This window comes from Equus asinus, chromosome 25, assembly GCF_041296235.1.
Source record: "Equus asinus isolate D_3611 breed Donkey chromosome 25, EquAss-T2T_v2, whole genome shotgun sequence".
Lineage (NCBI taxonomy): Eukaryota > Metazoa > Chordata > Mammalia > Perissodactyla > Equidae > Equus > Equus asinus.
In genome coordinates, this window is record NC_091814.1 from 24,655,097 (window position 1) to 24,727,185 (window position 72,089).

The 72,089-nt window shown below is 42.5% G+C and overlaps 1 long non-coding RNA gene and 2 pseudogenes across 1 annotated transcript; 2 read left to right on the forward strand and 1 right to left on the reverse strand.

Moving 5' to 3' along the window:
* Positions 1-5,713: 5,713 nt before the first annotated feature.
* On the reverse strand, positions 5,714-37,420 carry LOC123280651 (intelectin-2-like; annotated as a pseudogene).
* Positions 28,297-30,744, forward strand: LOC139042042 (voltage-dependent anion-selective channel protein 2 pseudogene; annotated as a pseudogene).
* Positions 37,421-64,129: 26,709 nt separating the features above from the next.
* Positions 64,130-66,390, forward strand: LOC139042024 (uncharacterized). Its single transcript, XR_011498216.1, has 3 exons — positions 64,130-64,295; positions 64,970-65,106; positions 66,224-66,390. It is a non-coding gene; the product is annotated as an uncharacterized lncRNA (long non-coding RNA).
* Positions 66,391-72,089: the final 5,699 nt, after the last annotated feature.

Below are 72,089 nucleotides of genomic sequence, written 5' to 3' on the forward strand. Positions count from 1 at the left end.
CTATGCCTTTGGTGTCATTTCCAAGATACTATGGCCAATTTCAACGTCATGAAGATTTTTCCCTCTGTTTTCTTCTAAGAGTTTTATGGTTTTAGGCCTTACATTTAGGTCATGGATCTACTTTTAGTTAATTTTTGAATATAATGTAATGTAAGGGTCCAACTTCATTCTTTGGCGTGTGAATATCCAGTTTTCCCAACACCATTAACTGAAAAACTTGTCCTTTCTCCATTGAATAGTCTTGGCATCCTTGTCTAAATCATTTCACCACATGTGCAAGGGTTTATTTCTAGGCTCAGTGTTCTATTCTGTTTGTCTATATGTCTGTCTTTATGCCAGAATCACACTATTTTCTTTTTAAAGATTTTGTTTTTTCCTTTTTCTCCCCAAAGCCCCCTGGTACATAGTTGTATATTCTTCATTGTTGGTCCTTCTAGTTTTGGCATGCGGGACGCTGCCTCAGTGTGGTTTGATGAGCAGTGCCATGTCCGCGCCCAGGATTCGAACCAACGAAACACTGGGCCGTCTGCAGCGGAGCGTGCGAACTTAACCACTCGGCCACGGGGCCAGCCCCGGGAATCACACTATTTTGATTATTGTAGCTTTGTAGTATGTTTTGAAATCAGGAAGTGTGAGTCCTCCTGTTTTCTTCTTTTTCAGGATTCTTTTGGCTCATCAGGGTCCTTTGAGATTCCATATGAATTCGGGATGGTTTTTCTATTTCTGAAAAAGAAATGTCATTGGGATTTTGGTAGGGAATGCATGAAATCTGCAGATCACCTTGGGCGGTATTGACCTCTTAACAATATTAAGTCTTCCGATCCGTGAGCATAAGATGTCCTTCTATTTCTTTATGTCTTCCTCAATTTCTTTCAGAAATGTTGTATAGTTTTCAATGTACAAATCTTTCACCTCCTTGGCTAAGTTAATTCCTAAGTATTCTATTCTTTTTGACGCTATTGTAAATGGAATTATTTTCTTAATTTCCTTTTCAAGCTGTTCATTGTTAGTGTATAGAAATGCAACTGATTTTCCTGTGTTGACTCCATATCCCACTTCCTTGCAGAAATCATTTATTAGTTCTGACAATATTTTTGTGGAGTCTTTAAGGTTTTCTACATCTAAGATCATGTCATCTTAGATGTAGAAAATTTTAGAAATTTTACTTCTTCCTTTCCAATTTGAGTGCCTTTTGTTTCTTTTTCTTGCCAAATTTCTCTGACTGGAACTTCTTGTACTATGTTGAACAGAAGCAGAAATGCATCCTTGCCTTGTTTCTTATCTCGGAGGAAAAGCTTTCAGTTTCACCACTGAGTATGATGCTCACTGTGGGTTTTTCATATATGACTTTCATTATGTTGAAAGAGTTTCTTTCTATTCCTGTTTTGTTTTTATCATGAAAGGGTGTTGATTTTTGTCAAATGCTTTTCCTGCATTGCTGGAGATGATCATGTGGTTTTTATCCTTCATTCTGTTAACGTGGTGATTACATTGATCGATTGTTGTATGTTGAGCCATCTTTGCATTCCAGGAAGAAATCCCCCTTAGACATGGTGTATAATCCTGTTAATATACTGATGAATTCGACTGCTAATATTCTGCTATCATTCTGGGGATTTTTGCATCAATGTTCATAGGGATATTGGTCTGTAAGCTTTCTTTTCTAGTAGCATCTTTGTCTGACCTTGGTATCAGGATGCTGCTGACCTCATTGAATGAGTGAGTGTTTCCTCTTCTTCAATCTGTTGATAAGTTTGAAAAGGATTTATGTTATTTCTTCTTTAAATGTTTGGTAGAATTCACTAGTGAAGCCATGAGATCCAGGGCTTTTCTTTGTCAGGAGATTGTGATTATTGATTCAATCTCCTTACTAGTTATAGTAAGATTATAGTAAGACCTATAGTTATAGGTCTATTCAGATTTTCTATTTCTTGGTGATTTACTTTTGGCAGGTTTTGTTTGTCTAGGATTTTGTCCATTTTATCTCAGTTATCCAACTTGCTAGCATATAATTTTTCATAGTTCACTCTTATATCCTTTTGCTTTCTGTAGAATCAGTAGTAATTCCCCTCATTTCATTTCTGATTTTAGTAATTTGAGTCTTTTCTCTTTTTTCCTTAGTCCACCTAGCTAAAAGATTGACAATTTTGTTGACCTTTTCAAAGAAACAACCTTTGGTTTCCTTGGCTTTCTCTATTCTTTTTCTATTCTATATTTCATCTATCTCTGCTCTAATCTTTATTTCCTCCCTTCTGCTAGAGTTTGGTTGAGTTTATTCATCTTCTAGTTCCTTAAGTTGTAAAGGTGGATTATTGATTTGAGACCTTTCTTCGTTTTCAATGTAAACATTTTCAGCTATAAATTTCCCCATTAGTGCTGCCCTTGCTGTGTCCCATAAGTTTTGGTATGTTGTGGTTTAGTTTTCATTTGTCTCTATGTATTTTTAATTTCCCTGGTGATTTATTCTTGATCAATTGTTTGCTTAAGAGTGTGTTGTTCAATTTCCACACATTTAAAAATTTTCCACTTTTCCTTCTGTTGTCAACTTCTAACTTCACCCAGTTGTTGTAGGAGAAGATACTTTCTATGATATCTATCTTTTAAATCTATTGAGACTTAATTTGTGGCCTAACCTATGGTTTTCCTAGAAAATGACCCATGTGCACTTGAGAAGAATGTGGATTCTGTTTTTGTTGGGTAGAGTACTCTGTATATATCTGTTCAGTAAAGTTCATTTATTGTGTTTTCAAGTTCTCTATTTCCTTAGTTCTCTTCTCTCTGTTTGTTCTGTGCATTATTGAGAGTAGACTAGTAGACTATTAGAGCAGACTAGTAGAGTATCATTGAATAACAGTTTCCAAATATTACTGTAGAACTATTTCTCCTTTCAATTATGTGAATCTTTGCTTCATATATGTTTAATGGTCTGTTATTAGTTGCATAAATGTTTATAATTGTTATATATTCTTGCTATATTGAATCATTATTAATATATAATGTCCTTTGTCTCTTGGAATTTTTTATTTAAAGTCTATTTTGTCTGATATTATTAGAACCAATCCTGCTCTCTTTTGGTTACTATTGGTATGGAATATTGTTTTCCCTTCTTTCACTTTTAACTTATTTGTGTCCTTGGATCTAAAGTGAGTCTCTTATAGAGAGCAAACAGTTGGAGCATGTTTTTTTAATCCATTCTGCCAATTGGAGAATTTAATCGATTTATATTTAAAATAATTGCTGATAAGGAAGGACTTACTTTGTTTTCCATATGCCTTATAGCTTTTTTGTCCCTCATTTTCTTCATTACTGTCTTCTTTTGTATTTAGTTGATTTTTTGGTAGTGAAAATTTAAATTCCTTGCCTGTTTCCTCTTGTGCATATTCTATGGCTATTTTCTTTGTGGTTACCATGGAGATTATATTTAACATCCTAAAGTTATAACACTGTCTTTGAATTTATACCAGCTTAACTTCAATATCGTGCAATAACTCTGCTCCTTTAGAGCTCTGTCCCCATCCATTCAGTTGTTGATGTCACAGAATTACATCTTTATACCTTATGTGTCCAAACACATAAACTATTGATTTTGGAATGCATTATTCTCTTAAATAGAAAACAAAATGTATTGTCAGCGTTTGAATAATTTACATATATATATGTGTCTCTCCCACCATCCCCCTCACTTCACCCTCCCTCCCGCTGCACTCTGAGTCGGGGAACATGTCTTAGTTTTCTTTACATCTGTTGCAGAGTTTACCACAATGCAGTGATTCTTCAGCAAAAGTGCCTGAAAACTTCTTTTCAATGAGTGTGTGAAGTAGAATTGAAGTAGACTTTTTTAAACCCTTGAGAATGCAATATAATAAAAGCTAACAGGTATTAAGCAGTTAGTATAAGTCAGGCATTCTTTTAAGGGCTCTATATGGTATGTCATCTTATTTTTATGGAAACCACATGTGAGGACTTTACTATTATTATCTGTATTTTAGTATTATATTCATTATCCGTATTCAGTAAAAGGAACTGAGACTCTGATATATGAATAGCTTTCCAAGGGTCAGGTGATTTTAGGGAGCCATGATGTGGACTAATTTCATCTAATTCCAGAGCTTAGATCTTTAACCACTTCACTCCACAGGTGTGAGGCACAATGAAAACAATGACGGGTGAAAACTTTCCCAGTTCAGAGATCTCTGTGGTCACTCCAGGGTAGAAGGGAGAACAATGAAGGCAAGGTCACCTTCTCAGAAAGGTCCTTCCTGACATTCTTTTCTGGAGTTTGGGCTGCTCCTCCAGATGTCCTCATCTGAGCGCTTATCACCTTGCACCAAAATAGCCTGTGGATTCCACCACTGGCAGCTGTAGAATGGGGCTCATGGGTCTCCTCTATCACTGGACCCCCAGCCCTTAGCCTAAAACAATACACATTCAATGAATATTGTGGGAGTGAACGCATCAAAGAATACATGAAAAAGAAGAAATGCTCCCTCATCTGTCCCATCACTGGTCTGTGCACTCCCACACAGGAGGTGAGTCACATACAGGGGAACACCAACCAGAGCTGAAAACTTATTCAGGTTCCCGGACATCTTCTCCATTTGGAGGAAGGGCAGCTGAGTGCAATGAGGGGCAGAGATGTCTGTGTTTGGGGATAGAGAATGCAGACAAAAGGAAAAAATAGAGGAAGAAAGGTGGTAGAGAACTATTAACAATTTCTGACCCAGGGCCACATCAATCAAGTTTAAACCAAGATAAATCTCCCAGATATTTTCAAAGCAAACTTGCTCCCCTTCCTCATCCCCTTCTTCCCATTTCTGTCCTTCTTCTTCTTCTTTCCCTTCTTCTCTTTCTCCTCCTACTGTTCCTTCCTGTTCTTCCTCTTCTTCTAATTTCCCCAAGGCCTAAGGACTGTGGACTTCATGTTCTAGCCAGTGAGTAGTAATTGACCCTTGGGGTGGAGAGAACTGGAGGGGCTTGTTACATCAGATTTGCATCCTAGAGGAAAACACAATAACATGTCTAAGATTTAGTCATGGGTCAGGACTGATGTCACCAACATCCTATGTGTACTGATAACACATTTGAGATGATTTGGCTACTTGGCTCCTTTTGTATAAGCACCTGACAATAGGAGCACAGGAGCAGTCAAACCACAGCCCAGGAAAAGTCACCATCATCACAGGACTCCCAGTCCCATCCATCCCCAGGGAGATTGCCCCACAACTACAGCTAGAATATACCAGATCTGGTTACTGGGAGTATCTCTTTCCTTATGTAGTGCTCCCCTTAAAAGAACTCGTTCTTTTTTAGGATCTTCAGGTTAAGGATGCAAATTGATCAGTCCATCTGGATGAGTTAGGAAGGGTTAGGATAAAATGCTTCCTCCTGCCTTTAATTCCTCTGGCTATTTTAACGCCTACTTGAAAGAGGGGTGAGGGGTGACCTGCTCCTCTAGCAAGATTCCTGAGCCCTAACATTCCAAGCACACAAGTGGTTAAAGTAGAATCAACCATAAGAGTAGACATTCTTTTGAACTATGTTACAGTGCTTCATCCTCTGCAGGAAAAGAATTCACAAAAAACACCAACCTTGAATTAATGTGATTTATTTTCCTATCCTCTGCCAATAACATTCTACTTACTAGGTAAGTTGTTCCCCATCCTTGGGATCCCATGGTTGGGAGAATACGCCTGGGTCCCATGCCAAGGAGCTCTCACTGATAGATAAAAAGCACAGCTGCCTCAGTTGTCTCCAGCCTGTTGCTAAAACTAGCATGAGTTCTGTATCTATGCCAATCAAAACCACAGAAATCCCCCCAAAACTGCAAGGGGTCAGCTCTGGGGAGAATCCTCCTCCACCAATGCAGTGCTGGGAAATAAGGAGAGGGAGACATGGTAATGAGAGATCTGTCAGTGAGGCGAACGACATCTTAGTGGGAATCTCTGGTCCTCATCAGAATTTCCATTGGCAGTGTTGATCTATTCCTCACATAAAAACCTCTCTTCCTTTAGCTCTAGTGATTTCATTATCTCATGACTTTTCTTCAACTTCTCTGAACATTCATCCTCAGGTTCCTTGGCTGGGTTCTTCCTTCATGAATTCCATAAGTGTTGTTCCCTAATAGAGGACACATCTCTCTCTCCCTTGTAGATTGCATGACCCCTTTGGCTTCAGTTACTAATAATTAACTGATGGCCCCCAAACTCTCTACTTCCAATCCAAATATTTCTTGTGCTGAAGACCTCAAAATCCGGCTGCCACCTGGATGTCCACACAAGTACCTCAAGCTCTACATGACCAAAGGAGAGTTAATCATATCCCTCTTTACCCCAAAACCAGTTCATCAAGCAGACATCCTGACTTGATAAATGACCATCAGTCGCCCAAATGAAGATCATGGGGTTATTCTAAACTTATTCCCTTCCCATCTTCTGTATTCAACCGGTCACAAATTTAAAATCTTTAGGATTCATCATTACCCACCATTCATCCCGAAGCACACTGCTCTACTTCAGGCTTTATCTGGACTATTGAACCTAACTCAATACTGGTCTGCTTGTCCCTACTAGAGTACGTCACCACTGTGCAAACAGCATGATCTTCGTAAAATATAAAGATGACCAGGTCAGTCTTCCCTTTAAATAATTTAATGTTCCCATCATCTACAGCATAAAGTCCAAAATCATCGTCATGATGTAAAAAGTCCCTCCATGATCTGGCTCCTGTTACATGTCCAACATCAGCTCCTGCCTCTACCCGACATACATCCCATGCTCCAAATTTACAAAACAGCTTCCTGCTCCTACAACATTGCATGCTCTCTCTAACATTGATGATTTGGAATGTGCTCTTCCCTCAACCTAAATTGCACTGATACATCCTAAACTTTGGGACACCACTCAAGACATACCTCAGAAGTTACCTTTCCTGCAGTTGCTACCCCTGACACTCCAGCAGAGTCAGGTGGTCCTATAGCCCCTCATTAATATTTCCATATACCTTGGATGCATCAGACTACAATTGTGTGTTTGTGTGAATGCCTGTCCTACTAAATATTGAGCAAGGAACATGCCATATTCATGTCTCCCACAGCAGCACAGCGTAGGTGCTCACTGCGTGCTTTGTTGAGGTGCATGCAGGCACATGTACACACTATATTACACATGCTTTGGGCCATGGTTGAAAGGCCCCATGAGAGCCAGGTTGTCACAAAGAGAAGGAAGGCACAGAGACCCACTTTAGTGTCCCCACACTCATCATTCCCCCATCAGATCCCAGGTCCTCCTAGGCAGCAAAACTGCCTCATCCTGAGTGAGAGAGGGACAAGCTGATGGCTGAGGAAAGAAAAATAGGATCTTCAGGGTCAACTGCCAGCAGCTAAGACTCAGAATACATGGCTCTTGACCCCCTCCCAGTGGCAATAGGTGGTAACTGTGACCAAATAACACCAAGATGCAAAAAATCAGAGTCACTCCCTCTAGCAATATCAAACATTATATTAGATCTCCAGACCAGAGAGAAGATGACAAGTCTCCAGAAATCAGTCCTGAGGACACAGAATATATAATCTAAATGACTAAGAATTCAAAATAGCTATCATCAAAAAACTCAATGAGTTAAATGACAATGTAGAGAAGCAATTCCACAAGTTTAGGAGCTACTTCTAAGAGAGATCAAAACTATAAAGACGAATCAATCGGAAATATTAGAGGTGAAAGACACAATGAAAGAACTAAAACAAAATATGGATCCCCTGCATGCTCAAGTGGACATCAGAGAGAAGCGTATCAGCATAATCAAAGATAGACATGTTGAAATGCTCCAGATAGTGGAGGAGAGAGAACTAAGACTAAAAATAAGTGAAGAAAGTCTCTGAGAAATATCTGATTCAGAAAATGCAACATAAGAATTATAGGTATTCAAGAAGGAGAAGAAAAGCAGAATGAAGTAGAAAGCTTGTTCAAAGAAATAATAGCAGAGAACATCCCAAACCTGGGGAAGGAAATGGAAATTCATGTGGAAGAGGCTATCAGATCTCCTAAATATGTCAATGTAAAAAGACCTACTGCAAGGCAGATAGTAGTGAAACTGGCAAAAGTGAATGACAAAGAAAGAATACTCAGGGCAGCAAGGCAGAAGAAAATAACCTACAAAGGAACCCCCATCAGGCTTACAGCAGATTTCTCTTCAGAAAACTTACAGGCTAGGAGAGACTGGAATGACATGTTCAAATCTTTGAAGGACAAAAGCTTTCAGCCAAGAATACTCTATTCAATGAAAATATCCTCAGATATGATGGAGAAATAAAAACTTTCCTGGACAAACATAAGCTAAGGGAGTTCATAGCCTCAAGAACCCCCTCCCCCCTACAACAAGAAATCCTCAAGAAGGCCCTCATACCTGAAAAAAAAAAAAAGTAGAAGAGGGTTACAAAGCACGGAGTAAGGAGTTAAATGGGTAGACAGAATAAGAGCAGGGTTGCCAGCACTCAAGTATAGCATGTAAGAGAAAGGGAAGGAAAATAGCAAAAACAAAGATAATCTCGTCATTTGAACCAGAAACTCATAACACAAGGTGGAATAAGATGTGAAAAAAACAACTTAGGGGGAAGAGGAAAAGGACTGAATCGATTTAGTCTAAGGAAATAAGAGGCCATCAGAAAAGGGACTATCTCATCCACAATATTTTGAATACAAACCTCATGGTAACCACTAAAGAAAAAAGCAGAACAGAGACACAAATAATAAATAAGGAGAAAACAAAGAAACACAACATAAACAATTACATATCTCGACTGGTAGACCAAAATACACAGGATGAGAAACAAAGGAAATGCAAGAAAACTGGAAAACAAGTGATAAAATGGCAGCATTAAGCCCTCATATATCGATAATCACCCTAAATATAAATGGATGGAATGCTCCAATAAAAAGACACAGAGTAGTGAGTTGGATTAAAGAACAAGACCCAAAAATATGTTGCTTCCAGGAAACACATCTCAGCTCCAATGACAAACACAGGCTCAGAGTGAAGGGATGGAGGATGATACTCTAAGCCAATGGCAAACAAAAGAAAGCAGATGCTGCAATACTTATATCAGACAATGTAGACTTCAAGATAAGACAGGCAAAGAGAGACAAAGAGGGGCAATATATAATGATCAAAGGGACATTCCATCAAGAAGAAATAACGCTTATAAATATCTATGCTCCCAACACAGGAGCAGCAAAATACATAAAGCAACTATTAACAAACCTAAAAGAAGATGTCAATAATAACACAATAATAGTAGGGGACCTCAGCACTCCACTCACATCAATGGACAGATCATCCAGACAGAAAATTAACAAGGAAACAGTGGAATTAAATGAAAAGCTAGACCAGTTGGATTTAATAGACATATATAGAACACTCCATCCAAAAACAGCAGAATACACATTCTTCTCAAGTGCACATGGAACATTCTCAAGGATAGACCATATGTTGGGAAACAAGGCAACCCTCGATAAACTTAAGAAGATTGAAAGAATAACAAGCATCTTTTCTGATCACAATGCTATGATGCTAGAAATTAATTACAAGAACAAAGCTGCAAAAGGACAAAGATGTGGAGACTAAACAACATGCTATTGAGCAAACAATGGATCATTGATGAAATTAAAGGAGAAACCAAAAAATATCTGGAGACAAATGAAAATGAAAATGTACCACACCAACTCATATGGGATACAGCAAAAGCCGTATTAAGAGGGAAATTCATTGCAATACAGGCTTACCTTAACAAACAAGAAAAAACCCAAATGAGTAATCTCAAACTACACCTAATTGAATTAGAAAAGGAAGAACAAACAAAGTCCAAAGTGAGCAGAAGGAGAGAAATAATAAAAATCAGAGCAGAAATTAATGCTATTGAAACAAAAAAGGCAGTAGAAAGGATCAATGAAACAAAGAGCTGGTTCTTTGAGAAGATAAATAAAACCACAAACCCCTAGCCAGACTTACAAAGAAAAAATAGAGAAAGCTCAGATAAATAAAATCAGAAATGAAAGAGGAGAAATAACAATGGATACCACAGAAATACAACGGATTGTAAGAGAATACTATGAAAAACTATATGCCAACAAAATGGACAATCTAGAGGAAATAGATAAATTCTTAGACTCTTACTACCTCCCAAAGCTGAATCAAGAAGAAATAGAGAATCTGAGTAGACCAATCACAAGTAAAGAGATTGAAACAGTAATCAAAAGAATCCCAAAGAATAAAAGCCCAGGACCAGATGTCTTCCCTGGGGAATTCTATCAAACTTTCAGAGAGGATTTAATACCTTCCCTTCTCAAGCTAGTCCAAAAAATTAGGGAAGATGGAATGCTTCCTAACACATTCTATGAGGCCAACATCACTTGATACGAAAGCCTGACAAAGACAACACAAAAAAGGAAAACTACAGGCCAATATCCCTGATGAACACAGATGCAAAAATCCTCAACAAAATATTGGCAATGCAAATACAGCAAAACATCAAAAAGATCCTACATCATGATCAGGTGGGATTTATACCAGGGACACAGGGATGGTTAAACACCTGCAAATCAATCAATGTGATACAGCATGTTAACAAAATGAGGAATAAAAACCACACGATCATCTCAATAGATGCAGAGAAAGCATTTGACAAGATCCAACAGCCATTTATGATAAAAACTCTTTAAAACAATGAGGATAGAAGGAAATTACCTCAACATAATAAAGGTCATATATGACAAACCCACAGCCAACATCATACTCAATGGGGAAAAACTGAACACCATCCCTCTGAGAACAGGAACAAGACAAGGATGACCACTATCACCACTCTTACTCAACATAGTACCGGTGGTTTTGGCCAGAGCAATTAGGCAAGAGAAAGGAATAAAAGGAATCCAAATAGGGAGTGGAGAAGGGAAACTCTCACTGTTTGCAGATGACATGATCTTATATATAGAAAATCCTAAAGAATCCATCGGAAAAACTATTAGAAATAACTAACAACTACAGTAAAATTGCAGGGTACAAAATCAACTTACAAAAATCAGTTGCATTTGTGTGCTCTACTAACGAACTTACAGAAAGAGAACTCAAGAATGCAATCCCACTTACAGTTGCAAAAAAAGAATAAAGTACCTAGGAGTAAATTAAACTAAGGAGGTGAAGAACTTATACCATGAGGGGCTGGCCCCGTGGTGGAGTGGTTAAGTTTGCGTGCTCCACTGCAGGCGGCCCAGTGTTTCGTTGGTTCGAATCCTGGGTGCGGACATGGCACTGTGCATCAAACCACACTAAGGTGGTGTCCCACATGCCACAACTAGAAGGACCCACAAGGAAGAATATACAACTATGTACTGGGGGGCTTTGGGGAGAAAAAGGAAAAAAATAAAATCATAAAGAAAAAAGAACTTATACAATGAAAATTATAAGACATTATTGAAAGAAATAGAAAGTGACATAAAGAGATGGAAAGAGATTCGATGCACATGGATTGGAAGAATAAACATAGTTCAAATGTCCATACCACCCAAAGCAAGCTACAGATTCAGTGCAATCCCAATAAGAATCCCAATGACACTCTTCATGGAAATAGAACAAAGAATCCTAAAACTCATATGGGGCAGCAAAAGACCCAAATAGCTAAAGCAATCCTGAGAAAAAAAGAGCAAAGCTAGAGGCACCAAAATGCCTGACTTCAAAATATACTACAAAGTTATGGTGACAAAACAGCGTGGTACTGGCACAAAAACAGACACACATCAATGGAACAGAATCAAGAGCCCAGAAATAAACCCACACATCTATGGACAGCTAATCTTTGATAAAGGAGCCAAGAACATAGAATGGAGAAAGGAAAGTTTTCAATAAATGGTGTTGGGAAAACTGGACAGCCATATGCAAAATAATGAAAGTAAACCATTATCTTTTGCCGTACACAAAGATTAACTCCAAATGGATTAAAGACTTGATGGTAAGATGTGAAACCATAAAACTCTTAGAAGAAAATATAGGCAGTACATTCTTTGACATAGGTCTTAGAAGGATCCTTTTGAATACCATGTCTACTTAGGCAAGGGAAACAAAAGGAAAAATAGACAAATGAGACTACATCAGACTAAAGAGTTTCTACAAGGCAAAGGAAATCAGGAACAAAATGAAAAGAAAACTCACCACATGGTAGAAAATATTTGCAAATTATATATCCAACAAGGTGTTACTCTCCAAAATATATAAAGAACTCATACAACTCAACAACAACAAAACAACCTGATCAAAATATGGGCAGAGGATATGAACAGACATTTTTCTAAAGGAGATATACAGATGGCCAAGAGGCACAGGAAAAGATGTTCAAAATCACTAATCATTAGGGAAATGCAAATCAAAACCACAATGAGATATCACCTTACACCTGTTAGAATGACTATAATTACCAAGACAAAAAATAACAAATGTTGGAGAGGATGTGGAGAAAAGGGAACCCCCATACATTGCTGGTGGGAACGCATCCTTGTGCAGCCACTACGGAAAACAGTATGGAGATTCCTCAAATAATTAATAATAGAAAAACCATATGACCCAGCTATCCTGCTACTGGGTATTTATCCAAAGAACTTGAAATCAATAATGCAAAGAGAGTTATGCACCTGTGTGTTCATTGCAGCATTATTCACCCTAGCAAAGATGTGGAAGCAACCCAAGTGACCATTGACTGATGAATGGATAAAGAAGATGTGGTTTATATATACAATGGAATACTACTCAGCCATCAAAAAGACAAAATCGTGGCATTTGCAACAACATGGATGGACATTGAGTGTATTATGTTAAGTGAAATAATCTAGACAGAGAAAGACACACACCATATGATTTCACTCATATGTGGAAGATAAACTAACACATGGACAAGGAGAACAGATTAGTGGTTACCAGAGTGGAAGGGGTCTTGGGGAAGGGCAAAAGGGGCAAAGCGGTACGTAGATATGATGACTGAGAAACAATAATGTACACCTGAAATTTCACAGTGTTATAGACTATTATGACTTTAATGAAATAATAAAAGAAGAAATTTTCTGCATCAATTGGGCTATGTGGTTGCTTAGAAATACAACTCGTATGGTGGAATTAAAAAAAAAAAAATGAAGGAAATCCAGCCTAACTCAGACATGTAGTTGGGAAATTGTCATGATAAAAAATAATAATAATAAATAAAATAAAAATTTTAGTGTTTTCAGCCTTTTCAGATCATTGTGGGTATTTTTCTTTGATGCTATATCAAAACTCAATAAGCAGTATTTTTTTAAATGGTAGTTGTAATGTAGAATATGAAACTTTGTCAATGAACTTCTTGTACTCAATCACATTAAAGTCTGTTGATCTATCTTGAACTATGAAAAAAATTATATTGAGAAGAATAAATGAAAGACCAGCCCAGGAAAACAAAAGAGAGACTCTGAGGTGAGACTGGAGAATGGAGAGGGCAGTCTGGGGTCAGGGGGTTGTCCCAGGAACAGAGGTCAGTTGATAGTCAGAGATGGCCTCCTAGTCCTAGAGACACCTTAGCTTATTCCAAGAGAGTAAACATGACTTATCAGTAGGACAAAAGACAATGCTGGCTAGGGAGAACAGCCCAAAGACATGGAGGGAAAAACAAAGCCCAGCCCAGCCTCTTGAGGAAATGTAAGTAGTTTAATGTGGCTGAAACCTATGGTGTGAGGTAGGGGGTGGTGAGACTGTGACCAAGAAGCTAACTGAGGCATCAAATGAAGAACCTTGTATACTAGTCCAAACTTTAAAGAGTTTGCAGGCAATTCTAAAAGTCTACAAGAATGAAGAATCCCAAGCTTTGAGGTCAGATGTCTTCAGTTACAAGTAGCTCAACACTTATTGGTTGAGCGTCCTTGGAATTACACCTCACATATCTGAGCCCCTCTCAGCTTCCTCACCCCTAAAAGGACTCTAGGAAACAGTGATTTTGTCAAGATCAAGTGAGATTATATTTAGGAATATGCTTTTCTTTATTTTTTTTAAAAAAAAATAGATAAATAACAAAGACGACAAATACAAATTTTAAAATGCCATTGTTATTTTTGTTGTGGAGAGGAAGACTGTGAAGAGAGCATTCCTGGGCACAAAACAGACCATGCAACTCCCTCGACATCCCAAGGCCAAGGCTACAGGAGTAGAGCATGGCTCAGAGAGGACACAGTTCTTACCAGAGCCTCCTCTGGACCACACAGGGGCACAGAGCTTGGGCCCAGGACACGCCTCAGCCAACACCCTAACTGCTACAGGCCAGATCCCACCAGAGGCCAGAAATCAGCATCCAGCCTACATCTCAAGTCTGCAGCAAGATGTGGCCTCTGTGCAACTCAAAGACATCCCCTCTGGCCCAGGACAGACCAGACCCTGGGAGCAGCACAGCCCAGTTCTGTTACTGACCCCTAGAGGTGAGCTGGAGGAACTGCTGCTCCTAGGAGTTACTCCCCTGCACTGCTCCCTCTGGTGGTCATAAAGAGAAACAGCAGGAAGCCGAGTTGCGTCATTGCAACCTGAGGAAAAACAAGATGGTTAACGTCACTAGCATCCTTTTTCTCTCCAACCCTGCCCCACCTTCAACCCCAATTTAGTCCTACAAAAACTAAAAGGCCATGGACCCCTTGCCCTAAACCCCATGCATCTCTGAGCTGGAATCAGGGCTCCCCCCACTCACAGACCTAGTCTGAGTTCAGCAGCACTTTCCTCCATCACACAGAGCTCCCTCCTTCCCTCCATACTGGGGCCAGGAGCTGAGAGCTGCCAGCTGGGCAGAGCTTGGAGCTTGCTCTGCAGAGGCTCCTGGTGTGGGTTGAGGGCCCTGAGCCATTGATGGAGAAAGACCAGTGGGACCCAGCACAGGCTTTCATGGCAGGATGCCCAGTGAGGTGAGGGCTCCAGGTATCTAGGGGCAGGGTCTTTCTACAGGGATAATTCATGGAGTTAACAGGCTCTAAAATACAAATCTGAAACACCATTTCCCAGCATTGTTTCTGGATTTGGGGATTACATGGACCTGTGTTTTTTTCCAAAAAAAAAAAAAAGTTGACAACAAGACTGGTATGTGTTGATGTAGGTTTTGGTTTTTTGGGTTTTTTTTTTTTGAAGATTGGCACCTGAGCTAACACCTGTTGCCGATCTTCTTTCTCCTTCTTCTTCTCCTCCTCCTCCTCCCCTCCCCCTCCCCTCCCGCTCCTTCTTCTTCTTCTTCTCCCCATGCCCCCCAGTACATAGTTCCATACTCTAGTTGTCGGCCCTTCAGGTTGCGCCATGTGGGACACCCCCTCAGCATGGCCTGATGAGCGCTGCCATGTCCTTGCCCAGGATCAGAACAAACAAAAACCCTGGGCTGCTGAAGCAGAGCGTGCGAACTGAACCACTTGGCCACGGGGCTGGGCCCCGTTTGTGTCATTACTTCTAGCAAAGCAAAAAAAAAAAATTTTGATTAAACATCTACCATATCATCAGTTGATAGGAAAAGGAAATTTTAACAGCAAAATTTGAACTTGATCGACTCAGAATAAATATAGAAAACATGGCCTCCTGCCCATTCCTAATCCTCTTCTGTGTCCAGTACTAGCCTGCTCCAATCCCTTCTCCATACTGCTGCCAAAAGGGCTCCTGGTAAAACACAAACCACCCACAATCCCACTGAAAAGGTTCGTGTCATCAGCTAGAACACCAAGCTCAAACTCCATATCATAGAGGTTGCATCTGTTGTCTGTGGGCATTACAAACTACTCTAAAACTTACTGATTAAAACTACAAGAATCATTTACTTTGCTCATGAGTCTTCCATTTGAGCAGAGCTTAGTGGGGATGGCTTGGTCTCTGCACATGCCGTCAGCAGGGACATTGAATGCCGTCTCTCTTCTTCAATCCCTTCTAACTTCTCTCCTTCCTCAATGACGCCTCTCCCCTCAGCACGCCCAGTTTGCCTTCTCTCCCCCTCCTCTCCCTTCATCTTTTGCTCTGCACTTGCTTTGCCTCCTGACCCTTTCCTCTGTTCTCCCACCCTCTCTCTGCCCACCCTTTTCCACGTTCCTCATACTGCAACAGCTGTCCTTCAGCCATGCTCCCTCCCACACTGCAGAAAGCGCCATGGGACCCGGGACAGATTTCTATTCAGGTCTCTGCCTCCTCCCGGTCACTTAGGGAATCATTGCAAAGTGATAGGCAGGATAATCACAAATCATGTAGTTTCTGGTCTTATCTTTTATAAAAATTATTTTGTAGAAGTCACATTGGTTTACAACATTGTGTAAATTTCAAGTGTAAAGCATTATATTTTGGCTTTTTTATAGACTGTATTGTGATGTCTGGTTTGCATCTGTCACCACACATATGTGCCCATTTACCCCTTTCTCCCTTCCTACACACTTCCCCTCTGGTAACCACCAATCTGTTTTCCGTGTCTATGAGTTTGTTCATTCATCTTCTCATGTGAGTGAAATCACACAGTATTTGTCTTTCTGGGTCCAACTTATCTCACTTAACATAATACCTTCAAGATTCATTCATGTTGTAGCAAGTGGCACAATTTCGTCTTTCTTATCGCTGCCTAGTGTTCTATTGTATATACATACCACATCTTCTTCATCCATTCATCCGTTGATGGGCACTTAGGATGTTTCAAAGCCTTGGCTGTTCTGAATAATCCTGAAATTAACATATTTCCTTGCATCTCTTCCATTTTTTCCTGATCTTTACCTCCCTGAATTTCCACCCCCCAAGTCAAGTGTTAGCACTTTAGTCTTTGTCTCAGGCTTTCATTTGTAGAGGACTCAGGCTGAGAAAAATAGTACCAGGAATGGTTCTGGAAATAGGCTGTCAGCATGGAATTTCAGAGTTGAATTGCTTACATATCTGAAAGGAATAGTGACCCCATTGCTGCTGGTCAATGAAGCTGCATTAACACCTGGCGCTTGCCCTCTCCACCTTTCTCTTCCCCTCTTTGGGCCTTTTATGTATTTTAGATCAACTCCTCTGATCACTGAACATCCATGTGCACCAGAAGATACAAATCAGGGAGAGAAGTTAAGAGGGTGAGTGTAGACCCGGCAAGCACTGTAAGAGCATGGGCTGTGAAGGGGGGCTGAGGGAAAGTGAGGGAAATGTGAGGAGTAGCAATTTCGGACACCTGACCCTCCCACCATATCACAGCCTAAACTGGGGTAGCAAGGGAGAGTTTGAGGCCAGGTTGTGTGTAGTAACTTCCTGGGAATTGTTGGTAGGTGGAAGAGGGTTGGTAAGAATGTAAAAGAAGGAAAAATAATTGCTTTTGATAGAGTATTGCTTCTTGTGGGTTTAGATTCATCACCAATGGCCAGTCCAACTCAAAATAGCTCCAGACACACTTGAGGCAAAAAAATGGACAGTATGTGTGTGCACTGAGAGAGAACATTATGGAAGAAAGCCTTCTCCTCCAACCTCATATCCAGCCCAGCTTCTCCAAGTGACTTGTTTATTCTTTGTTGTTGAAAACAAAACTTTATTGTAAAAAAAAATTAACACACATATGGAAAAGCATATGAAACCTAAATATCCAGTTTAATGAATTACAGAAAGGCAAATACCTCTGTAATCGCCATCCTGGCTAAGAAATAACACTTTGCCAGTTCCCCAGAAATGCTCCTGCCTTCACAAAGCCCCACCTTCTCTCTAAAGGTAATCGGGAGCCTAAATTGTGGGAATCACTTCCTTGTGCCCAACCACATTGCTGTAAACATTACAGACTTAATGAGACGTCTTGACAGGCAGTGAAGCAAGGCCTCCCACCTGTTCTTCAAAAGTGTCTCAGTTACTCTTGGCCGTTTGCCTCTACATAAAATTTTAAGTCTATTTAAATCACACACACACAAACTTGGAATTTTTGTCGGAATGACATTGAATCTCTAAAGTTCTGTTTAAACTTGCAAACCACCACCACCCCCAACATGTAGTAGTAGAGACAGTAGAAAGTAGAGACAGGAATCTCTCGTATGTCATAGTCATTGAAACCTCTGGCAATGAACTGGGAGTTGCAGAGATGATGATGTTAGCTCTTGATACGTGCTATGGAGAAAGAGAAAGTAGAGTTTGCTCATATGTTAGCACACATACTTTCTTTCTCTTTCTCCATAGCACGTATCAAAACTTAACATTATATTTATTTTATTTATTTATTTTGTATATTGTCTATTTCCCACACTAGAGGGCAATCTCCAGAAAGGCTGACGTTTTTGCCTTTTCTGTTGCTGGATCCTCAGCACCACCTCAGCTGGTTGGCCAGGGCAGGGGGTCCCCGCCAGAGAGCTTGGGCCTGTGTGTGTGAAGCAGTGGCAGTCAGCCGGCAAACGCAGACGGGCCCTGTGGGCACAGCTTCCAACAGCCAGAAGCAATTGTATTAGTTTCCTGGGGCTGCCATAACCAATTACCACAAACTGAGTGGCTTAAAACAGTAGAAATTCCTTCTCTCACAGTTGTGGAGGTGAGAAGTATGAAATCAAGGTGTCTGTGGCCGTGCTCTCTCTGAAAGTCCTGGGGGAGGATGCTGCCTCTTCCTAGCTCCTGTGCTTGCTGACAATCCCGGCATTCCTTGGTTTGCAGCAGCGTGCCTCCGTTCTCAGCCTCCATCTTCCACAGCCGACTTCCGACTATGTGTGTCTGTCTCCACGTCTCTTTCTCTTCTTATAAGGACACCAGTCATATTGGATCTAGGGCCCACCCTAACCCAGTATGCGCTCATTAATTTAACCCATTACATCTGCAAAGATTGTAGTTCCAATTAAGGTCACATTCACGGGTACCTGGGATCAGGACTTTGACATAACTTTATGGGGAACACAACTCAGCCCACAACAGCAATCATCGTTCTAGACCTTGAATTCTGTCTAGAATTTTTCATAGACAACGTTTAGCATCCAATCACACATAATCTAGCATATGTGCAGACAAAACAATCTGACCACAACCCAAGAGAAACAAGCCAATGGGAACAAAGCAACAGGACACTCCGATAATGGAGTTATCAGACTTGGAGTCTACGTTGTGTTTAATATGTTCAAAGGAATAAAAGACAGAATAAATATTTTAGCAAAGAACTGAAAATTATTATTTAGCTTGAAATTTTATAATTCATGATTTTGGTGCAGGAATGTCCTGTGTTTGAAGAGAAATGACACAATTTAAGCGAGAGTTGGAGACCATTAATATGTATAAAAACCACAACAGCCCTGGAGCAGCAGAGGCGTAGCTTTGAATGATCTTAATTCTTGAAATTGGTGATCCCTGAATACTAGTGCCTCAGAGCAGCAACCAAGAGCAAACATCATCATCTCTGCAACTCCCAGTTCATTGCCAGAGGTTTCAATGACTATGACATACGAGAGATTCCTGTCTCCATCCCCTCTTCACTCTGGTCCTGCTGTCGTCTGAATGTTTGTGTTCCCCCAATATCCACATGCTGAATTCCTAACCACCAAGATGATGGCATTAGGAGGCGGAGACTTTTGGAGGCGATTGGGTCCTGAGAGTGGAGCCCTCATGGATCGGATTAGTGCCCTCATAAAAGAGATTCCCCATTGCTTCTGCCATGTGAGGACACAGCAAGAAGATGGCCATGTATGAACCAGGAAGCAGGCTCTCATGAGACACGGAATCTACCAGGACCTTAATCTTGGACTTCCCAGAACCTAGAACCATGAGAAATAAATGTGTGCTGCTTAGAAGCCACCTGGTCTATGGTAATTTGTTGTAGCATCTCAAACATACTAAGACAGGCCCCAACATGCTAACGACGTCAGACTCATTCATTCTACTCAGCCAGTTAGAATCAGATGAAAGGCAGCTGAGCTCCTTCCTAAAATGTCTCTATATCCCTTGCGTCCAGAATCAGCAGTAGGTATCACACTGTAATGTCATTCCCACAACTGCTGCAACAAGAAATTATAGTTCCATTTAAAAGCTCTTGAGATTCCTCGATTCTTTCAGCTAAACAGACAAACAAATGTGCTTACCGTTTTCTTCAAGATCCCTGGGCAGTCAGTGCAATGGTGTTGCCTTTGGCCCCAGTTTCTCTCAATCTGGCCAGTGTGTAATCATCATTCCATCTTCTGCCCTTCTCTGGTGGTAGATAGGTGTTCCTCCTCCTTCTGTTCTGTCCTCATTCATCCTGACAGCCTGTTTTTATTTGCTGTTAAACATCAAGATCTCCTGTATCCTTGGATACTAGAAGTCCACGTATCTTTGCAAATCTATAAAAAAGATTTGGATAGTATGTATTCTATTTCCTGGATACTCTATGCTTGTCTAGTAGGTAGATGACCTCTCACCAGCCTCTTCCTCAATTCATGCCTGCAAGTGGGACTCAGTAATTTTACTCTCTTCTCTCATTTAAAAGGGCCATGAGATTTCTAAGGAAAAATTACGATTTTGTTTGGCATGAGCCTCTTTCCTGTGACATGTCTTGTCATGCAACACTGCCTGAGTCCCGCCCCGGCTGAGTCCAGGTTCCTGAGGGATGGATGGCGTCGGTGCAATGAGGGGAAAATAAAGAGGACGTGAGACTTGGGTTGATGTTAGCAAGTCCAACTTTACTGTGCACAAGTGTCATATATTTTTCGGGATTAGTACAGAAATAGTTCTAGAAATATTCTCAGAGAGATAAGGAAGTAAAAAATGAGCACAAGAATATTTATTAGCATTCTATTCTATAGAGCATAAGGTTAATGGTAGTCTTCTCCACAATTAACTAGTGTTTGTTGTCTCTAAGCTAAAAGAGATAGGTACCTAGACATCTGTTGTAATTCATGGAAAAGTTAAATCAAAGAGAGAAGGTCCAGGCCTCCAGACAGGACAGCGGTCCGTCTGGTTACATCCTGGTGGAGCCATCCCTGCCTCCCTCAATCATTTACGCCATTAGTGTAGATGGTTAATGGGAACAAAAGGCGACTCCAGGGTATCTTATCCCCAGGGCTATCTGCATTCTCAGCATGCAGTTAAACATCTTTGTATTTTCGTGCCCTTTAGGGGGTGAAAGCATTCCTTTGTCTTTTAGATTGTAGAGCTAACAGTCCCTTAAGCACACTGCCCGAGAAAGTATCATTTTGTTACTAAAGTAAAGGGCTGAAAAGCTAAGCTAAACTATATATCTTCAAGAATAAAAAACAGAAATAAGTATAGACATAACCTTGATAGAAAGCATGCATATAATTCAGAAAATATCAGGGGTGTCGGCTGGCCATACTTCACCGAGGGGCATCCCTGCACCCCTCAGCCCTTCTACTCATCAATTATTTATTATTTATTGCTTTTAGGAGAAAACCTCCATAACATTTTAACAGAAAGCAGAAGGTCAAGAATAATATATATAGATACTTCTTGATCATCCAATTAACCAGCAAACTTAGAAGGACGATGCATATATATATTTAGACAAAGAACTGGAGGGAGAAGGAAACATTAACCAGATGGAGGCCATAAACGTAATTCGACATCTTATCTGGGCAGGATTCCTTTCTGCTTGTCTCAAAAGGGACTGTGTGCTCCTCCATTAATTAACTGAAAAATATCTTGAAAGTTACCTGCAGGTGGTCACGTTCTCTTACTATATCTAATTTTCCTGGGAGGTAGTGCCTCCCAAGCAGCCACCCAAAGGAGTGAAAACTAGAGGTTAAGAAAGGAAAAGGAATGAAGGGCAATTAGAAGCAGCACAGGTTTCAGAACTATGTGAGGGGCCGGCCGGTTATTCTTCACCAAGGGGCGACCCTGCACCCCTCGGTGTTAATGGGCTGGACCCTGTCAAACAGCCAATCAAATGATGTAGCCACGGCTCCCGGCACAACACCCAATACCTCCCAAGTAGAAGCCATTCCCAAGGTCCTGAGGATAACTGCAATTTCACCAAAATGTACCTTTTGAGACATGGCTGGCCATTATTCATAATAAACATTGGGATATTCTTCAACTGCTGACTCTTTAATACAACTAATTGGAGCTTGGCTGCTGGAAACGGAAGAATAATTTTCCCTCCTCCAGTGGAGTTCAGCCAGGTCTTCCCAATTAGGATGAGAACTTTTCCTCTTTTGTCATGAGACGATAGAGTTACCTTAGGGGCGACAACACTAAGTCATGGAGACAAGCAAAAGCCTACTGCCTGACACACAGCCCTCCTCGAACCATGCAAAGCCGGGCAGCCGCCCTGCCTGTGTACTATGCCCATGGCTACAATTCCGGTGGAGGGATCACTTTCTCCTAGAGCTTTAGTCACAGGCTCCTCTTCAGCTTGTATTCATCACAGATACCTGGACCTCAAGATTTTAAATGTTGCCAGATTTTTCAAGAGTTCTGACTCTTTCATTGCCTAACATCAAAACTGCAGGAAATACTAAAATTGAATGAAAGACAAAAGATACTTTCTAAACTAACAAAATAGTTGAACAAGTTGAGTGTGATATTTGGAATAACAACAAATTCTCAAGATGTTTCAGGGAGATGTCAACCTGTGGATATGAACAAATGGAGACATTTTTCTTGATTACAAATAACAGTTTGTGCCCAGAATGAGGATGGGTATTCAGATTAGAAGGTGACGTTTTGTTGCAACTTGTCACTCAGAAGCTTCTCTCAGAGGATCTTTGCCGCTTACTCTCTGTCACTTAATGTGCTGAAGAGCTCCTGTAGTTCAAAATTTTATTATAAGAAAAGATATAACAGTGGTTTTCTCTGGGTCATGGGGCTAGGGATCTGGGGTCAGTGGTAAGAGGTGGATATACTCCTCACTGTATATTTTTTATGCCTTTGGAATATTGTACTATGTGCATATATTAACTAGTGAAAAATTTTGAACTATATTTTGCAAAAAGTGAAAATGCATTGTTTGATAACATTATCAAAAGAACAACCATTTCTTACGCCAGATTTCACCTACGTTTTAATTTTTTCCAACTGACTACTCTTGAAACTCCATGTTACCCTTCTGCTAGATCAAGGCCCTCATATTGAGGAAGAAGTCTTGGGGACCGAGGGCGTCTATTACCCACCCACTCCATGCCTGTTGCACATCTTCTGTGCCATGGCCCAGACTACCACTTGGTGATGCCAAAAGATCTGCTCAGTCATGTTGCCCCAGTGACATAAAGAATGGAGAAAATAGAACAGCGAAAGGAGATGTTGCGGTGGAAGAAATAATAAGACATGGTTGGCCCCAAAATGTTCCAGGGTGACTCAGATCTGCCCAATTTTCCAAGTGTATAATGTCAACAAAGCTGCCACCGAAAAAAGAAAAAGAAAGACAGCTCACTGCCTCCCTTGAAATCCTTTCTAAATATTGAGATAGACTGTTTTCAGATAACACACTATTATTTAGATGAAGATATCTGAGTAGTTGTCTGTACATATTCAGGATGGGAAAAGCATATCTTAACAAAAAACTAACCCAGTTACTGTTGGCAAAAGATTTGAAGGAGATTTTATTCAGAGACTGGGTATACGTTTGTCTATCCGTAGTGCCTAATACACACACCGCATAGACTAGATCGTGAAGGACATTGTCAAGACCTGCAGAACCAGCAACCCCTTCATTGCTCACATCACCTAAAGTGAAGGCATATTTTATGGGCTCTCTTGCCTACCCTATTTCACTTCTCCATTCCCTCACCATATTTTCTGGGGTCACTTCCCAAAAAATTCTTTTACCCAAATGCCCATCTCAGCATCCACTTCTGGAAGAACCCTAATTGAGACAAGTCTTGATATGTATTTTGTAGCCTAAGTTCTCCAAATTCTTCTTCTTCTTCAAGACTGTTTTCACTATTCTTGGCTCTTTTCATTTCCACATAAAATTTATAATTAGCTTGGAATTCAAACACCTGCTTAGATTTTGATTGGGGTGGCATTGAATCCATGGACAAATTTGAGAGAATTGACATCATTGTAATATTAAGGTTTCTAATCTATGACCCTGTTTATACCTGTATTTATTGAAGTCTTAATTTCTCCCAGTGAGATTTTGTAGATTTTATTCTGGAGATATTGCTCATCTTCCATTACATTTATCCTTTGGTATTTGATTATGATGATGTTATGGTAAATGGTGATTTATTTTATTTTCTAGTTGTTTGTTTCCAATAGGTCTTAATATTTGTGTGTAGATCTTGTGACATTCCTGAATTCGTTTATTCATTCTAAAGCTTAGAGAGACTTCAGTGTTTTCTACAAACACAATCATATCTTTTCTTGTTCTCACCTTATTTCCCTGGCTGAGGTCACTTATAAATGTTGACTAGAAATGGTAGGTTTAGCCATCTTCACCGAGTTCACAGTCTCTAAAGAAAAGCTTTTTTTTAAAAAGTCTTTTTTTTTTTTTTTAAAGATTGGCACGTGAGCTAGCCAGTGTTGCCAATCATTCCCCCCCCCCCCCCCCCCCCCCCCCCGCTTTATCTCCACAAATCCAGCCCCCGGGTAGATAGTTGTATATCTTAGTTTCAGGTCCTGCTAGTTGTGGCATGTGGGACACTGCCTCAACGTGGCCTGACGAGCTGTACCATGTCGGTGACCAGGATTCAAACCGGCAAAACCCTGGGCCGCCGCAGCGGAGTGCACAAACTTAACCACTCAGCCATGGGGCCGGTCCCATAAAGGAAAGCTTTGAATTTCACCATAGACTATGATATCTTCTGTAGTTTTCTAGAATGTACTATTTATCATATTGATAGGTTTCATCATATATAAATTTTGAATTTCATCAGCTTCTTTTTATGCATCTATGAGATCTTCGTTTTTCTCTTTCATCCTGTTAATGCAGCCAGTTACATTGATTGATTTCTTGCATTCCTGGAATAAACTTAGCATTGTAATGATCCATTTTTAATTAACGGATTAGATTAGTTAATATCTTCTTTAGGATTGTTACATCTACGATCATCAAAGTGATTGGCTTGTGACTATCCTATCTTGTGATATTCTTGTCTGATATTTGTAGTATGGTTATGCTGAGTGCACAGGTAGAAGAATGGGCCACAAGTCCACCCTCACTTCTGACACCAATTGTAAATCTAAGGCTCCCCCAAGACCACCACCATCACCTCTGAAATTAATTCCCAGTTTGAAGGGCCCCACGACCACTCTTAGGTTAAATAATTGTATAGAATGACTGTCAGAACTCACTGAAAGCTGCTATATTCACAGTTATGGTTTACTGCAGCCAAAGAATACAGATTAAAATCAGCTAAAGGAAGAGGTGCATGAGGAAGAGCCCAGGAAAGTTCCAAGCACAGGGCTTCCAGGTGTCCTCTCCTCATAGAGTTACAGACACCGTTGCTTTCTTGGAATCAAGGTGTAACAATACACACAGAGAATTGTCAACCAGGAAAGCTCACCCAGTCCTTGCTGTTTAGAGTCTATTGGGGATCAACCACATAAAGCTGCTTGGCTGCCCTCAGTCTCCAGCTCTCCAGAGGTCAAGCTGTTATTGCAGTTCTCTGACTCATTTGAGTCAGTTGGTGGCTAAGGTTGGGATAATCTTTAAGGCTCCTTCACTCCCGTGTCTGCTGCCTGGGTGGGAAGACTCAAACTGTTGGAGGAGGGAACACACAGAGCTTCTTGGACATCCCTCTGTCTCTATGTGGTATTTTCACATGGTCTCAGAAGTCACACAATGTCATTTCTGCCACATTCTATTCATTGGAATTGAGTCACTAAGTGAGCCCAAATTTTGAGGGACAATTATCAAAGAATTCACAGAGTATATGCGGAATGTGCCACATCAGGGAATTTCCGACATCTGAATCTCCTTCCTAAAGTGAGAAACAGCTTTCATCAGCTATTTTGAAGAAAAAGACACAATCCCAGATCAGGCTAGTCTCTTCAGAATATGGAAGCAATACATATGACATTTGAGCCTGCTGCTCTTACTCAGGCCACAGGGGTACCAATTGTGAGCGGACACAAAACAAGAAAAGGCTCTACAACAGGTCCGGGTACCAGTGAAATTTTGTTTCCCACATGGACCTTATTCTGGAGCATAACAGATAAGATTTCAGATGGAAAAGAAGCTATTTGGAGTTTCTGGCAAGCCCCAGTGGGAGAACCACACCACATACCCCTAGAGTTTTGGAGTAAAGACATTGTGTCTCCTGCCAATTATTCTCCATTTAAAACAGCTGTTTTAAGATAACCTGTCTTGCTACTGGGCCCTGGAGGGACTAAATGCTCAACAAAGGACCATCAAGTGACTGTGTAACCCAAACTTCCCATCATGACCATGAACTAGGTACTATCTAACCCATCAAATCATATAATTGTGAAAGGAAATGGTGTATTTAAGGCCAAACCAAGGCAAGTCAAGGTGACAGAACTACACTACATGAGCAAATGTTTCAGACTTCCGTATTATCCTCTCCGACTCTTTGCTTCATCTTCCTAAATCCACACCTGTGGCCTCATATGAATTAACCTATGAGCAGCTAATGAAGAAGCAATGGAGGGAAAGTGTGATTTACAAATGGATCTGCTTGATCTGTTGGCTCTAGCTATAAGTAGACAGCCACGGTATTACAGCCCCAAGCAGGGGTGACCTGAAAAGTGATAGTGAAAAGGAATTCTCCCTGAGGGAGACTTCAGGTGATTCATCTGGCTGCTGACTTTGTGAGGAAGAAGACATTGCCTGAAGTACAAATCTACACTGCTTCATGAGCGGTGGCTTGCACGTTGGCCCTTTGGGGAGGAGCCTGAATAGAGCAGGACTGAAAGAATGGCAACAAAAAGCTGTGAGGGAAAGTACATGAATGGACCTCTACATGTGAGCACAGAGAATAAGGAATTTGCCTTCCATGTAAATGTGCACCAGGGCGCATCCTCTGTAAGGAGGCTCTGAATTACCAGGTCAGTAGGATGCCGCAACCTGTGGATGGCACTCAGTGTCTTTCCCCAACCACCTCAGTGCTCATTTATTGGGCTCATGTACAAAGCAGCAATGGCATCAGGGACAAGGATCTGCATAGACTCAATTCCACAGCCTTCTCTTCACCAAGGCTGATCTGGTTGACACCACTCCTGAGTATCCAACCGGCCAACATCACCGGACATTGTGGAGCCTCAATGTGGCACTATTCCCATGTTAGGGGACCACAGGCTACCCAGTGATAAGTTGGGTTATTTTGCAACATTTCTATAAGGGAAAGAGTAATGATTGGCCTTCAAAAGGATAGATACATTTTCTGGTGATAGGTTTACCCTCCCTGACCATGATGCTTCTAGTAACAGCAACAGTCACCGACTTACAGAATATTATGGCATCTCACACAACATTGCCTCCAGCTAGGGGGCACATTTTATGGAATTCATCATTTTACCACAAGCCCCATCTTTCAGGAGGTATAGATAGAATGATGAAATAGGCTACTAATGGCTCAGTGTCATCCTGTCAAGGTGAGACTGCTGTCCTACTGGACACAAACTATAAATGATGCCAACATGTGGTTGTCCCCTATTATGGGCTGAATTCTGTTCCCCCCTCCCCCCCAAATTTACATATTGAAGTTCTAATCCCTATCACTTCAATGTGACTGTTTTTAGAGATAGGATCTTTGAAGAGGGAATTAAGGTAAAATGAGTTCATGTGGGTGGGCCCTAATCCAGAAAAATGACTCATGTCCTCATAAGAAGAGGAGATTAAGAGAAAGATACACACAAGGAGGGAAGACATTTGAAAAATGTCATCATTTCAAGGAGAAGAAGGCCATCTGGGAGACAAGGAGAGAGTCCTGGAACACATCCTTCCCTCACGGCCCTCCATAAAAACCAACCCCGCCAACACCGTGACCTTGGACTTCTAGCCTCTAGAATTGTGGGGAAATGAATTTCTGTTGTTTAAGCCCCCCCAGCCTGTTGTGCTTTGTTACAGCAGCCCAAGAAAACTAATAAACCAGTCACATCAAATAGCCTAAATGCACAGGTCTGGGGGTCCAGGGGTGGAAAGGAAATAGCTCCTATTACAGTTACAGCAAACAACATACTGAAGGAATTTTTGCTTCTCATTCTCCACAACCTGGGGTTCAATGGGTTTGGAGGTCCTAGTAGGCTAGTGGGTTTGGAAGAATGCTTCCACCAGGGAGTGCAGTTATGGTTCTTTCAATTTGGAAGCTGAGTCCACCCACTTGCCATTTTGGCTTCCTTATGCCAATGATCCAGCAGGCAAAGAAGATGTCACTGTACTGGCTGGTGATGTTCCTGATTTCCCAGGGGAAATTCCCTACTGCTTCATAATGGAGACAAGGAGGACTATGTCTTGACACATTGGCCAATAGTCCTGGTCAAAGAAAAAGTACAACAACCCAGTAAAGGTAGAACCACAAAGACTCAGATCCAGCAAGAATGGAGAATTGGGTTACAGGAGGTTTTCCAGCCAAGAAGTGGGTAGAGGGTAAAGGAAACAAGCAATGGGTGGGGGAAGAATGAAACTAGGATTACCAACTAAGGCCTCATGAACAGCTACGGAAGCAATAACTGTGGCAGTTCTTTTATATGTTTTAATTCCTTCCTCATTCTTTTTCACCTGCTACCTGATATGAAGACCATTGGTGGTGACTAATGTGTTAAGGTTTCACGTGAGCATATGACTGAATTATTATCAGCCCACAATGACACAAGAGCTAATGGGATGATTGTGTGTCCTCTGATTGGAGATATCAATTTTCCATCTGGACAAAGAACGAAAATGCACGCTGATGGGCAAAAGGAGTGGAGCATATTGGATTTTTCTCATTTGTCCTTCTGATGCATTCTTCACTCTATTCTGTTGCTCAGGAAGCTGACCTTTATCGAATTCATTCATGGGCTTTCAGATAGATTTAGCCAATGAGAGGCACTGGAAGAGTTCTAAGGACAGAAGGATGAAGGTAACCTGCTAGGTTGCCATGTGCTGGCTACATCCCTCTACCAAGAGTCAGTTCCTATCTGGCAGACTTCTGCAGGTGTTCTTTCCTGGGGATGCAGGTAACTGCTCTCTCCCCGTGCCCTTCAATGCTAGCCTTGATAACTGCTGCCTACTGTTGCTGACTCGGGGAAACTACACATCTCTTATTGGTTTCCCATAATGCCACCTAAACCTTTACAAACTGACTCTGTTAAACTCTGTTCCATTACCATTTGAGTGTACTGTGTATTTCCTCCAGAACCCTGACATTGGGGGAGAGAAAGAAAGAAGACAAGAGATAACAAAAGTGAGTAGAGAAAGAGGGAATAAAGGAGTAGGAAGAAAAGCAGGCATGAGCTATTAAGGGATAAAAGTTTATTAAAGAGGGAGAAAACAATAGAAGATACTGGAAAAAAACAAAATACATTAACAGTAGCTGACCATGTACTATATCAATCAGGTTTAGCCAAGAACAACACTGGGCTTTCACTTGGCCCTCTGGCCATGGCAGCTGTGGCCCAAACCAGAGCAAGCCGAGCGGCCCCACATGCAGATGTGGCATACCTCTCAGGAGACCACCCCATCACCTCTTCTCACGGCCTGGCCATGGCGACCTACAGACAGAGCCATGTGTGGTCAATGCATATTCCTCCATCATATGCTGACCTTGGCAAATCTGCCAGAGATATTTTCAGCAGAGGATTTGGTTTTAGGTTGTCTGGATGTGAAAACAAAATCATGCAGTGTCACGGATTTCTTGGTATCTGGTCCATCTAAATCAGACACTGGTCAAGTTACTGGCACCTTGGAAACCAAATTCATACAGTGTGAGTATGGTCTGACTTTCACAGAAAAATGGGACACTGAAAAGAGTCTGGGAACAGAATTGAATCAGACTTGAAGGTCAGATTTGTCAAGGGTAGAAATTGACATTTGATACTACCTTCTCACCAACACGAGAAAGAAAAGTGGTAAACTCAAGTCTTCTTACAGGAGGGAGTGTAAAATCCTTGGTTGTAATGCGGACTTAGATTTTGCTGGACCTGCCATCCATGGTTCAGCTGTCTTTGATTCTGAGGGCTGACTTGCTGGACACTGGGTGACTTTTGACAGTGCCAAATCAAAGCTGACAAGGAGTAACTTTGCCATGAGGCATAGGAGTAGAGACATCCAGCTACATAATATGGTCAATAACTGGACAGAATTTGGAGAATATTTATCAGAAAGTATATGAAGATCTTGATGCTTCAGTGAATCTTGCTTGGACATTAGGTACCGACTGACCTTGTTTTGGCATTACAGCTAAGCATCCATTGGATCCCACTGCTTCCATTTCTGCAAAAGTCAACAGCTCTAGTTCAAACGGAGTAAGCTGCACTCAGACTCTGAGGCCTGGTGTGAGGCTGACACTGCCTATTCTGGTCAATGGAATGAGAGTTAATGCTGGAGGCCACGAGCTTGGGCTTTCTCTGGAGTTGGAGGTTAACCCGGCAGGGTGGGAACCCTTGGGAATGGGTCTCAGAAGGTTTGGTCTTAATGTATTTCCAGTGTGAGCACAGGCTCCCTCCAACTCCCCTCCACCCCTCCAGTGATAAAACAAAGGATGATCTAAATGAGAGCTGTATTTTAAATGTGGAGTCAGTTTCTTGTTAACTAGGTCCTAGTTAAATTGTTTATCTACTTACCAATGCTGCAGTAGGGCAGTCACTTGCGCATTATCTAAATGTATTTAAGTGTTAGAGTGCTATCCACCAATAATGAAATGGACAAAAATGTAAAACAAATAAACATTGGGTCTATATTTTTAATTAACCACGTCGTTGAAAATTTTCTTCTTTGGTTTCAGCTACCAATGGCCAGGGCCTCAGGACTTTCACGCTATACATTTTAAACAAAATCCTCTCATCCAGGATTTCTCCACTGCAGCACTGCTGACACCTCAGATCATATGATTCTTTGCTGTGGGGAGGGCGTCCTGTGTAGTGTCAGACGTCTCACAGCATCCCTGCCTCTACTCACTAGATGGCTCCTGTCATCCTCCACACCACCTCTCAGACATGCCAGTGTCCCCAGATATTGCCAAATGGTCCCTGGGGATAGGGCACCCGAGAAAATACTGCACAGGACATACTTATAGTAAAAATATTGTTATTGTTTATCTGAAATTAAAATTCAAGTGGACATCTGTATTTTTATTTGCTAAATCTATCCAGCCCTACTGAGAGGCGAGATTACCCCTATCTCTCTCACCTCTCACCCCATTTGAGAACTGTTGCTCTAGTCCACAGGCAGCAAAGGAGAAAAAGGATGGTGATGGGAGGTGGGGAGTGTTCGAATCAGACTTGCATTTTGAGCAAAACTATTTAAAATGTCTGAGCTCTGCTCACAAGCAGAACTGCTGTTGTCAGCACCCTGTTGACACAGATGACACAGTGAGACTTCACTGGCAACCTTGGCTCTTCTTTTGAATATGCAACTGAAGATGGGAGCCCAGACCTTGCCAGTCACATCCACCTTTGCAGAGTGGGGTATTGTGATCTATTACAAGTATAAATTTAGTCTTTATCCTGTTTCTCGCATAGAGCTCTTCAAACCCTGGGAATTTCCTGAGTGACCAGAGCAACAAAGGTGTCTTTTGTTATGTTAATGAGGTGACTTTTGGACCACACCTAGAAATGGGGGCTGGTTGCCAGGAGAAGCCACCTGATGATTGGAGGTTTGGAACTTTCAGTCCCACTCCCCTGATTGTCAGGGAGAGGAGTGGGAGTGGAGGTTGAATCAATCATCCATGATTTAATCATCATGCCTTTGTAATGAAGTCTCCATAAAAACCCAAAAGGATGGAGTCTGGAGAGTTTCCAGGTTGATGAACACATGGAGATGAGGGGAGAGTGGCATGTTCTGAATAGGGCATGGAAGCTCCTTGCCCTTTCCTCATACCTTGCCCTATGCATCTCTTCCTTCTGGCTCTTCCTGAGTTATATCCTTTTATAATAAACTGGTAATTTAGTAAGTGAAATGTCCCTCTGAGATCTGTGAGCTGTTCTAGCAAATTAATCAAACCCCTCGAGAGAGCCCTTGGAACCTCCAATCTATAGCCAGTTGGTCAAAAGCACAGGTGACAATCTGGTCTTGAATCTGGTCTTGAATATCTTCATGACCTCAACATAGAAACATACTTCTTAAACAAAACATTAAAGTACTAACCATACATGGAAATCTTGATAAACAAAATGTCATTGAAATAGATTACGTTCACCAGACACCATCAAGAGAGTAAAAAGGCAAGTGACGGAGACACACATCAACACACCCCACATGTACACGCGCACACGCTTTGATCTCCCCAAACTCACGTTCTCAGTGTTGCAGCCAGTAACTCTCACCCCAGCACACAGGGCATTGACTGATTTCTCATTATTAAACACTCTGAACTGTGCGAATCCTGCAACAAATTCCCTGGAAAAGAAGCAGCAGAGAAAGGGCCAAATGTTCAAAGGAGGAACTGGGAATAGCTTCCCTTTGAACAGCCCAGGGATTCCCTAAGCCAAGAGTTCAAGTCACAGCCCAACCCTCCAAGCTGTAGGGGTGGAGCCCAGCACCTGTGTTTCCTGTGGCTGGGACATCTGACCCTGAACTTGGCCAGGGGAGAACCTCTGTCCATCTGGGGCAAGAGGACAGAGGCTGGGGCTCGCAAGAGGACACTTGTCTGCCCGAGGCTTACAGGAGAAATTAGACTCCACAGAGGATCACCAAGAAGATCTCCAAAGGTGCAGGAGGACAACCAATGATCAGGTGTGGCCATGTGCTTCTGTGGACACACTTCTCATCCAATTACCGTGTGTTTGTTTTCCTAACTGCCATTACCCGCCTTCGTAAAATATCAAACGTCAACAGTAATGGCTTTTATTTTCCAAACAAAGACTTAACTTCTGTGCCTTTATTATGCTGAAAAATGTCTTTAAGATAATTAATAGCTGTCCTTCATAACAAAAATAAAATTTTCTCATCACTTTGCTAGTTTTTCTCTCCTGTGAACACTAGCCTCCACCTTTTCTTGACTGTTCTAACAGGCCACACAGGGTGGTGGTTAAGCAGCCTTGGTTTATATCCTGTAAAATGGAGATAATAGTGATTTTAACTTCAAGCCTTTCTCAAGATGATGAAATGACACAAAACTGTGTCAAGTTCCTAGAAAAGAGCTTGGCACATTGTAAAGTGTTCAGGAAATGCTAGTAATTATTATTTGTTTTATGTACACTTTTCCCAAGAGGGCACGGCGGGATTTAAGACCAGTCTGAGGAAGCCGACACTCACCCTGACCAAGTGGTGAGTAATAAGATGCAGTTTTCTGAGCATCACCGAAGTCGTAGATCACAGGGACGGCTGGGCCGTTGTCAGTCCAACACTTCCCTGCTCCATACTTCACTGGATATTTCTGCAGGGACCCAAAAGAGCGGTTGTGTGAGGACAGCAGAGATGCCGTCATATTGAGAGGTAGGGGATTTAATGCCTTCCCGTGTCATTATTCAGAAATCCGTCTCCATCATAGTCACGCCTCTTTCCCCAGAGCTGTGTCTCTCTGACAGCCCCAAGCCCCTTGGCCTTCTCCCGCTCTCCCTCTCCTCTCCTCTCCCACAGGCCTCTCCCCTTGTCTGCCTCAGAGGTCCTGAAAGAGGCAGCACAGCAGTTCACAGTGACCCAGAGTAGGAGAAGTGGCCAAGCACAGGCACCTCACGGTGATGCGTGGCCACAGAGACTTACCTCTCACCCCAAACACTTGGCTCTCTGTTCACCAGAGGAAGTGCCCCTCAGCCAACAGCCCTGGTTGCCTGGTAGAGGCCGAACAGATTATGTCCCAGAGTCTCCAAGAAGCCATTCCTGGTGCGGTACCTCAGCTGGGAGCTGTTCCTCCACTGCTGCAGGGGGGACTTGTTGGGCACATGCCAGGTGCCCTGGTCCTGGGCCTGGATGTCATAGTAGCCAGGGTTCTGGAGAGCAACAGACATTGAGCCTGACCAGGTCAGGAGGTCCCACAGGCACCAGTCACACACATGCAGCCCTCAGTGGAGCTGAGAGCTCTGGGCTCCAGGAGGGCAGGTGGCCAGCAGTGCTCAGACACCCCAACTTCCAGCAGATGAAGATGCCTCCCACCACCCAGGTCCCTAACGGCCTTGCTGGGAGGAAGCTGTGCTTCAAGACCTGGAAGTAGGTCTTTCTTCTCCAGCCCTGTCTCCACATCCCCATCTTCCAACCTGCCCTTCTACACGGTGTGGTCGAGCCACACTCAGCTCCTCACCCTTTCCCAAGAGGGTGGTGAGTGGCACCAAGCTTGTAGTCATCGCTGGTGGCCGCCTCTGCAGACCCAAAGGTGTTGTGATTGGCCCAGTTGCCGTCCCCCTCTGGGTAGTCTGCCCTGCTGCCCTGCTGACTGGACCAGTGGTCGCCCACCGTGCACTTCCCCAGCATGTTGTTCTCGTGCACGCTGGCCACCAGGGTCCCGCCGCCACCTCCAGAGGTCATGTCACAGAAGTTCTGGTAGATGACACTATTCTTAGTGCGGAGGAGATACACACCATCTGCAGAGGGAACGAGCCCAGAGCCCCCTGTCTGGGAGCACATGGTCCTTCTCAGGACCCACAACTAGAAAGATTCGGGGAAATCAGAAGCGTATTCTGAAGGCTCCCACACTTCGTCATTTGTGGGAAGACAATTCTCTCTGGGTCATCTGTGAGCAGAGGCACTGCCTGCCTTAGTTCCACACTATCTTTTCAAAGAGATTGCAGAGCAAACAGCCTCAGAACAGAGAGATGGCGTCTCTTTCCGGATAGTGCCTGCTTCTGGCCAGGAGAGGCCAGAAATCAGCACCCTATCACATCCCAAGTTTACATCAAGTTCATCCCAGAGCAAAGGGCAGGCAAGGCCACTGACCATTATACAGTCACGCCTCGCTAAATGACGGGGATATGCTCTGAGAAATGCATCGTTAGGTGATTTCATTGTGCTATCACATAGTGTCCCTACGCCGACTAGATGATATAGCCTACTACACACCTAGGCTATGTGGTACTAATCTTATGGGACACCATCGTCTACGCTGTCCCTTGTTGACCGAAACATTGTTATGTGGCATGTGACTGTGCAAGATTCAGATTCCCGAAGCTCAGAGTTCCTCTCCTGTACACAGCCTTGGAGGAGAAGGCTCCATTGTGCCACCCTAGTCACTTTGCACATCTCCACATGTGCCACATGGGCAAGGCCTAACCACAGTGGACCTAACCCCTGGTAGAACACCTGTCATCCTCCTGAAACACGGAAGCCTGGCAGGCTTGTGGGGGCTGCTACAAGGTCGGTGCTCACCCACCTCCCTATCTTGCAGGGAGGCTGTCGTGAGACAGTTTGTCTTTGACTCCAGCTTCTGATGAGGCCTGGGGCTTTTTGCCTTGCTGCCCACCCCAGCCTCTTAGGATGCAGCTACAGGTGACAAAACTGCATAGCTGCAGCCTGGGTCAGATCCTCTGCATCAGAGTCCCTCACTACCCATGTTACCTTGTCATCCGGCCCCTTTCGTTTCTGTGCTGTCCTGTGGGCCAAGGGATGGGAGAAGGTGACACCTTTGCTATCTTGGTTTTGCAGTCTATGTGAGTCTGATCTAAACTGTCTGATCTAAAAAAGGCTTGTTGTTTCTTTACCAGTCCACTTGTCAGCCTGCTTGACAAAACCACTACCTGTGCAGATGTCTCCTGGCCCTCTTCACGTCACCGTGTTGGAACTGGGGCTCAGGGAACCAGCACGAGAAAATGCTGATACTCTGGCTACTGCTATTGCTGTGAATAATAAAGGTCTTCGTCTCAGCTTCTGGAGTCTCATGTTTCCTGCCAGCACCCATGAAACTGGCAGGCTAACATTAGCTCACAACTAGAGGAAAATCTTAGACTCATCATGGCTCTTGCCACCACCCCATGTGTCGCCAGGAACACTGCCTTCGCCCTGTGCTCAGAAGATCATGCCTGCTGTGACTGGGTGGGACACAAAGCCTCCAAATTCCCACTGGAAGGCTGCTTGGGTGGGAGCTGGAGCCAGAACAGACAGTAACGGTGGGTACATTCCTCCTGATTTCCGTGCCTGGGCTCTGTTTAGCTAAAAAGTGTCTTCAAGGAGAGAAGGCTGGGTTGGTTTATTACTCACCACCTGCTCTATTGCAACTTTCTTTGAGTTCCTTGCAGCTTCGAGGCAGGAAAGAAAGGGAGGAGGCACAGGTTTTGCCCTCCTGGAACATCTCAGGAGCCTGGGGCACTGCTGGAGGATGTGAGAATAATTGTCATTAACAGTCTGTTGCCTGATACCATCCTTCCTGGCATCAGCTCCCAGCCCCTGCCCACTTCGCCAGTTCGTCACTATGCTGTGAGCACCCAGGATTCCGTCTGCTAAGACTATCTGACCACGATCTCATACAGGCTTAACACTGAATTCTTCTTCTCAACTAACCAAAACTGAAAACTATCATTACACCTGTTGTGAGGAATGGAATTGGGAGGATGGGGACTAGACGGGGATGTTCTGGGACACAGCATGACCACCTAGCTCCCTTTGGAGAGGCAGAGGCCAAGGCCACAGGGGCAGGAGTAGCCGGGAGGGGACACAGTCCCTACCATCCCCTTCCTGAGCCCCCTCACAGCCACACACAGGCACAGAGTGGGGCCCCAGGACATGACTTAGCTAACACTGTGACTACTTCAGATCAGACACCCGGAGAGGCCAGCAATCAGCACCCAGGCCACATCTCAAGTCAGCTGCCACGTGTGGCTTCTGTGCATCTCCATGACTCTCCTTCAGGCCCAGGATGTCAGCATCCAGCCCAACTCTACCCCCTCACTCCCCTGCACAGGAGAGGTGAGCTGAAGAAACTGCTGCACGAGTCACTTACCTGCACTCCACCCTCTGGTGGCCACAGAGACGAACAGCAGGAAGCAGAATCTGGCCATTGTCCCCTAAGGGGAAAGGAGATGCACAAGTCACTGGCTGCACCATCCTTTCCCTTCCTCTCATCCTTGCTCTCCATCCTTTCTGAGTCAAGAAACCGCAAATGGAAAGTGATGGGCTTCTGGGCATTCTGGAACCTCCCCGAATATCCTCCATCCCTTCCCAATCCTAGAAGTTCTTAAGGGGCCATGGGCTGCTTTCTTGGAAACTCTCAATCCCTGAGGCCAAGACCAGACCTGAGCTCGCATCGTTGCTCCCCACACCCACAGGTCTTGTCGCCCACTCAGAAATCCTCACCGGGACAGAGAGCTCCCTCCTTCCTTCCTCACAGATGCCACAGCTGAGAGTTCCCTGCCAGGTGCAGACTCAGAGCTCCCTGCCTCTGCAGAGGGTCCTGACTCAAGTGAAGTGCTGAGCCCTTTTGGGGAGAGCCAAACGCTGCAAGCCCTGCCCAGCCCTGCCCAGGCTGCTGGCCCCTCCCTCTGACGTGCTTCCCTTTGAAGGTCCCTGGGCTGGGCCTCCGCTAGTAAGAGGGGTGCCTGGTTGGCCAGAGGAGCATTGGTCACACAGTTGACACTCACCATCTGAGGAGGGGGTCTCTGCTTCATCCGAGCGGCTGCAGTGTTTATTAGGTAATCAGACACTCAGGATAGGTCGGATCCTACATTTCTTCACTCCCGCCTACCCCCCTCCCACCTCGATGAGCTGCTCCAGCGCCTCACATGCATCCCTGTCAGGACATCATCCTTCAGCTCTGCTTAAGCCTCTCGGGGAAGCCCCCCCTGACACCCCCACCCCCAGGCAAAGCTGATGGCTTTCTCCTTGACCTACTGCTCTGCTTTGTCCTACACTAATGAGGACATGCATCACACTGTAATTTCATTGTTTTATGAACCTTTTGTTTAGGAATAATTTAAAATTTACAGAACATTGCAAAAATAAAAATTGTACAAAAACGCACATATGCCTTCTAACTAGGTTCACTTGTTGTTAATATTTTACCCCGTTTGCTTTATCATCTATGCACTCTCTCTGTACACACACACTCGTGCACACACACATTTTTTTCCTGAATGATTTGAGGGTAAGTTACATACATCATGGCCCTTTACTCCTAGATAAGTGCGAGTTTTCTAAGAATAGGGATTTTTCTCATACATAACCACAGTGCAATTATCAACTTCATATCATTGACTCTTTTTAATGTACCTGGTACTTTCCTAGGGTACACCAGCGGGGGGTCATGCTGCGTTGGCATTCATGGCACTGAAATTTCTTGGCTTTCATCTCCTCCTATTGTCGGGAACTTCCCCTCCTCTTCTAAGTCCTTATTCCCTGGGCCGTGTCTTACATGTGCTAACAAAGAGGATTTCTCCATTCTGCACGCACTCCCAGCCTGCCGGCACCTTTCAGCACTGTCCACTGCCAAGGCTCCGGCTCCCCATGGGGCCTAGATTCGCCAGCCCTGCCGCCTCTGGTGCTGGGCCTGCTCACCGGGACCAGCTGCTGATGTTCAGGGCACTGCTTCCTCTCGCTCCCAGGCCTCCAGCACCTCGTCTCCTTGCGGTCCAAGGGGCAGGAGACACCCACCCTGCTCGGTGCTGAAGAAAGGAAATGCCTGTCCTCTCCTATGATGGGGCCAAAGCAGGACTGGTTTCCCAGTGCCCCAGTGACCTCAGTGAAACTGCCCTTTCAGGGTTTCCTCCAGAATCCCCCCTCTTAGACCCAGACAGAAGGCTAAAAAGGTGAGGATAGGGGATACATCTGAAGGGCACTATGCTACGCTCTGATTGACTTTTGGCATAGAAGCCTGAGCTACCATCATTGGGACACCTGTGTGAGTTCCTCCTCAGGAAGCTTCTGAATCCTATTTGAGTATTTCTATAGGTATTTGCTTAATACCTTTCTCCTTCTCCATGAGGACAGGGACTGTGTGTGGGTCATCACCATATCCCCAGGACTACACAAAGTGCCTGGCACGTAGTAGGTCCTCAGTCTGCATTAGTCGAGTGAAAGAAATTGACTCCACGAGGTACTAAATGACCAGCTGGAATGCTCCACTCATCCAAGCATTCACTGAAGCGTCAAGATCTTCATATGCTTTCTGACAAATGGATTCTCCAGACTCCTGCCCCTTTCCTTAGCAGCTAAACATCCTTTGGATGTACCATAGAGCAGCACTGTCCAATAGAAGCATGATGCTAAAAAAATTAAAAAAAAAAAAACACAAGTGAAATTAACCTTAATATATGTGTGTATGTGTGTAACCATCATATTATAATTTCAACATGTAGTTGATATAAAAATTTTTTTCTTCTAAGTCTTCAAAATTCAATGTCTAGGGGCTGGCACCGTGGTCTAGTGGTTAAGTCGGTGCACTCTGTTTTGGCGGCCCAGGGTTTCACTGGTTTGGATCCTGGGCGCGGACATCCCACCGCTCATCAGGCCATGCTGAGGCGACACCCCATATGCCACAACTAGAAGGACCCACAACTAAAAACATGCAACTATGCACTGGGGGGCTTTGGGGAGAAAAAGGAAAAAATAAAATCTTAAAAAAAAAATTCAGTGTGTCTTTAGTATTCACCGCTTGGCTCAGTTTGCATGCTAAATTTTCATCAGAAATTGTTCATCTGCATTTAGATTTCATAAAATTTACAGTTGAAAAAGTTGTTCCAAACATACTTAAAACTTTTCCCAGGAACAACAGATGATCAATTTTTAAATTTAAATTAATTAAAATTAAATATTTGTTTGTGCTAGCCATATGTGCCTCTCTCTCCATGTGGTATCTCACCCTGCAGGGCCTCATCACACAGCCCCTCTGTCTCTCCAGCAGGATAGCTTGGACCTCCTTATAGATGGAGGCTGGGTTCCAAGAGAACAAAAACAGAAGGTGCCACTTCTTAAGGGCTAGGCTACACCCACCTCATTTCTGCTACATTCTATTGGTCAAAGGAGGTCACAATGCCAGCCCAGATGAGGGAGGAGGGAAATGGGCTGCACTTCTTGATGGGAGGAATGAGTCACGTGTACAGGGAGGGGAGGGATTGTGGGCAGCATCTTTGGATTCTACCTACCACACCCACATTTAACAGCCCTTTTGCACTTAGGCAAGATCATTTGACTAGTTGCGGACAATGGCTGTGAGCAAAAGTGACATATTTCACTTCCAGGCAGAAGCAAAGAAAAGCCCGAGCAATCCTCCAGATGTATCATCTCTTCTGCAGCCAAGAAGGCCTCATGGTGAAATTATTCCATGGAAGACAATTACCTTGCAGAGTCATCCAGACCTGCAGCCAACTTCGCATTAGCAAGTGATAAACCTCTGTTGTGTTAAGCTGCTCAAGTTTGAACATTGCTTGTTAGGGCAGCATAACTGAGCCCATCCTGATTAAAACACATGGCTTGTGTCTTTGCCTCGCCCCTGAATTTGCTGCTGCTGCTGCTTCTACAGTTCTGACTTCTGGTTCTCTGCCTGATCTGTTGAACTTGCCCCTTTGTGATGTTGCTTCTGACTTCTCTAAGTAAACCTTTGCCTAATATAGCTTGACCCTGGAACCTTAACCTCTAGTGGCTGGTGTACCTGACACAAATTGGCCTTAGATACCCCCTTTCCCCCCAAGCTGTCTGTCATAGGTTTCATGAAGAACAGAGGGGGTTGCAGCCAGGTCCTTGAAGGTCCTTGTGGGTTGAGTTTAGACTTAAATGAGTAGGCAAAGGGGAGCTGCCAAAGGTTTTTATTTTTTAATTTTATTTTAAAGATTGGCACCTGAGTTAACATCTGTTGCCAATCTCCTCCTCCTTCTCCCTCTCCTTCTTCTCCTTCTCCCTCTCCCTCTCCCTCTCCCTCTCCTCCTCCTCCTCCTCCTCCTTCTCCTTCTTCCTTCTCCTTCTTTCTTCTTCCCAAAGCCCCTCAGTACATACTTGCATATTCTTGGTTGTAGGTCCCTCTGGTTGTGTTATGTGGGATGCCACCACAACATGGCTTGATGAATGGTGTCATGTCTGTGCCCAGGATCTGAACCTGAGAAACCTTGGGCCACCGAAGTGGAGCATGTGAACTTAACCTCTTGGCCGTGAGGCCAGCCCCTACCACAAGTGTTCAATGTGGAGAGTGACTTGAAAAAAGAAAGATGTTTGAAGAACAATTTGCTGATGAAAGCAGGCTATCTGGCAGGCATGTGAGGTTGAAGAAAGAGTGATCAGTTAGGGAGATGGTAGTGTAATGCTGAATGCCAAAGCTGGTAGTAATTAAATTTGTATGTTTTACAGCTGAAGTTTCACTTAGATAATTTCTTATTAATCTTCATATTCCTATGGGCCTTTTACTCTCTTTGCAGCTGGAAAATCAAAGCTTGGAGAGACTGGTGATTTGTAGTATCTAAGAGGCAAAGCAAGTACTTTGATTTCCTTCATCAATTCATTCACGCAATCTTATTTGATTGATCCAAATCCCTTTTTTCGAATCCTGCTTGGCCAATGCTTCCAAACCTTTGCATCCTGGCACACACAGAAAAGGATAATATTTGCATGCTATTCCTGGGGGAGGTTCTTCTTGGTGTAACCAGCAGAGAACACTCTCTGGTGGTGGGCATTATGTCTGAAGTCTTTTGCCAAGATAGTAATAAGTGAATATAGGAAGTATACAGAGGAAGCCATACAAATAATGATCAAATATAATTTTAACTGAAGTAAAAATTTAAATGGTTGTGAAAACATGGTTTTGGGTTTTGTATCACTACAAAAAATTTGCAACCATCAGCATCTCCTGTGACACCTGTACCCTGTTTATCCCATGTCAAGGGGCTATGATACAGGAGCTGGGAAGCTCCAGGCAAGGCAATGTACTATGAGCTGAGAATACAAAAATGGAGGCAAAATCTTTATCCACAAGAACTCTATCTAAAGGCAAAACCCAACAAAACAATTGGTACAATGGAGTTTAATAAATCTGATGATACAAGTGTTTTCAGGGTGCATCTAACTCAGTCTATGGGAGTGAGGCCGTACTAATCATTCCTTTTATTTTCTGATGCGGTTACTGGCTTTTTCTATCTGAAATTAGAAGTATACAGGTTAAATAACAACCTGACTAGCAATGTCTTCCTTATCTGAAGTGAAACTTCCCCAGCAACTGAGGCTGGCAATTCAAAGTACGTATAATTTTTCCTTCCTCATGTTTCTCTGCTTACTCTCCCCCTCCCTTAGGACTTAAGAATAACTCTGGTTCCAGGGAGTCTGGATAACATCTTGCAACAAAGGGGTCTGGTTCTCGTGTCCTGCATCTCTCTGGCCATAAAGAAGAAAAATATCTGTGTCAGCTGACAAGGTCTGGCACCTGCCCAGCAATCTGAAGACCACCAGCAGGAAAGAAAAATGTGCCTTTTGGCACGTAGCCCTGAACTGGACTCTTGGACTTCCCCTATAAAACCCCTGACCCACTTCTTGACGGGGAGCCAGCAGTTCCTAAGGTGCTAGCCTGCTGCTGCTCCCTTTGCCTGGATTGCTTTCCTTTTCACCCAAAACTCTGTTCTCATTATTTGAATTGGCACTGAGTTCAGAGACTGAACTTTAGGTAACAACGCTTTGACTTCTTGGGGCCTTGTTGACACTGGAGAGACTGGAGGTTAACTAATTCCTAAAGATAGCAAGCAACTTGGTTGTGAGTGTGCCTTTCATATGCAATCCAGAGCCCATACCCCCAACCACCTGTCTTTTGGGATCTTATAGTCTAGGCCACTATCCACCTGCCCTAGTCACCCAGGATCAGGTACTAGACAACTAGGGACAGCCCTATGATCCAGGACCTGCTGAAATTATTCAAACTAGCCAATCCTAGGCCTGCTTACCCTGCCTCACCTGTTCCTTCCTATGGAAACCACGATAAAAGCTATTGCCCACATTTCTGTCTACTAGCCTCATCATACCTAATTATAATATAACATGTATGTTAACACATGGGCTGGTGTTCACATTGGCTTATCTGGTAGTAGACACTGAAAGGGAGTTTGGGGTTCAAGATTGTGATATTGTGATTTATAATAAGAAATATATGTTTGTTCTTTGTCCTCATTTTCTGCACAGAACTCCTAAAACCACTGGAATTTCCTAAGTGATAAAGATGTCTTTTGTGTGTTAATGAGGTGACTTTCGGAATGCCCCTAGGTCACCTAAGGGTGGGAACTGGTCAGCAGAGGAATCAACCATTTGATTAGAGGATTGGAACTTTTAGTCCCCCCAGCCTCCCTCCCCGGAAGAGGAAAGGGGCTGGAAGTTGAATCAATCACCAATGGCCAATGATTTAATCAATCATGCCTTATGTAATGAAGCCTCCATAAAAACCCAAAAGGATGGAGTTCAAAGAGCTTCCTGGTTGGTGAATACAATGTGAAACAGCAGGAAGCCAAGTGGGGTCATTGTAATCTAAGGAAAACAAGATGATGGTTAAGGTTTCAACCATTGGTTTTTCTCTCCATCCCTGACCCCACCCCCTACCCTTGTCCAGTCCCACAAAAACTCAAAGGCCAAGGACCCCTTGCCCTAAACCCCACATATCTCTGAGCTGGAATCAGGGCTCCCCCAACTCACAGACCTAGTTTGAGTCTCAACAGCACTTTCTTCCAGCTCACAGAGCTCCCACCTTCCCTCCACACTGACACCAGTTGCTGAGAGTTGCCAGCTGGGTGGAGACTGGGAGCTTTCTTGTAGAGGCTCCTGGTGTGGGTTGAGGCTCCTGAGTCCTTTATGGAGAAAGACCAGTGGGACCCAGCCCAGGCTTTCACGGCAGGATGCCCAGTGCAGGTGAGGCCTGTAGGTATCTAGGGGCAGGCTTTTTCTACAAGGATAATTCATGGAGATAACAGGCTCTAAAATACAAATCTGAAAGGTCACATTACCACACAAAATTGGAGTTCTCTGCCTGATGTGCATAAACAAGCCAATTAATTATGGCATCAGCCTTTGGGGGAGAATCAGCTTTTATTCTGTGAAATCAATCTTCAGGGAGACAGGCGGCATGTACCCTCAGATCTGTATTCCTGATTCAGGATTTGGGGTAAGATTTAAGAGGTTAGGGAGCATGGGCTGGTCCACAGAAACACTGCTAGGACAGGCTTTGATTGGTGGGCTTCAAGCATTTATGGTAAGGTTTTAAACACTTATGATAGGGTTCTAAACATTTAGGATGGAGTCCTAAACATTTTTGATGAGGCGAGGAAGGAATTTTAACACCAGATCTTCCTGAATGAGGGACCCCTCACTTCTGATAAGAGTCCGACTTTCAAGTTCTGGTCATGTCCCAGTCCTTGGGTTCTGTGGGTTGGTTCCAAGGTCATTTCAGGACATGATTTCTTCTTTTGCACATGTCATGGTGATGCGACTTTGCAGATTAAGACAATTCTTAATCACTCTGTTGATAAGAGAGAGGGTCAGTTGAACTGGTGCTGGAGGGCCTGCAGCTACAAATCCCCTCTTTTTGTTGTTCATTCCTCAATCTCAAGGAACATAGAGCAATGACTGTTGTGACTTCTGCCTACTGATAAAGGGCATAGGTTGTTCCATTTATTAAACCAGCCTTTTAGTAAGGTGATGTAAGGGGGCTCCCAAAATTAGGCCTATATTGGGTAAGCAAGAAACCAGGTATTTAATAAGAAGCATTTCTAGGGAAACAACAAGGAAAACAAGGTCAACAGTCAGAGCAAATTATAGACCAGTTTCTGAGCCCGGGGATCAGCCAGTCAAAGAATTTCTAGATGTCAGAGTTGAGGCCTCTTTTATAATTTGAAATGTCTCTGATGATGTCATTAGGTGTTCAGGTATCTTTCAGAGCAGCTTACACAGCAACCAACATGAATCCTTTTTTTTTTTTTTGAGGAAGATTAGCCCTGAGCTAACATCCATGCCCATCTTCCTCTACTTTATATGTGGGATGCCTACCATAGCATGGCTTTTCAAGGGGTGCCATGTCCGCACCCGGGATCCAAACTGGCGAAGCCTGGGCTGCTGAAGTGGAACGTGTGCAGTTAGTCACTGAGCCACCAAGCCAGCCCCTCTCTAAAATTTATATAAAGATGTCCAGCTTCAGTTTGTAGGGCTTCAGGAAAAAGGGCAGGTTCAGTTCTCAGTGATTCTAAATGAAAATGATGGAAAAATGGAAAATGTTAGTTTGGAGATTTATAGACAGATATTTCAGGAGACTAGTAGAATTCAAGATCCAGTCCAGTTAATAGATATAAAACAAAACCTCAAAGACAAGTATCAGAACTAGAACCTAATATCCATGAATGTGTACTATAGTTTCATTTGAAACAGAATTTTTGTCTTTAAATCACCTTCATTTTGACCAAACATGGCCAATTAAGACTCGTTGGTTTGTCCAATAAGTTTAGTTTTAATAAAATTGGCCCAATTATTTATATAAATACAACAAGAAAAGCAATTGACTATAGAGGTTGTTTTAAATCTGCTCCCCTGGAACTTTTTATAAGGAATCTCAGATTGAAATTTATTGGCCTCTCAAGGCCAGGAAAACCAAAGCAAGGAGTTGCCATCAGACTTTGGCTGCAATACCTATAGATTTCGGTGAATTCCTCTCTTTTTTTTTGAGATTTCCCCAAATATCCTGAGGTCTTTTGCATCTGTCAGGGAAGTGACCTTCTTTACTCACTTGGAATCCTGTAACTAAGAGACCAGGCTAATATTTCCAGGTGGCTTTATTCCATAAAGTCGACCTTTATTCTTCAAAAGCTGACTTGTCATATCTGAGTCTGCATGTTTCTCTCAAATATGACATTCCAGTCAAAGGCTTGGTAATATAATGAATTGTGTCCTGTTATAAGGAGAACAGATTCTTACTGAACTTAAGCAAGTAACTGTATTGCCATGAAAACAGCGTTCACCTCACTAAGGGTTTCCAAATTCTGGAGGGATAAGCTAGGGAGAAAAAAAGAATGTTTCAATTTTGCCTACAAAGGTATAATTTTACCAAATTGTTATAAATCACAGTTAGCTTAAGGAAAAGAGAAAAAGGTTTCCTAAAATCTGGAAAAAACCCAAAAACATTAAAAAAATCAGCAATATCTCAAAAAAGTTATATAACTTATAATCACCCTCATCAGTTCATTCGGTCCTGTGTAATAGATTCTTAACCTTCTGTTAGCAGTTTCATGAAGTCATCGGTTTCTCCATTAGAGTTCTGTAATTTCTTACCCAGTTCAGTTTTATGATCTGAAAGTTTATCAGAAACCTGTGTTCTAGAGTAAGTGTCAGTGTCTTTTCCATGAATCTCTCTGAAGATGAAACATATTTGCAAAAGCATCAGAGTAAAACAGCAACTATCTGCAAGTGACAAAAGACTCAGAAGGGAAATTGAAAAAGAAACTTGGCTATTTCTGTGACATACAACACTTCAAGATAGTAACTAGAATTATGGCTGGCAACCAGGACAGATCAGAATTTTAGGAGTGTTATATAATTTTTAAAACATTTATATTAATAACATCCACATAATACCACCTAAAAAAGTTTATCATCACTTATTTAATAAAGCTTCCCATGTAATTTAATAGACCAAATAAGCCTAATTAGTTTAGCACCTTTTTCTTTATAGGAAGAGAGAGAACAAATTTCTTTGAGTAGTCCCAGGGGCCTCTGAAAATTCTTAAAGAAAACTTTTTTCCCTTCGGGTCAAAAGAAAGACTTCACTTATGATTTGAATTTTGAGAGAAGCTTGTCAAAAATATCAAAAGTTTTTTAAAACACTTGGTCTAATAGGAAACAACAGTCACTGCAAAACAATTCAATCAAAGTGACAACAGAAACAGTCAAGGGCAATGAGGGAGTTAAAACAGTTTGAAAACCTTAATAGAGAGACTTCAGTATTATTGAACATAGGAAATTATTTTAATAAAACATTGATCTTCTGTCTTTTAGGTAAACTTACTCAAAAATAAAGAAAAACCTTTTATAAGCTCTTTATCAAGAGTAGACTAAAAGTCCGGGGAAATTATCCCAAGAGAGAGAACAGGGGCCGGCCTGGTGGCGCAGTGGTTAAGTACGCACGTTCTGCTTTGGCAGCCTGGGGTTTGCTGGTTCGGATCCTGGGTGTAGACATGGCACTGCTTGGCAAGCCATGCTGTGGTAGGCATCCCACATATAAAGTAGAGGAAGATGGGCACAGATGTCAGCTCAGGTCCAGTCTTCCTCAGCAAAAAGAGAAGGATTGGCAGCAGTTAGCTCAGGGCTAATCTTCCTCAAAAAAAAAAAAAAGAACAAAATTTTTATTTTGTACCAGCTTACTTTTTATGTTAAAGCTCATTCACTTAATTAAATTTATTGCAATCTTAGCTAACTTGACCATGCATAAAACTCTTTTCAGGCTTTCTCTTTCACAAATCTTCTATAATTTTCTTTTTACACTCAGAATTTGTCCCATGCCTTCTTTTTTCCCTTCTAGGGCTTTAGGGCAAATTTATTTTCTTTTTCTTTTTTAAAGATTGGAACGTGAGCTAACATCTGTTGCCAGTCTTCTTTTTTCCTTCTTTTCTTCTTCTCCCCAAAGCCGCCCAGAGCATCGTTATATATTCTAGTTGTAGGTTCTTCTGGCTCTGCTACGTGGGATGCCACCTTAGCATGGCTTGATGAATGGTGTTATGTCCACACCCAGAATCCAAACTGGCAAAACTCTGGGCAGCTGATGTGGAGCGTGTGAACTTAACCACTTAGCCACGAGGCTGGCCCCTAAATTTATTTTCTCAACAAAACGAACAAAAATATTTCCATTCTTTATTATTATTATTATTATTTTTTATTGAGTTATTGATAGGTTACAATCTTGTGAAATTTCAATTGTACATTAATGTTTGTCAGTCATGTTGTAGGTGCACCACTTCACCCTTTGTGCCCACCCCCCACCCCACCTTTCCCCTGGTATCCACTAAACTGTTCTTGGCCCATAGTTTTAAATTCCTCCGATGAGTGGAGTCATACACAGATTATCTTTCTCTCGCTGGCTTATTTCACTTAACATAATTCTCTCAAGGTCCGTCCATGATATTGCAAATGGAATGATTTTGGTCTGTTTTGCAGCTGAGTAGTATTCCATTGTATATATGTACCACATCTTCTTTATCCATTCGTCTGTTGATGGGCACTTAGGTTGCTTCCACATCTTGGCTATTGTAAACAGTGCTGCAATAAACATTGGGGTGCACAGGACTTTTGGGATTGCTGACTTGAGGCTCTTTGGATAAATACCCAGTAGTGGGATGGCTGGATCGTATGGTAGTTCTATTTTTAGTTTTTTGAGGAATCTCCATACTGTTTTCCATAGTGGCTGCACCAGTTTGCACTCCCACCAGCAGTGTATGAGGGTTCCTTTTTCTCCGCAACCTCTCCAACATTTGTTGCTATTAGTTTTAGATATTTTTGTCATTCTAACGGGTGTAAGGTGATATCTTAGTGTAGTTTTGATTTGCATTTCCCTGATGATCAGCGATGATGAGCATCTTTTCATGTGCCTATTGGCCATCAGTATATCTTCTTTGGAGAAATGTCTGTTCATGTCTCCAGCCCATTTTTTGATTGGGTTGTTTGATGTTTTGTGGTTGAGTTGCGAGAGTTCTTTATATATTAAGGATATTAAGCCTTTGTCAGATATATGACTTGCAAATATTTTTTCCCAGTTAGTGGGTTGTTTTTTTGTTTCAATCCTGTTTTCATTTTCCTTGAAGAAGCTCTTTAATCTGATGAAGTCCCATTTGTTTATTCTTTCTATTGTTTCCCTTCTCTGAGAAAACATGGTGTCCGAAAAGATCCTTTTAATACTGATGTCAAAGAGTGTACTGCCTACGTTTTCTTCCAGAAGCCTTATGGTTTCAGGTCTCACCTTTAGGTCTTTAATCCAGTTTGTGTTTATTTTGGTGAATGGTCAATTTTCATTCTTTTACATGTGGCTTTCCAGTTTTCCCAGCACCATTTGTTGAAAAGACTTTCTTTTCTCCATTGTATGCCCTCAGCTCCTTTGTCAAAGATAAGCTGTCCATAGATGTGTGGTTTTATTTCTGGGCTTTCAATTCTGTTCCATTGATCTGTGCACCTGTTTTTGTACCAGGACCATGCTGTTTTGATTACTGTAGCTTTGTAGTATGTTTTGAAGTCAGGGATTGTGATGCCTCCCGTTTTGTTATTTTTTCTCAGGACTGCTTTAGAAATGCGGGGTCTTTTGTTGCCCCATATGAATTTTAGGATTCTTTGTTCTAATTCTGTAAAGAATGTCATTGGGATTCTGATTGGGATGGCGTTGAATCTGTAGATTGCTTTAGGTAGACTGGACATTTTAACTATGTTTATTCTTCCAATCCATGTACATGGAATGTCTTTCCATCTCCTTATGTCGTCATCCAATTCTCTCAGAAAGGCCTTGTAATTTTCATTATATAGGTCCTTCACTTCATTAGTTAAATTTACCCCAAGGTATTTTATTCTTTTTGTTGCGATTGTGAATGGTATTGTATTCTTGAGTTCTTTTTCTGTTGGTTCATTACTGGAGTATAGAAATGCTACTGATTTATGCAAATTGATTTTATACCCTGCAACTTTCCTGTAGTTGTTGATTACTTCTAACAGTTTTCCAATGGATTCTTTGGGATTTTCTATGTATAAGATCATGTCGTCTGCAAACAGCGAGAGTTTCACTTCTTCCCTCCCTATTTGGATTCCTTTTATTCCTTTCTCTTGCCTGATTGCTCTGGCCAGGACCTCCAGTACTATGTTAAATAAGAGTGGTGATAGAGGGCATCCTTGTCTCGTTCCTGTTTTCAGGGGGATGGCATTCAGTTTTTGCCCATTGAGTATGATGTTGGCTGTGGGTTTGTCGTATATGGCCTTTATTATGTTGAGGTAGTTTCCTTCTATGCCCATTTTGTTCAGAGTTTTTATCATAAATGGCTGTTGGATCTTGTCAAATGCCTTCCTGCATCTATTGAGATGATCATGTGGTTTTTATTCCTCAGTTTGTTGATGTGGTGTATCACGTTGATCGATTTGCAGATGTTGAACCATCCCTGTGTCCCTGGTATGAATCCCACCTGATCCCGATGTATGATTCTTTTGATGAATTGTTGAATTCTGGTTGCCAAAATTTTGTTTAGAATTTTTGCATCTATGTTCATCAGTGATATTGGCCTGTAGTTCTCTTTTTTCATGGTGTCCTTGTCAGGCTTTGGTATCAGCGTGATGTTGGCCTCATAGAATGTGTTAGGAAGTGTTCTATCTTCCCTAATTTTTTGGAATAGCTTGAAAAGGATAGGTATTAAATCCTCTCTGAATTCCCCAGGAAAGCCATCTGGTCCTGGGGTTTTATTCTTTGGGATGTTTTTGATTGCTGTTTCAATCTCTTTCCTTGTGATTGGTCTGTTCAAACTGTCTGCCTCTTCTTGAGTGAGCTTTGGGAGATTGTAGGAGTCCAAGAATTTATCCATTTCCTCTAGGTTATCCATTCTGTTGGCATATAGTTTTTTGCAGTATTCTCTTATAATCTGTTGTATTTCTGCAGAGTCTGTTGTTATTTCTCCTCGCTCATTTCTGATTTTGTTTATTTGAGCTTTCTCCCTTTTTTTCTTTTTAAGTGTGGCTAGTGGTTTGTCAATTTTATTTATCTTCTCAAAAAACCAGCTCTTTGTCTCATTGATCCTTTCTACTGCCTTTTTCGTTTCAATAGTATTTATTTCTGCTCTGATTTTTATTATTTCTCTCCTCCTGCTGACTTTGGGCTTCATTTGTTCTTTTTTCTCTAGTTCAGTTAGGTGTGCTTTAAGGTTGCTTATTTGGGGTTTTTCTTGTTTGTTAAGATGTGCCTGTATTGTGATGAATTTTCCTCTTAATACAGCTTTTGCTGTATCCCATATGAGTTGGTATGGCATGCTATCATTTTCATTTGTTTCCAGGTATTTTTTTATTTCTTCTTTAATTTCTTCAATGATCCATTGCTTGTTCAGTAGTGTGCTGTTTAGTCTCCACATCTTTGTGGCTTTCTCAGCTTTTTTCTTGTAATTAATTTCTAGCCTTATAGCACTATGATCTGAGAAGATGCTTGTTATTATTTCAATTTTTTTAAATTTGTAGAGGCTTGCCTTGTTTCCCAACATATGGTCTATCCTAGAGAATGTTCCATGTGCACTTGAGAAGAATGTGTATTCAGCTCCTTCAGGGTGGAGTGATCTATATATGCCTATTAAGTCCAATTGTTTTAGTTTTTCATTCAGCTCCACTATTTCCTTGTTGATTTTCTGTCTGGATGATCTGTCCATTGATGTGAGTGGGGTGTTGAGGTCCCCTCCTATTATTGTGTTTTTAACATCTTCCTTTAGGTCTGTTAATAGTTGCTTTATGAATCTTGGTGCTCCTGTGTTGGGTGCATAGATATTTATAAGTGTTATTTCTTCTTGATGAAGTGTCCCTTTGATCATTATATATTGTCCCTCTGTGTCTCTCTTTACCTGTCTTATTTTGAAATCCACTTGGTCTGATATGAGAATTGCAACACCTGCCTTTTTTTCCTTGCTCTTTGCTTGAAGTATTGTCCTCCACCCCTTCACCCTGAGTCTGTGTTTGTCCTTGGGGCTGAGGTGTGTTTCCTGGAGGCAACAAATTGTTGGATCGTGTTCTTTAATCCATTTTGCCACTCTGTGTCTTTTTATTGGAGAGTTCAATCCGTTCACATTGAGAGTGATTATTGATGCATGTGGACTTAATGCTGTCAATCTGTCGCTCATTATCTTGTTTTCCTGTGTTTCTTTTCCTGTGTGCTTTAGACTACCCATTTAATACTGCAATTTCTTATGCTGGGTTTCTTAGATTTTTCCTTATCTATGATTTGTGACTCTGTTCTGTACTTTATTTTAGTGTCTACCTTGAAGTTTGTATTTAGAATCTCGTGTATAATATAGTCTATTCTCTGGTGGTCTCTTACTTACTTGACCAATACTGATTTAGACCCTTTGCTCTTCCCCTCCTAAATAATTATTTTCATTTTTTATTCCAACTCGTCTTATTAATTTGTAGTTAGAGTGCTAAGATCGTCCTTGTTTTGGTAGTTTCCTTATTTTTACCCTAATGCTATAGTTGAATATTTGCTATCCTGTTCTGGTTCTATCCATCGGTCTCCCTAGTCTGTGGATTATGTCCCGTTTCTCCCTTTTTTCTTTTTTCAAGTATGAGAGCCTTCTTGAGGATTTCTTGTAACGGAGGGCTTTTAGTTACAAATTCCCTTAAGTTTTGTTTGTCTGGAAAAGATGTAATTTCTCCCTCATATCTGAAGGAAATTCTTGCTGGATAGAGTATTCTTGGCTGAAGGTTTTTATCCTTTAAAGCTTTGAATATATCACTCCATTCTCTCCTAGCTTGTAGGGTTTCTGTAGAGAAATCCGCTGGCAGTCTGATGGGGGCTCCTTTATAGGTTATTCTCTTTTTTCCCCTTACTTCCCTGAGTATTCTTTCCTTATCATTCCTATTTGCCAACTTTACTATTATGTGCCTTGTGGTGGGTCTTTTTACATTGACAAATCTAGGAGATCTAAAACCCTCCTCTACACACATTTCTCCGTTGATCCCTAGATTTGGGAAGTTGTCGTCAATAATTTCGTTAAGCACACTTTCTGCTCCATTTTCCTTTTCCATATTCTCGGAAATTCCTGTGATCCTTATGTTCTTACTCCTCATTGAATCCATTATCTCTCGGAGATTTTCCTCATGTTTTTTAATTCTTAGTTCTCTTTCTTCCTCTGTCTGGCATCATTCAGCCTGTCTGTCCTCGATTATGCTGATTTGCTCCTCTATATTGTCTACACAGGCATTCAGGGAATCCGTATTCTGTTTTATCTGGTCCATTGTGTTTTTCATCTCAAGTAATTCTGTTTGATTCTTCTTTATGATTTCAATCTCTTTTGTGAAGCAACTCCAGAACTTGGCTTGTTTCTCTATCTTTCTCTCTACCTCATTGAGTTTTTTGATTATAGCTGCTCTGAATTCATTATCACTTAGTTTACCTAATTCCAAGTCCTCAGGACTTAATTCTGTGTTTTTATTGTTTTCCTTCTGGTCTGGGGCTTTTATAAATTGCTGGATGGTAGAGGAGTGGTTTTTTCTCATGGTGGTAGAATTCAGTTGCAGTTACAGCCTGTCGCCACTAGATGGGGGTCGAAAGCAGCGTGTTAGCTCTCTGCCTTGGGCCAAGATGGCTGCGCCCACTGGCTTTGCTGTGGGGGAGGGGCTGTTACTCACACGTGCCAGTCTGGGTTCAGATCAGTTCTGTTCTCTGGTCTCCCAAGGCCCTTGCTTTATAGGGTCCCCGCCGACGGAAGCTTCCCACCCCCCCCCATCAGTGGGTCTCCACTGAATCAGCGGCAGGAGTCCTGGATGATCCCCCGGTCCTGCGGCCCCTGCCCCGCTCCTTCCCAACCTGCGCTGCAGCGATCGCAGACTCTAGGGGACGGAGTGATGTTCTCTCCTACCGTTCCGGCGCCTCCGAAGGTGTAAAGCTAGGTTTATGATCTCCTCCTTCTTGGTATTGTAGGTCTCTAACGAGCTGGCATTATGTTTATTCTCTGAAATTCAGTTCTTCCAATCTTTTGTTGTATTTTGAAGGGGAGAGAATCCCGGGTCAGCTCACCCCACCATTTTGCTCCAACCTCTCAAAAATATTTCCATTCTTTATGCCTTCCTTACTGAAAACATATATCTTGCTTTCCTTGAATACCAAGATATTTTCCTTATTAATTTTTAGTAGAATTTTTAAACCTTGCAGACCTTAGTGAAAACTAAAAAGCAATTATGAATTGTCTTTGATATTAGCATTCTAAACGTTTTTCATAATTTCCAGAAACATGCTAATTCATAGTACAATGTTTAATAAAATACAAGACGTATTTAGTAATAGGCCCAAATGTACTTTAGTTTGTCTGTAACAAGAAGCCAAAAGTAGATAAACATACATATTTAACAAAAATGTTTCAGTATGTTATTTGAAAATGACCCAGATATCCAATGAATTTTCATTTAATTTTGTCTAGCAAAACTTCTAAGTTTCAAGCTACCAGAAAGACTTTGGAAGTTATTTTAAATACACATGACATAATACATAATTATTGTTAAAAAGCACTTTTATCTTTTCCACATCTATTTAGTTTACTTGTTCCCAATAATTATTTAGATTGCCTACAAAACTTCATGAGACATTAGACAAAATTAGCCACCATTTTAAGTTATTATTTTAGCTAAGCAGTTTTGTAGTAGAGATAATGTCAGCTTATATGACCCGTAAATGTATAATAAAGGCTGCATGTCTGCATCATATCCATTGCTGACAACTTGGAGAACGTGTCCATTTTAATCAAACCAACAACCTTAAATAAGCTTTCAGTTATCAAGGATTAACTTATATCATGTTAACTTGAAAGACATTTGGTCTAATTTCTATTACATTTAGAAATAATTTATATAAGTGCTTACTTTAAACCAATTGAATGGAACTCTTTAGAAATTATACCAGCCAGAGGCAAAATATCAGACATACATAACATACACATAGACACACACACAGTCTCAACAGCTATTGTTTTAAAATTACTGCCAGGAATCTGGTACAGTAATACAAAGCTCCCTAGTTATGAATCCAAATTTTGTTTTAATCCTTTTTTTTTTTTTTTTACTAATATTTGTGAATAAGACACTCAAGATTCTAGGTTTTTGTGAGGGTGCACTTATGGCCATTTTTCTTTCCCTTTTCCTTCTTTTTTCTTCAGTCTTAGGAATTAGTGATGGGCTAGATATTCCCCAGAGGTATCTCTCTTTGAGATAAGTGAAATGAGTGGAACCTGAACTGCCTCTAGGGCTGAATTTCCAGTCTTGCAAGGATTTCTTAACAACAATTGCTCTTGAGGGGAATTGGAATTGGCCAGCCAAAGATATGTGTCTTTGGCATGAGGACTATTTTGGGCTGGTTACTTTTATTTTTTATTTTTATTATTTTTGTTTTATTATTATTTTATTTTCAGAAAAACATTTTATTGTGCAAATGTAACAAGTAATTCAGACCTGGTAACTTTAATATAATATGAAATGAAATTCAATGCAAAAGGCAATAAATGATCAGTGATAGATATTTCACCATTGAAAAGTAATTACAATTAAAGGAAGACTGCAATCATAAGCTCCTAAGAACTAACATGTTAATTTTAAATGAAAAATTAAACATCATTAGAAAATACAAGGGAATGATTAAAATTTCCCATTTTTAATATTAGTTTTAATGTCATTTAAAAACAGATAAAATACTTTAAAATGTATGATATGTTTTAAAAACAAATTGAAAAACTGTAATTACATAGAATATATACAACCAACATATAGAATAATCATTATTTTATTTTATTTCTCATTTTTTATTGCAGTAACATTCAGTTATAACATTATATAGCTTTCAGGGCCAGCCCCGTGGCCGAGTGGTTAAGTTCTCATGCTCCACTGCAGTGGCCCAGGGTTCGGATCCTGGGCGCGGACATGGCACTGCTCATCAGGTCACATTGAGGCACACGTCCCATGTGCCATACATAGAAGGACCCACAACTAAGATATACAACTATGTATGGCGGCGGGGGTGGGGGGCGGTTTGGGGAGATAAAGCAGAAGAAAAAAAAGATTGGCAACAGTTGTTAAAAAAAGTTACATAGCTTCAGAAGTACATTGTAATATATTTCAAATTCTGTGTAGATTACATCATGTTCACCACCCAAAATCTAATTATAGTCCATCACCACACATGTGAGCCTAATCACCCCTTTTGCCCTCCCCCCTCCCCTCTTCCTCTGTGGTAAGCACCACTCCTGGGCTGGTTACTTTTAAAAACTGCAGATGTGAGAGAAACTCTGAAAAGTAGAAGTTACCTTTTGTTAAGAGACATTTACGTTTGTAAAGGAACTCATCATCTGTGAAGGTGTCTCCTTCTCTGTATCAGGAAGAAGAGGGGATGACCTTATCTCTAGAAACTCTTATCAATGCGGAAGGCAAGGACTTAAATCTGCATAATAACCTTACTCTTGTTTACTGTACTTTTCTGGTAATCTCCCATAACTGATTCCACCCACCCTCAACATCCTCTTTTGTCTTTAGCTGAGGATGGTATTGAAGGTGAGAGCTTCTGCCATTTTGGTGGGTTACTTAGTTTTTCTGGGTCTCTCCCATGTATACATGTTATAAAGCTTTGTGTAATTTCCTCCTGTTATTCTGTCTAATGTCAATTTAATTCATAGCCCAGGCAGAAGGACCTAGAGTGGGCTGAGGAAATGTCTTCCTCCTCTACACTCTTGATTTCTCAGAAATTGGGTTGCAAGTCAAATGACATTACAGGTTGATCTACGTGTCCAGCTATATCACAAAGACACAGAGAAACCACTTAAGTTTTCTTCAAGATGATTTTTCTGGGGCATATTTGCCTTGTCAGTTTCTAACATCCCAATATCTTTGAGGATTTTGAGAGGAACAGGGGAGTCTTTGGGATTGGAAAAGGACAAGTGAACTTTGAACCACCCTCCAGAGCCTGGCCCTGCAGGGATTTTCAAGACAAAGATGGTCTGAGTTTCCCCAAAGAAGTGAAAAGAGGTTGACCCACCCCTTTCAGCTACATTTTTCTTTTCAATTTAGAAGTTTTTCCAATTTAAGGATCCATCCTGGGGCTGGCCCCATGGCTGAGTGGTTAAGTTCGCGTGCTCCACTGCAGGCAGCCCAGTGTTTCGTTGGTTCAAATCCTGGGCGCAGACATGGCACTGCTCATCAAACCACGCTGAAGCAGCGTCCCACATGCCACAACTAGAAGGACCCACAATGAAGAATATACAACTACATACTGGGGGGCTTTGGGGAGAAAAAGAAAAAAAATCTAAAAAAACAAAGAAGAAAGGATCCATCCTCTGACCATTGGTGAGTAGGATCTTAATAGTGACGCAAACCAATAAGCATTTATGGCTTAACTATGGACGTAAGAGGCGCATGCAAAAGAGTGCAAAAGAAGCAGCCTTCATAAGATCTGGTAAGTTCACCCACAAAGAGAGTCCAAGAAAGCAAAGGCTTCAGTTGCGTAGGCAGTAGTGCACTAACAAATGAGGAAGGTTGAGACGACAGAAGCCCAAGATGAACTGGGACCCCTCGTGAGTAAAGGGGTCACAAAGCCAAGCTCTCAAGACATGAAACAAGGCAAAAGAAAAGAAAATCTCATCTTACATGCACATTAACAGTTTTAGCTACGCTTTGGTCTCTTGCAGCCACACTAATACCTAGGGAGAGGTGCCACAGGGTTGGGGATTGTGCTTTACAGAGTACCTCATCATTGCATGGACATTTTCTTGAGGTTGGTGGGAGACCTGTCATCATCTACCTCATTCTGTGACCAACTTAGCCTGTGACAGGAGACTTCTTGAGGTGCGAGTGCCGTAATGGCTCTTAACTGCTTAACACTTGCCCACCAATATTGTGGCCTTGTTTGACCTCCAAGATGTCCCTTAGCAACAGCTTCCACCTTTTGCACATAGTCTATAGGCGGGCCCTATGGCAAAGTCTACTTGGGCTGCCCAGACAACAGGCTTAGGGAGATGCCTGCTTCTTGCCCTACATTTTTCCATTTTATGACAAATGACACAGAAAAACAGAGATAAGGAAAAACAGCAACTGTCTTTGGGAGGAGAAGATGAATAAATCAATTAGTACTCAGTAGCTCATACTAGGTACTCATAGCTAAAAGTCTCCCAATTCCAGAGAATGCAGCCTAAGGGGCTACAGGTGGAGATCAAATTAGGATTTCCCATTGTTTCAGAATTTAGATTTGTTTTAGAATTTAGCTAGAATCAGATGGTGAAAATTTCAAGCGTCCCTGAAATCAAAACCCTTACAGTGAAGGCCCAGCCAAGGCTTTCTCCTAATGGCTGATGTAATTCCCCTGAGGCTGACAGAGGTTTGGTGGGACCCTTAGCCACAAATGAGAGTGCAACCTGCATTTCTGCCCATCTCGGACTGCAAAATGGAGTGCAACCCCAATTTTGTTTTATGCAGCCTTCTGCATATTGTGTTACGTAATTAAAGAAAAAATATCATTCTGTCAATGTACATCATGCCAGGAAGCACAAACTACGCTAAGTGAGCAGTTGGGTTATCTTCATCTGCACAACACTGTGAGGTGTGGGGCACCATTACAGCCACGTGACCCACGAGGAAATCATAGGATGTAGCCCCTTGTCCCAACCAGACCAGTGGTGGCACCAGGACTGGAGGAGGCCACGTCTGACAGAGACAATGCTGGCAACCACAGCCCTGACCTATTGTCCCTGGACCAACAGCGGTATCTCTGAGGAGCTTGGAACCCAGTCCATTCTAGAGCCATGGAATGAAGTGCCAAGCTTTTTGGGGTAGAGGTAGGAATAGAGAATTTTCCTAACTCGAGGAGGCTTTCAAAGCAGGAAGTGTGTGTGATAACCATGGCAGAGAAGGGAACTTCCCAGTTACCCCCAGGTATTATGAGGGCCCGTTGGGCAGAGCTCCTCAAGGGCAGGATTGCCAGGACATTCCAAATATCTCAGAGCCCTTAGACAAGCAATGCCCAAATGCAGAGGTGAGGGGATGGTGGCCTCCAACAGAAGTCAACAACCTGGGAAAGAACATACAGCCAGAGAAGAGGCAGAACCTACAGAAGATGGCCTGAGGTTCCCAGCAGCCACTTTCTCAGGTGTCCCCAAAAGCTCACCCTCCGTGGAAGCACATGGGAGAAACACACACACACTCCCTCACGGGGCGACAACAAAGGGAAAAACAACAGCTGACGCCAACAGTAGCAAAGCAGCAGACAGTGGAGACAATGGACCTGGCCAAGGCTGTTCCTCCTTTAAAGTCTGTGGTAGGCTTCGCGCGACATACAGGAGAGAACCTCACTGTCCACAGCAGGGAGTCAGCGGAAGAGCTAGAGTGGTAAATTTGAAAGGAAGGAACAACAGATGGGGAAGAACCAAAAAGTAGAAAACGGAGCTAGAAGCTCGGGATCAAGGCAGCTCTCCTGGACTCCCAAATAGAATAAAACCCATACACCGTAACTCCCCACCACATATTACAAAGTCAATTTGGTAGAGTCAGCAAAATGGCAGAGAGAAGAAAATATGAGGGATAATCGAACCAGCTTACCCTGAGGAAGCACAGCCATTTGGGGGATATCTGGGGAATTTGAAAACTTGCTTTCTGCCGCCCTGGCATACCCTTACATTCCTTACGCCGTCCACTCACCTTCTCTAGAACCACCCCCAGCGCCCTGCCCCCTGTAGCCCCCCAGAGCTCCTCTACACAGAACTTGCACTCAAATTCATGCAACAGTCCTTGACTCGGTCCCAGTGGCTCAGGAAGTCTCCTAGAGCAGGAGTAACGGACGTCTAAACAGCTGGCCCCGGAGCCGCGTCATCCACATGAGACACGCCCCACGCAGGACAGCGCCGGCGTTACTTTCCTTCCGGCCCATGCCCGGCCCCCTGCACACAACTTCCCCGCCCACTCTACCCTCCCAGCCAATGGCGGTCAGCAGACATAACAGGAAGTGACGTCCTCACCCTCCAGGTTTAGGCTGCCTGTGGAAGGTAAGGCCTCGTGTCCGTTGTTTTCTCTTCATCCAGAGATAAACTTTGAAAACGGGCTCGAGCTCTTGAAAATGAAAAGCACAATAGTAGCGTAAGAACAACAACAACAAAGATTAGCAGGATCATGCCGAGGACGTATGCTGGAGATCAGAGCAAAAATTTTAAGGGACTAGGGGCTGGCCCCGTGGCCGAGTGGTTAAGTTCGCGTGCTCCGCTGCAGGCGGCCCAGTGTTTCGTCGGTTCGAATCCTGGGCGCGGACATGGCAATGCTCGTCAGACCACGCTGAGGCAGCGTCCCACATGCCACAACTAGAGGAACCCACAATGAAGAATACACAACTATGTACCGGGGGGCTTTGGGGAGAAAAAGGAAAAAATAAAATCTTCAAAAAAAAAAAAAATTTTAAGGGACTAAAAGGGGAAGAAAGCTACTCGCAAAAGGCGGGTCTGGTAAGTCCAGGTTTGAGGAACAGGATTTCCAGGAACAAAGAGCTGTTACCACAGTCACAAGCTCACCACGGAGAAGGAATTGGGAGCAGCATCCCACAGTTTAGTGGGAAGAGGCAGGGAGGGAAGGGCCACACACCTTTGTGGCAGGAGACCCCACAGAGCATGCCAAGTCCTCCATGCCTTTGGCCTCGGCTGCTGGGCACCAAAACCAGGTAAAGGCCTTTGCTACAGGATCCAGAGAAAAACATTCTAAAACACTATTTAAATTGGGTGGGATAATATCTTTATTTTGATTAATCTCTTTAAGAAATTGACACTTAATTTAATTAATTGTTTTATTGTGGTAACATTAGTTTATAACATCATGTAAATTCCAGGTGTACATCATTATATTTTGACTTCTGTATAGACTACATCGTGTTCACCACCGAAAGCCTAGTCGCTGTCCGTTACCATACACACGTGCCCCTTTACCCTTTTCGCCCTCTCTCCATCCTCTTCCCCTCTGGTAACCAAGAGTCTGTTCTCTGTATCCATGAGTTTGTTAGTTTATCTCCCACATATGAGTGAAATCACTTCCTTTTGAATGTGGGTACATGAGAGTACTGTAACTTTGTCACCAACAAAAAATTCCAATTCTTATGATATCACGTTATGGTAGCTACAGATATGTCCACAGGATTCTTGGGCTCTTTCTCTGGAGCTGGCCAAATGTGCCAAGGCAGAAGAGCCCTGGCTGAGGAAGCTTGGGGCTAGAGAGACGTTGTCTAGAGGATCAGTGCCTGCCTTCAGCGGGGTAATCCATGAGCTCCTTCATCTGTTAACTGAAGGGTTGGTGGTTCAAGCCCAGTTGGGCATACTGGGTTTTGACCGATTCCAGGTTCTTTTCAGATATGCTTGGGCTGCACATTGTCTCTTAATTAGCTTGTCGCTGAACCTTATCTTCAATCTCCGTACTTTAAATCAGACGTGGAAAAATCCTGCTTGAACTTGCAAGGTTCATGTTAGTTACTGAAGGGTTTTGGTAGAAAGAATTTTGTTTTAGGGGTAAAAGCAAGTTTTGGAGTTCCAGAGCCTACGTTTCTTACAGACTGTGTGAATAGTCATTCTTCCCAAGGCTGGGTTTTTACAGCTGCTCGTTTCTGGAAACCTGATGTCAATACCCTTAAGTTAAATCATCGGGAACACACGTCTTATTGGACAAGTTGCATTTTTTATTCCTTGCAGCCAGAAAAAACACACCCCGTGGTCGAACCTATGAAAGGACTTGGGCTTCGGTTGGGTGATTTGGGGAGGATGGGAGGAAGCAGAGTGTGCCCCCTAGTGAATAGTGTGGTCCGCACGGGCAGTTCTATGATTGGAGTAAGGAGGTAACAGTCATTTCCTATGGAAAGAGGAGGATATTTGGGATTTTGTAGATTGCACAGTGACCTTGCCTTTGTCTGTGCCTGGACAGAAGTATGAGGTAACGTTGTTTTGTCTCATTTTTATCTGGATTTCGGAGTAATCTTGTGTGAGGCTGATGTTCTACGTCTGAGGTGATTTCCGACAGGAGAACTAAACAGTCAGGCTGTGTGTCAGAGCAGTGCAGCTGAGCAGCGGAAGCTGGTATTTTCTCTCTCACTGGAAATCCCTAAAATAGAGAAGAAGGCAGAACACTCCAGTCTCACAAGCTGTAGGGGCAAACCTGGCTGGGTAACAGTGTGACTTTGACGAAGTTTCTTGACTTGTCTGTGGCTCGATTTCTCCTTTTAACATGTGTCGGATAGGAGTTCTTCCTGCCTGGTTTGTCCCAGGTTTACAGGAGACGTGCAGGTGAAGCATGGAGCCCAGAGCCTGGCACATAGTGAGTACTCAGCACATAGTAGCTCTTACCTTCCATCCCTATCAGCATTTCTTTGATCTGCCTTGTTCTTTTGAACAGCTGCGGGCCCTTTCAGGGTGCGGATGGAGCATGACGAGTCAAGGTTCTCCAACTGAGGAACATGAAATTGGTTCCAGTGTCTATTTTTACAAACAGTGCTGCAGTGGACGTCTGTAGATCTGTATTTATACATCTCCATCACCGCCTGTGTAAGTGTTTCTCTAGTATATACTCCTGGAAAGAGAATTGCTCAGTTTAGAAATATGTTTGTACATACCTAATTTTTGTTTATTCCTGCCCTGTGGCCTTGCAGCGAAGCTTTACCAATTCGTATTCTGAATCATTTAGGAGAATATTCTTGTCTCCACCCTCTTGCCAACACTGGATAGCATTTATTTTTGCCAACACCTATCACTTATTTTTGCCAACAATTAACCCCTTATTGAGAGATTTACCCAGTAAGTACACTCATTGGCATAACTTATCTGACATCCTGGAAAAGCTGAAATCAATATGATTTTTCTCTATGCTCTTCTGTTTTCTGACTGCTGTGTTCTCTCAGATGATCTGGGCCAAGAGCAGTGCAAACATATCCCTCTTACTTGTTGGATGCTACTGCCTGTGGGTTCACATGCTGTTCTGGATTTTGAGGGTGAGGGGCTGGTTCACAGGAGAGGTTTGAGGTTGGGCTTACCTAACTTCCCTTGACAGACAGGCCAGGCTCGAGCAATTGGGAACTCAGTCATTCTGAAAAGTGAGGTTTCCACGATGGGGCTTGAGAAAAATACAAATTGGTAAACAGAGACGTTTGAATTTTCGTTAGAATGAGACTTTAAAAAATAGATCTTTTCTGTATTCCCAGTCCAAATAAGTGGGGAGATTGCATTCAAAGGACTTTGTCTGGGGAACTTACTCTAGCGGCGGCTCTCTTGCTCTCCTTGAATTGGTTCGCCCATGCTGGTAACTGGCACTTGCTAGAACACCTTGTCTGGTGAGTTCAGGAGAACAAGGAGCTAAACATAATCTGCAGTAGGAAACAGAGACAGCTGATGGATTCGTAGACAATGTTACATGGAGTTAAGTGTTGTATCCTCTTTATTCTTTTAGAGGTCTGCTTGGTAACGTGAAAGAGACGTTCGTCCAGTGCCTGAAATACCCTTCACAGTGTGTTCCCATTACAAGGGCTTGGGAATAGTCACCTGAAGTGAGCACACCATTTCTACTGTGGTCTTTGATTTTTTTGCTTTATAGGGATTAGCATACATGTTTCTGAAAATTGAAAAGTCAGGAGAGTAGAGGTAAGTATCTGAATTAGTTCCTTATTGATGCATATTAACAGATTACAAAAACAGTGGTGTGAGACATCACAGATTTGTTGTCTCACAGTTCTGTGGATCAGCATTCTAGAATGATGTGGCTGCGCTCTCTGCTGACAGAATTGGTCGGTATGTCCTCCCCACCTGAGTAGGTCTGATATTGATCATGTTGTGGTTCTATGTCACCTGAGAGGCTGCCCTCATGATCCGCTGTTTATCGCTGTCCCTCTTTATTAATATGATTTCTAGCAGTCACGGCATCTTTCAGCTCACCAAGGTGGCTTAGGAGAAAGCCTAGCTCTGTGGAGCCCCAGAATTGACCTCTGCCATATGTTTCTCCAAGAGGAGGCTAAAATAACAGAGGTCTTCATCAAGAAATGACCCCTATGAGGGCTGACATCCCCCAGTGATCAGAGCAGAGGAGAAAATCAAAGGACAAGGGAGACGCTAAAAGTCCAGACTGGGAAGCAGAGTCCTCTTGGCGTCCCACATCACTTAGGAACTCTTCCTGGACACGGGGACGTTTCCCATTGAAAGGTGACCTTGGACAAGGGACTTGCTGTGCTGAAAGCTGAGTCATTCTTCTTACCAATGGGAGTCTCAGAGTCTCCATCCTAGGCTTTTTAAAATTTTTAAATGATGAGGCTTTTTCCTTGTATGAGAATCTCCTTGGAATTTTTGTCTGAAATGCAGTTTCTTGGGCCTTGTCCCCATAAGTTTTGAACAAGCACCGCGTTGACTCTGACGTAGGGGTTCTTTAGCTCTGCAGCTGGTGCCCAGGGGTTAGAGCCCTGTCTGCTGCTTGATATCACGTTCAATCATCCAAAACTGTAGTGGTCAATGCAGCTTCTGTACTTTACATTATACATTCTTCTCTCTTGTACAGGGGATAGACGTGCTCAAAGCAGGCAATGAAATCATCCACTGAAGCATGTGTGGTCCACGGTGGAGCTGGTGTTTGAATCTTCCTCTGCCTTTCCTCAGGCTGTGCCTTTATTGCTTCCGCTCACAGCTGGAATAGGATTTGAGTGGAAATGTGATTGGAGTGGAAGGCATCAGGGAGGGTTAGTTATTCTTGGAAACTGTTATTTACCCATTTGATAAATATTTACTGAATGGCTTCTCTGTCAGGCCCTTGCGGAGGCACTGGGGAGATGGGGCGAACGGGTGGACAGAGTGCCCGCTCTCTGGAAGATGAGCTTCCGTCACGAGAGCCAGACATTTTACAGATAATCATATAAATAGATTTTAATTTTGGCTGTGATAAATTTTATTTAATATTTCTGTGTTCCTTGGTCCCATGGTGTCAGCCAGGTGTGAAAACCGACTGAATATTAATAATAGGACTAAAGAACTGTGGTAAAAGATTTGTCCCTGGAAAGGTTCTTCAGCCGTTTTTGTTTGAAGAGTGGAAATCCTCATGTTTGATCCATTGGCTCCTGAAATTCAGCCGTGGGTTCCTGGAGGGTGTGGCAGACACTCTGGATGGGAAGCTTGTGGCCAAGGCTTATGTGGGGGCTCTGCTGTTGTCAAGCGTTGAGGGAGTGTGGGAAAATCTCCTATTCCCTCTGGGCCTCACTTTCCCCATCGGTAAGATAAGGCTGTTAGTCAAATTCTCCAATGTCCCTTCCTGTTCAGTTTTCTCTGAGTGCGTGGGAGACTGAGATGCGTGTGGAATGTGCCCTGGGAACTGCGGGTGAGACCTGGCATTGGTCCCTTCTCTGTGTGTCTCCTGTAGGAGCCTGAGCTGAGACCACATCTTGAAAACACAGAATTGAGGGAGCAGATGGAAGAAAGAAAGTCAGCAGACTTGGAGGATGATGATAACCCAAAGAAGATTAAGGTGCTGGTGGAGGAGGTGCGTTGGCAAAGGAGGTGAGAATAAGGACAAGTTGAGTTCAGAGAAATCAAGGGACACTGAGGAATGAGTACAGCATCCTCCACTCCTCAAGGAGCAACCTAAGCTGAGCAGTGAGGACTGGGAGAGTAACTTACTCCACAGGGAACCTGTGCAACAGCCAGGGAGGCCCAAGGATGGATCAGGTTTGGTTTCTCCTGCTGGGGAGTACCAATTCCAAGAGGAGGAGGGTGGCACACCCGAGGCTCTTCGCCAGACCCCCCAGCCTTGACCTCAGTGCTGCCCTCACAGTGGACGCCCTCCAAGTAAATGTGGGCTTAGAGGGATAAACGGTGTTTGGAGAAGGGTTGGAGATGTCCATTCTTACCTTAAGCAGTTGTGCCCTCGAGTCAGGAGGGGCCAGGGTAATGGGACCCTTGCATCTGAAGCAGTGATAGTAATATTCTTTTGCATTTATAGTTGAATAAAGCTTTAGCCACAATATCTCTTAAATATTTGTTGAGTGCCTCATTTTCCTTATGCTGTGATAAGGACTGGGAGTTCGCCTATTGGTAATATTTCCCTAAGGAAATCAAAGCAGTGAGAGGAAGAACACGAACAGATGGTTTCAACAAAATGATAGGTCTCCTCAACTGGGGAGTTGCGGCAGCCCAGATGATGGGAGGGTAGGCCAAGGCCATCTCTTCCTAATGGCAGAGTGAACCATTGTCAGGAATCCCTCAGGGCAATCCGTTCTTCATCAGAGCTCACCACAGGTGAGTGTCCTCAGACATGGAGAGTGTAGGGCAGACCCCATCCTAAGCAAGGTGATTTGCTACATCTTGGGAGAAAGCAGAGCATCCCTGACAGGACATTGGGGACAGGAGTGTTGTTGAGATGACTGACGATTTGCAGCCGCTTTTGTTCAATCCGTTGCACAAATGTTGCTGAGAGCCTCCTCGAGTGCTTGACTCGGTGCTAGGGGTCATGAACGCAGAGATGAATCAAAATTATCCCAACTTCCCGGAGCTCTCGGTCTAGTACCAGGAAGTCATGAGAAGTGTAGTGGTGGTGGATTCCTTGGAGGAAGTGGCCAGTGCTACCCAGAGATGACCTCAGTGGTTTTGCTGGACCCCCTTCTGCTTTTTCCGACAGCTGGATGACCTGTCCTGACCCGCGACCCTGAACCTCAGCCAGATTGCAGCTTCTCAGAACCAATGCCTGGACTCCATGTTGGCTCCAAGCCCTCAACACTGCCAAAGTCTCCAGAGGAAACAGCTGGTGTCACAGCTACTGACTGTGTCCTGGCCAGCTGCAGAAATAAAGAGGCAAGTTAATCCGTCCTTTTCTTATTATTTCTTATTTTTCATTGTTTCTTGACGTAACTTTGGTTTTGTCACATTTTATAGATTTCAGGTATACATCATTATAACTTGACTTCTGTATATACTACATCGTGTTCACCACCAAAAGGTTTCCATTCGCTACCATACAAATGGATGGATTTTAAAGTCATTATGCTACATGAAGGAACGCAGACATGAAAGAATACAGGTATGGTTCCATTTACATAAAGTTGTTAAAGTGCCAAGCCATCTGTAAGGACAGTGGTTGCCTGGAGCTGAGGGTTGAGGGGGTGACGGACTGCAAAGGGACAAAGGAATGCTGTGAGATCATGGAAATGCCCTGCACCTCGATTGGGGCAGTAGTTTCATTAGTGTTTACGGCTGCTGAAATGCCCCGAATTGTGTACTTTAAAGTGGTGCGGTCTATTGTACCTAAGTTGTACCTCAATGGCATTCATATAGCAATGTACTGTATTTCTCCACATTAGCACTGAGTATTTAGAAAATGAAATTCAATAAAACACAATAGAGATTAACATTCACACATTCACAGTCATTAAATGCCTAAGAACACATGTAGTGAAGATCCCTGAAAACTGTTTCTGAGAGAAATTAAAGAACACTAGATAAAGAGAAAAATATATATCAATTTCATAGATTAGAAGATTCCATATTGTAAGAATGTCAAATCAAGATTGTTCCAGTTAATATTGTAGCAGGCATTGGGAGGGGATTTACCAGCTATTTCTAAAATGTATATGGAAATCAAAGTACCTGTAATAGCCAAGACAGCCTTGAAGAAGAATTAACTGGAGACACACTTACTAGATTTCAAAAGAATTAGAGGACACACTCTACTAGATTTCAAAACTCACTTTAAAGCCACAGTAATTAACACACTATAGTATCGGTGGAAGTAGACGCCACACAAATGTATCATGTGAAAGAGCGGAGTGTAAGAAATTGACTCCCACACATACAATTATTTGATTTTTTTAAATTCACCAAGACACTTCACTGGGATAATGAAAGACGTTTTTGGTAAAAAGCTCTAGAATGAATGAGTATTTAGAAATAAATTAATATTCACAACTACCTTCTACCACACACTGAGTTAATTGGAGATGTGAAAGTTAAAATTGTAAAGGTTTTGGAGGAAAAGTGGACATATTCTCATGAACAAGGAATAAGCAAAGAAATCTTAGACATAACACCAAGACACTCACCGTGGATGAAAATTTGAGGTCAAACGAAACTGGTTTCTAACGCTCACTCCTCTCCTCCCTAGACTGTGACCTTGGAGTATTTTTTAACCTTTTTGAGCTTTTTTCCTCAAAAGGAAAAGGATAAAACCTGGCTAATAAGATAGTGCATAGGATTAAATACGGTCACGTGAACAATAATAGACGCTAAGAACAAATTTGTCTCTGAGTCCTCCTTTACCCACTTTAAATGTGTAGACAGAAAGCAATTGGCAGAGAACAGACAAGATGTTCTAAAATAAGTATTTTCCCACCATTTCTAGAAAGAAGTCATGTATAGAGTACAAAGAATTAGAGGGGGGCAAGAGTCTTTTCAACAACCATCCCCAAACCCCGAAGCAAGGCTAGTTTCTCTCTAAGACCAGAGATGGAAGTCTAGACCCTATCCAACCCCCACAGTCTTCTCTGTCTGGAGCAGAATGAGGAAGTCCACTAGGTTCAGAATAACCTGGACCCTTGAGTGTTCCTCAGAAAGACACTCAATCAGTTCTTCAACTCCAAAGATATTGAACAAATTTTGAAACCAGGAGAGGTCAAGGAGAAACTGAAGCACATGACCAGGACTCTCACCTGAGTCAAAGCCAGGATAGTCATAAATACAATTTCCCAGATCTCTGCAACGGCACAGGGATGTTCCTTTGAAGTGACTGGCAGACCTGTGAATATCGGTCAGGAGGGATCCATATCAATTTATAGGACTCCAAATTCAAAAATATCCCTGTACCCTAACCCAGGAAAGTTCTTATTCAAAGCAATGTGGCGAAGAAAGCATAGGTGTAAATCTTTGTAATCTTTGATTAGATAATGATATCTTAGACGTGACAGCTAAAGCAAGAACAGTCAATGAATAGATAAATTGGACTTCATCAAAATTGAAATCTTTCGTGCTTCAAAGGATGCTAATAACGAAGTGAAAAGACAATGCACAGAATCAGAAAAAAACCGTTGCAAAACAGATATCTGACATGTGTCTAGTATTGACTCTTACAAGTCAATAATAAAAAGACAATCCACTTTATCAATGGGAAAAGGATTTGAATGGACATTTCTCCATAGACGATGTACAAATGGCCAAGAAGCTCATGAAAAGATGTTTATCATTGATCATGAAGAAAACAGAACTGAAATCCACAATGAGATACCACTTCACACCCACTAGTGTGGCTGTAATTAAAAGATGGGCAACCACAAGTGTGGAGGAGGATGTGGAGAAATTGAAATCCTCATGCATTGCTAGTGGAAATGTAAAAAGGCGCAAACGCTTTGGAAAACGGCATGTCAGTTCCTCAAAGTTACATACAGCGTTGACATAGATGTAGCAATTCTACTCCTGGGTACATAGCAAGAGAATTGAAAACCCACGGTCACAAACAAACTTGCACATGAATATTCACAGCAGCATTACTCATAGTAGTAAAAGTGGAAACAACCCAAATGCCCTCAGCTGAAGAATGCACAAAATGGAGTATAGTCGTAAAATGAAGTCTTATTCAAGGATAGAAAGAATAAAGTACAGATACCTGCCAAAATCTGGATGAACCTTGGCAACATTATGGCAAGTGAAGAAGCCAGACACCAAAGGCAACGTGTTTTATGATTCCATTGAGAATAGATGTCCAGAGTAGGCAAATCCATACGGGGAGAAAGTAGATTAGCAATTGCCAAGGGCTGGAAGAATGTGAGGAATAGGGAGTGACTGCCAATAGGGACGGGGTTTCTTTTTTTTATTTTATTTTATTTTATTTTTTTAAAGATTTTATTTTTTCCTTTTTCTCCCCAAAGCCCCCCGGTACATAGTTGTATATTCTTCGTTGTGGGTCCTTCTAGTTGTGGCACGTGGGACGCTGCCTGAGCGTGGTTTGATGAGCAGTGTCATGTCCGCGCCCAGGATTCGAACCAACGAAACACTGGGCCGCCTGCAGCGGAGTGCGGGAACTTAACCACTCAGCCATGGGGCCAGCCCCCGGGACAGGGTTTCTTTTGTGAGGTAAAGAAAATACTCCAGAATGAGATGGTGGTGATGGTGTCACAACCTTGTAAATAGACCACAAGTCACTGAATTGTACACAAAACGGAGAATTTTATAGCCTGAAAATTACATCATCATCATAAAGCAATGTGTCTTTGCACATTCCCACGTCCTGTATTTTCATTAGCAACGTGTCCCAAGTTAATAGTCAGTGGCCAGGATAGGATGCTGTTAGCCTGTTGTGAAATATGTCAGATGGAAATATATCGGATGGAAACATTAAAATCGGGAAGTTTTTGGTAGAAATGAGGTATAGGCAGGAAGCATGTACGTGGAAAGACCTGACTCAGAGTGAATTGGAAAATGTGGGAGGGGGTTTGGGGTGGAGGGGCACTCTACCTGACACCTGGCTCCAGCACTTAGAGCGAGGGCACTTTGGGCTAGTCTCAGACCCTCTCTGTGTCTTGGTTTCGTCATCCGCAAACCAGGGAAAGGCCACGCTCTCCTCACAGATTGATCGTGAGGATTAGAAGTAGTATGTACGTGAAATGCTCATCCCCAAAACTGTGAGGAAGGTCGATGCTATCAGTAGGTCCTCAACCTGACTGTACATCTGAGCAACTTTAACAATAGGTTCCAGGCCCCCTCAGCCCACTGAATCAGGGTCATTACAGGTGAAGACTCTGGACTTGTATTTGTACTAACTCTCCCAGGTGATGCTTTTTTTTTTTAAATTTAAATAGGTTTAATTCCCCAAACCCAGTAAAACTAAATGCAAGGTTGTTGAAGTTGTTTTTACATTTGACCATGGAGTCATCTATGAAAATCAAATGTTTCAACTCAGAACTCTGATACACAGGCATTCTAATGAAATAATGAGGAAAGTGGTAAAATGTTGATACAGGAAGGCTCCAGACATAAGAAGCAACGGTGGGCTAGAGTTGGGGCTGAGAGGATAGATGGCTTCCTGGGAGAGACAGGGATTCCTTCCATGTCGGGCCTCAGCAGCCACAGAGTGGAAGGCACTGGCAGGAGAGCTGGCACCGGAGATGGCAGAGATCTTCATCATAGAGTCCTTGGTGGCCTCAGAGCAAAGTTGCCCCTTTGGTTATCTGCAGCTACCAGATGACCAAATGGCAGGTGCACCTTGGTGACCAGAGAAGTTTCTGGAATGCAGATTTCAGTCCCCTTGGGGAATTCCCAGAGCTATTTCAAAGGAATTTGAAGAGAGTTGGGGTTCTTAAGAAATTGGTAGGAGTACAGCCAAGAACATTCATCTTTGTAATATTGTTATAAGTCTTCGGTCAAATCCATTCTTCTTGGTTTTTCAGTGATCTTCTTACCACTTGTTGTGAGCCTATGATGCTGATAGAATTAATATTCCAGGTAAGCTTAACATTTTAACAGGGTATTCCTGTGGGATGTTTTGATCCGAAGAGGTGAATTTTTAATGGCAGAAATTTAGACGCTGCAAGGGTATGCCTTGGCAGAGGACCTCTAATTTCTCGCAACAGGTATTCCATCTCTGCTTGACATATATTTCCTTTTTCTGTTAAATTAATTTTTATTGCAGTAATACTGGTTTATAACATTATATCAATGTTAGTGTACATCATTATATTTCAACTTCTGTATCGACTCCATCAGATTCACTACCAGAAGTCTGGTTGTCATCAGTCACCCAGCATATGTGCCCCTTTACCCCTTTGCCCTCTCCCCTCCCCCCTTCACCTCTGGGAAACAGCAATTTATTCTCTGTGTTTATATGTTTATTTGTTATTGTTGTTTTATCTTCCATGTATGAGTGAAATCCTATGGCATTTGACTTTCTCCGTCAGACTTATTTCGCTTAGCATAATACTCTCAAGTTCCCTCCACGTTGTCAAAAATGGCAAGATTCCCTCTTTTTATGGCTGAGTAGTACTCCATGGTGTGTGTGTGTGTGTGTGTGTGTGTGTGTGTGTCACATCGTCTTTATCCATTCATCTGTTGATGGTCACTTAGGTTGCTTGCAAGTCTCGGCTGTTATGAATAATGCTCCCATGAAAATAGGGGTGCATAAATCTTTTGGAATCAGTGAGTTTGTGTTCTTTGGATAAATACACAGAAGTGGACTACCTGGATTATATGGTAGTTCTGTTTTTTGTTTTCTGAGAGATCTCCATGCTGTTTTCTATAGTGGCTGCCCCAGTTTACATTCCCACCAGTAACATATGAGGGTTCCCTTTTCTCTACATCCTCTCCAACACTTATTTTCTTTTTCGTGATAGCCATTCTGACAAGCATGAGGTGATATCTCATTATGGTTTGGATTTGCGTTTCCCTAGGAATTAGTGATGTAGAACGTCTTCTCAGGTGCCTATTGGCCACCTGAATACCTTGTTTGGAAAACTGTCTGTTAAGATCCTCCGCACATGTTTTAATTGGGTTTTTCCTGTTTGTTT